The 72,089-nt window shown below is 33.5% G+C and overlaps 2 protein-coding genes across 3 annotated transcripts in view; both read left to right on the top strand.

Moving 5' to 3' along the window:
* The window catches only part of LOC145297567 (3-hydroxyacyl-CoA dehydrogenase type-2-like), a 26,449-nt gene extending 24,245 nt beyond the window's left edge, over positions 1 to 2,204 (top strand). For both annotated transcript variants that reach the window (XM_080143581.1, XM_080143582.1), the window contains exon 6: positions 1,799 to 2,204. In XM_080143581.1, the coding sequence (XP_079999707.1) occupies positions 1,799 to 1,989 (191 nt within the window). In that variant the 3' untranslated portion in view covers positions 1,990 to 2,204. The remainder of the gene's footprint in view (positions 1 to 1,798) is intronic.
* A 12,238-nt stretch (positions 2,205 to 14,442) lies between these two features.
* Positions 14,443 to 63,492, top strand: LOC145297566 (pachytene checkpoint protein 2 homolog). The gene is made up of 11 exons (XM_080143580.1): positions 14,443 to 14,917; positions 22,708 to 22,873; positions 28,174 to 28,356; positions 30,761 to 30,851; positions 33,202 to 33,338; positions 35,717 to 35,803; positions 42,712 to 42,818; positions 48,405 to 48,558; positions 50,787 to 50,899; positions 55,717 to 55,786; positions 61,586 to 63,492. The coding sequence occupies exons 1-11, from the start codon at positions 14,832 to 14,834 to the stop codon at positions 61,679 to 61,681; spliced, it is 1,290 nt and encodes a 429-aa protein (XP_079999706.1). The 5' UTR covers positions 14,443 to 14,831; the 3' UTR covers positions 61,682 to 63,492.
* The last annotated feature ends 8,597 nt before the right edge of the window (positions 63,493 to 72,089 follow it).

Raw genomic sequence — 72,089 nt, 5'->3', positions numbered from 1 at the left:
GATATATTTTTTTTTATTTTTGAAATCACAACTTTATAATATATAAAAATTATTAGAACATTTAACTCTATAATAATATATATGAAATCTGCAAAAATTAAAATATCATATTTAAGTATACTTTACGACCGAGCTATGCCGGGCATACTTGTAAGCTTATATACTTTTGCAGTCTTATCAAGAGAGTTTCAATAATATCAAGGTATCTCCATGAATGAGTCCTCTATAGAATTTCCACAGGTCCCGCTAGTATATAATTGTTGTAATGATGTGAGAAAAGAACTCGTAATTTCAACATGCAGCAATTCTTCACAGAAAAAAGAATTCAAAATGTTATGTAAAAAAAAAAATAAAAAAAATAAAAATTCAAAAAATGAATATCTATAAATATAAAAGCGAAAATGTATGTATGTATGTGTGTTCGCTTTTCTGTGTGTCTACAAAAGGCTTCTTTCAGAGAAACGGTCGGTCGATTCACAACTTTTAAAAACTTCTTATATCACATACAAATCGTAATATCTCACAGTTAACAACGAAGCTCGCCTGTCTATTTAATTTGCTCGATTTCGGGAAGATAAATATTCAATATTTGTCACTCGCCGCATGTGGGTTAGTCTTTTTCCTATAACATCTTGGGGGCGAGGAAAAAGAGTTCAGCAGTAAATGAAATCCCGTAGTCAAACTGACCTCATTAACTCATTAAAACAAGCACCTGCTAAATCCAACTAATTAAATAAATTCAAATGTGTTTCCGTAAGCATGTCGTGGTGGGACAATGGTTAACGTTGCATGTTTTTTTTTTTTTTTTTTTTTTTTTTTTCCACAACTTTGCCTCAACGGTTCAGGTTCGATCCTCATACTTACTTTTTTTTTTTTTTTTTTTTTTTTAACTACCCCCCCCCCCCAAACACCCGGGCAACACCGGGTACCCCTCGCTAGTCTATAATATAAATCTCACCTGTCTAAATGTTAGTATGTTTGTATGCCTGCCTAAAACTTTTGACAGAGGCAACAGATTTTCACAAGATTGGTATCATTTTGAAGCTTAACTCTTCCGACGACAAATATAAAAAAAATTGGCCAAAAATATTAATTCCTTCACCCTCAATTAGGCACTTTTCTACAGGGAGGAGTTGCTTTTTTTTCGCTGATATTTATGAAAGTCATCCCCTCTTTACAATTGTTTAACCTTAATTTAAACCTACGTCATTTTCCTCTTTCACGGTACAGGTTCGAGCCTTTTTGCTCAACACACACCTCCAAACACCCGGGCACCCAGGCTCATTTGAAAGAAATGGAGGTAAAAATAAAAAGTGACATTCACTGCTAAAAAGTGCTGAACTAAAGAGTAAATTATTTTCTCTTACAATGTAATTTTATTATTGAACTATGTAGCACAATATTACTTTCTGAGTATTTATTAGAGCTTATTAATTTCTCATTTGGGTCAGTTCTATATTTTAAAATACAGTGGATACTATTTTCATAGAAATTTTAAACTCATATTTACTGCGTGTTATTGGTTTTTCTCTATAAAAAAAAAAAAAATTTATCAAAACATTTCTCATTCTGTGGAATTTCCACAGGTCCTACTAATGAATGTGTGAAGATATAAAGATATTGAAGCATAAAAACTTTCCAAAATTTTAGGATTCATCATTAAATTACAGTGTTGATATGCCATAAAATGAAAAAAGCCCATAATTTCATGTTTTTTGTACTATTTACAATTTTGTTTTTATTTACTTTTATTTTATTTACTTTTTTTTTATTTATTTATTTATTTTTTTTTTTTCAGGTTTATACGATACTCCTTTGTTGGCTGGCCTTCCTGAGAAAGTGCGTAAATATCTAGCTGCCACCGTACCATTCCCTAGTCGTTTAGGTTATCCTGAAGAATACGCCCAACTTGTACAATCCATCATTGAGAATCCAATGCTCAATGGAGAAGTTATACGTATTGATGGTGCTTTGAGGATGATGCCATGAATTGCGATGCGGAAATAGATTTATCAAGTTTTGAACTGTTCTTTCATTGTCTTTTGCCGATTGAACAACATTTAATAATAGAAAACTGATTTTTAAAAATGAAGAGTCTCGTAGGTTTACCTATGATAACCAATTATTTAACTGTACATAGCAGTAAAATTGAGTCGTTTTTCTTTTCTCTTTTTGCAATAAAGAATTGTATAATTTTCTAGAAACTGTATCTCTTTATTTACTATTTTTCTGAACTTTTGTTTACTGCAAACAAGAAAATTTGCCACTGAAAGGGGCTACAGTGATAGGGACCAGATTTATGGGGGGGAGCAACTTGACTCTAGTTAGCAGGAAGATTCTTGCTTGTACAAGAAGGAAATTCTACATACAATGGGTCCAGGAAAGAACCTTTGTGAGTAGAAAACCTTTCAGCATCGAGAACTCTACAGTGAAGTAAGGTTAGATTTTACTGCTAGTCTCGTGGGTTCATTGGAGCACATTCTATGGAAGTATTTGTCAAACAAGCACAGGGACAAAACGTGATAGAGGCTGGAAGTTGGAAGATAGTTTGAGGTCTGTTCGTACGTGCTTGGAAGATGGTTTGAGTAGTAATACACACGGACGAAAAAACGCTTTGGATAATCAGATTTCAAGGTAGTTCTACTAAAATAGCCATATTTTTTAAACCAAAGCACTTCAAGTCTTCAAATTACTACTGTTTTGTTCGGAAATGAATATACTTTCAAATGAATTAATAAATATGAATGTACATTATATATTTTAAGAGTTTTAAGCAAATAAAGTGATAAAAATGTGAACGTCATAAAATGGCGTTTTCGGTAAGGTTTTATAATGACCCCCCCCTGTTTTCTAAAGGTCCGTACCGTGATTGTATGAAGAATTTTGTCATGAAATTTAGGAACCAATTAGAAGAGGTGTTAATCTTAATACTGTCAAGTGTCCGAAATATTTTTGACCATTTCTTTTTTTGTCGTGTTAAAAATAAGACTTTAATATGACGAGTATTGAACATTTTGAAAAAAAAATTCTTCGGACACCCAGTAGTAAGTAAATCAATCTTTTTACTATCTTTATCAATTAAAAGTATTGTTTTATGTTGAGTAGGACCGCGGTAATTGATAATTTAAAAGGACCTACCCGAAAAAAAAATTGTTTCTATTTCTCGAATTTGGTCAAATGAAGTTTAAGCAGCAGCAGCAGCTCCAGCCTGTAGAATCAGCGATAGCACAGTTGTAAACAAACACGCGTTCTTTAATTTTTATTCAAGAACGAATTAAGAAAAACATGAAAATATGAATATAAATGTTCTTATATGTTTAATGAGAGCTATTTTGTTATCAGAATAACATTAGTTTAGAACTATTCGGTTTTCAGAATGTATAATAACAACAATCCTAACCAATTCGGCATTATGAATCTGTTGCAATTTCTCACAAATCTCGTCAAATTTAAAAACATGGTTAAAAAAACAAAAACTTTTGTAGATATATAGCTTGCATGCACTTTTATTCTTTAAATTAGTTTTGAACAACGAATTAAAACAATGTTTTACTGCGAACAGCCACAAATGTTTTTTTTTTCAAAATCAAAATAAGTATCAAAATCTCGTTTATACATAGATTCGAAAAAGTTGTCAAAAAACAAATATATAACAAATAAATGTTATCAAAGGCAAGATAAGTTACTTTTCTACCATACTGGATATATTTTTTGTGTTTTCATTCAATGTAACATGTTTATTCAGCTCGAAAAACAGTGTTTACCGTGGAAAATTAAAAATGGCGCCCGGCCCGACTCTCTTTGATACGGTAAGTTTGAGAAAAGGAGTTAAAAATAAAAAAAACTATACAAAATACTGTTAAAAAATCACCGAATATGTCAGCCCATGTCATGGTAACATATATTGAACGAGTTTCTAGCAGTATTTTGTCTACTTTTTTTATTTTTAACTCTTTTCCCCAAATTTACCGTTTCAAGAGAGTCGGGCGGCGTTTTAAATTTTCCAAAACCTCGGTAAACACTGTTTTCAAGCTGAATAAACATGTTACATTAAATAAAAACACTAAAAAATTATCCAGTTAGGTAGAAAAGTAACTTGCTTTTGATAACATTTATTTGTTATATATTTGTTTTTTTGACAACTTTTTCGAATCTGTGTATAGTAATACAAACCCTCAAAATCTATATCAATGTTCTTGAAATTTTAAAAGCGGTTAGAAAACACATCAAACTACAATTAGGAAGCTTTTTATTTCGTTATTTTTTTTTCTACTTATTAAGCGAAAGATATTTTTACAACCTGCTCCAGCGTAGTATAAACGGCCTATGGAATTAACACCTTCAACCTCGAAAATAGAAATCAACAAATTTTTGAACGCTCTTTTTGAAAAAAAGCTCTTAACTTCACCTCTAATACAAATTATGTGTGGCAAGTCTCCTCCTAAAACACTCCTTAACCCTAACAATAACACTAAGTTCGAGTGGTAAGCCCTCCCCCCCAACAAAATACCTCTGTAAGCCACATACAAGCATCTAAAACAAACAAACAAAAAATAGATCCTCCCTTAAACAAAAATACACATAAAAATAAATTGGTTAACTGTCCTAAAATGCTAGAATGGCCAGGAAATGGTGAATTATTTTACATTAAATTTTTGTGAAACTAACCGCTCCCCCCTCTAATATTGTTTTTGTTAGCTTTGTCTCTGTCAAGTTTTCAGTATGTTCACACATAATTTTCCTTAGCCCTACAATTAATTCAAAGTCCGAATGGCAACCCTCCCCATATTCTCATTGCATAGAAACCCTCTTAAAACTACACATAATCATCTTAAAAAAAAAAAAAAAAAAGCATGCATATTTTCCCATAGAAAAAAAAAAGTTAACTGCCCTAAAATGCTAGAATGACCTGTAATAGGAAATTATTTTACATTCAATTCTAAAATTTGTTTATCTTTCATTAAAATTTTTCATGGCATTTTATACATAATTTCCTAAAAAGGTAGAATCACATTTTGGAGGGGTGGTCAGAAGGAGTTGAGTGGGGTTAAACAGGTGTTAATCTACAATAATACCAAAGAAATATTGCAATATATTCATTTTTAAATGGTCTTATGTTTAGATTTAAGTTTTTTGTACATAAAGCACATTGCAATTCAACTTTGAGTTCTCCAACTTCTTTTCTGTTTATGGATACATGGCATTTTTAAGGAATTGCTGCATATTTATGCACATTTACTGCAGATTATTTGGAAACCATAAACTTTGGGAGATTTTCAGTTGCATATTCTGATTCCTTGTACAAAAATACACTTATATGGTAAATTTTATTTCTTAGTCTTGTGTTTTAACAAAGATATGACATTTTTACTGAAAAAGTAGTGTAAAAAATGTGACGAAACGCATATGGTCTTAAAGAGGGAAAAATATCCAAACGTGTGAGGCACAAAAATAGCCATAACTTCCTTAATTTTAATCAGATTTTAAAAATTTAAAAAGATTCTTTCTTAGCTCATCAAGCTCTCTCTATGCATACCAATATTGAAATATTTCAAGTTATTTCAATTTTTTCATGTGTATTGCTAGTTTGAGGTCTGTACGGACGTGCTTATGGCGGCTGTATATCAATTCCGAGCCTAGTGCGAAGTGACCTTGTGGTAAGGAAAAAGACAATAAAAAGAACGTGTACAGACTGACAATCACGTTCAGGACAATAAGGATCACGATCACATTCGAGTGGTCAGAGAGAAGAAACATGATCACGTTTTATCAAGGAAAGTACCCGGAAATGTTGTTACAACAGAGGGAAAAAAGGGAGTTTGAATTATTATGTCTTGGTCTCTTTTGCGATGTGCTCTCCTATAATGTGTTGGATCACAAGTGTCTACATGTTAATGCATGTGTAAATGTGTACTACGTAACATATTAGGTTAGAAATTCTTTGCACCAGCAAAGATGACAAAAGTACTGCGTGGATGGTGACTGTATAGGTTATTGGCAGATGTGTGTAGCTTTACAGTGAGTAGTACCTTCCAAAGTTGCTTAACTGAAGTTCAGAGAAATCAGACATTTAGGAACAAGTTGTCTGTCCTTCCCTTAAAATCTCACCCACGAAATCATCAATAAATTTTTTTTTTTTTTTTCAATACAACTTTATTTGATACTAGCGGGAGGGCGTCTGACCTTGCCAAGTCATAAAATATACTTGAATATATTTTAATTCATGCAGATTCTATATTTATTATTGAAGAGCCAATTCTTTATTGAATACTAGCGGCTGCACCATGTTGGTTCACACAAAATCGAGTGCACTTACCATCAACGCTTACCTTGTGAACTCAGAGTATGGGAAATTCCCATATGCACAAAATAAAATCACTGAAAAAAACAAAAACATCCAAACTAAGGGTAAGGATAATGAGTAAACGTTGGATAAAATTATGACAAACTTGCCAGGATTCGAACCTGGAATCTTCTGATCCGTAGTCGGATGCATTATCCATCGCGCCACAAGTCCTGACCGTATGCCGAAAGATGTTACCGTGACTATACAACAGTGCTAAATTCTGTTGACATGTGCGCATAACTTTTTCGACATTTCCACAAAACTAGGGATTTACACCTTTTCAGGAAAAAAAAAAGAATTTTTCAATTCGGTGCATCTATTTGAAAGTTTTATTGGTGTATACACACACACACACACACACACACAAACATTTAGAATTTTATTAATAGTATAGATTAGAGTCAATTCTCTATTGAATATAATATATACTTGTAGGGAGACCCAACATTGTCTTGGATTGAATGAGCATCAACAAATGTGTGATCCTCCCATACTTTTATTGTTCTCTAAATCGGTGAAATCGTCCATTTCTAAATCAAATCGGTTGATTGCCTGCTCTAGTTAGAGACCCTTTACATACGGTAGTGCACCAAGAAGGAGCTTCACATGCCTCCCGCAAATATGAAGACAGGATTGTGAATTTTATTAACGACTAACAGGAAGATTCGATGTTGCCCAGGATTGAACGAGGATTAACATGTTCCACACTTCCAATATTTTTTATTGTCCTCGAAATTGGTGAAATCACTCATTTTTCAATCGAATCATTTGATTGCCTACTCTAGTCAAGGACTAACCATGGTGCACAAGGAGGAAACTTCACATGCCTCCCCGCAGTGACTTAGTCCACAATACATTGTAGTCTACATTGCACTGTATAGAATCTACTGTTGATTTTATAAAATTATCTGTAAATAATGGCTTCACTTAAAGTTCAAAATGCAAAAGTCAAGTATCATGGTTCAATTGTGGTCTAAAAAGAACCATTCATTTTGAATGCATTCCTGTCTTATCAAAGAACTGTTGATTTTATGAAATTGTTTTTACATAATCACTTAGCTAAAGTTAAACATACACATGTCAAGTATCATGGTTCAATTGTACTCTAAAAGAAACATTAATTTCGAATGTGGCCCTGTCTTCGAAAAGAATTTATAGTTGATTTTATAGGCTGAGCCTTTCTACTTGTACGGTGATAAAAACTTGTAAAATGCACTTCTGAAGTTAAGTTGTTTGGTCAAAATTGGACTTTTTTTTTTTTTTTTTTTTTTTTTTATAATCAGATTTGTTTCAACTATCGATTTTTCGATACTAATCACACATTCCGATACAAAACCTACATAAAAACACTGCCAGACAAATTGTGAAATTTAAAAAAAATCAGCCCAGCCGTTTAGGAGTTTATAAGGAACTCTCTCTCTCATATATATATATATATATATATATATATAAGATTAAAAGATATATAGTACTAATTTTAAAAGTTAAAAAAAAATACATCAAATCTGTTGCCAAGGTTGCTGGAAAAATGGTGAGAACCTTTTATCGATCTAGTAGATATCTCACTTCTGATGCAACTCTCTACCTATATATAGGTATGTCCATGGAGTACTGTTGCCACATCTGGGCAGGAGTTACTAGAAAAGAATTATTCTGCCTTGATAGTTCAAAATAGACTTTGTAGTCTAGTAGAGGACGCCCTTTTCTCTTCCCTGCAACCTCTTTCTCACAAAAGAGATGTTGCAAGTCTCTCTGCTTTATCGTTATTTTTGTGGCAAGTGCTCGTCTGAGCTCCAATTGATGCCCCCCCTCGCCAAATTTTCACAAGAAACACTTGTCTAGCTGAAAGCACTATCAATAATTTCTCCCACTCTTTATCTGACCAAATATGAAGAAAGAATTGTGAATTTTATTAACGACTAGCAGGAATATTCGATGTTGCCCGGGATTAAACAAGAATTAACGAAAGTTCCACACTTTGAATACTTTTATCATCGAAATTGGTGAAATCGCCCATGTTTTAATCAAATTGATTTCCTACTCTAGTTGGGGACTAACTACAATGCAGAAAGAGGAAGTTTCACATGCCTCCCCACAGTTACTTAGTCCACAATACATTCTAGCCTACATTGCACTGTAGAGAACCTACTTTTGATTTTATAAAATTATTTTTTATATATAATGGCTTGAATTAAAGTTTTAAATGCAGAAGTGAAGTATCATAGTTCAATTGTGCTCTAAACAGAAAGATTCATTTCAAACGCGCACCTGTCTTATCAAAGCACTTACTGTTGATTTTGTATGCTGAACCCTTCTGCTTGTTTGATGATAAATCTTCTAAAATGCACTTGTGATATGAGGCTGTATAAAACTATCAACTTTGGTCAAAATCAGACTGTTCCTTCTTTCGTCAGATTTTTTCGCTTATCCATTTTTGATACTTATCAAAGGCATTTCAGATACAAAATCTAAGAACACTCCCAGGGACAAAGTACATTTGTGTAAAATTTTTAAAAAGTGGCCCAGTCATTTCAGAGTCCATATGGAAGGAACTCACACAAACACACGAAATGCTTTTTATATATTAAATAGAGATTCCATGAATATAATTTTTTTTTTTTTATTATTATTGATTGTGTTCTAGAAAATGTGAAAATTTAATGCATTCATCAAAGGAGCAACAAATAACCGCCATCTCTTGTCTTGTAATTTGAATAATTCCCTTTTCACTCATAGTTGATGCCATGAATGTTTTGCCTGTAGAACAGACGTTCCAGTATCTAACTTAATCTTTTGATGAGTCATGGATAATTCTACAATTTTTTTTTTTTTTTTCTCTAATTCTGATACAATTACCGATTCCAATAACAAGTGTCGAAAAGTACACAACCACAGCATAAAAGTAACTGCCTGTGTTCATATAGACCCTCTTATCAAAAAATGTCATTAAATGCTGCTGATTTAAGTTTGTTGGTTCCCTGACAAAAGGAGGGTGGACCTGTAAATTCACCCTTGTCCGTTCATCCATTCGTCTGCCTCTTATTTTCTCAATAACTACACCTTGGAATATTTTGAAATTTTGCACAAACATTGAACATTATATGATATGAGTAAAAAAAGTAACAGAACGGATTTTCTGGGAAAACTCTGGTTGCTCCCACTAGGGGTGCCTTTCGGGTTAAAATGGCTAAAATTGACACCTTTGTGCTTATTAAAAAAAAATTGAAACCTTGGATTTTTATAAAACTTTCTGAAAAGTTGTAACTAACTGATTTCTATATAATTTTGTCTGGGTGTGTCCCAAGGGCTCTTTTAGGGCTAATAAAAACACTCCATTTTGGGACTATTTTACCATATTTGTCCAAAATTTTTTCTGTGTATGTCTATTTAGCAATTTTGCATGGTGTTGAACTCAAATTTAAATATGTTAAGGCCTTGGGGACTTTTGGGTCTAAATGGGGGAGGGGCAAATGATGGACTTAGTCATTTCTTTTCTGCATGGTGCTGAACTCAAATTTATGTTAAGGCCTAAAACTGCACCGTTTGTTAATTTTTAACCAGGATTTGATGCGTGGGGAGGGGCGCAAATGCTGAACTTAGTCATATTTCATGCCTCGTTTACTGTGCACTCACGGGAGACCATGCATGCTTCACTTGTTTATATAGAAGTTTTGCAATATTTGGAGATTTTCTTATCATAAACTTTTTCATTAAAAGAAAAATAAGGCTAAAATGAAATATATCAAAATTATGTTAAACACTTACCTGCCTCTGCTCTATCATTATTTTCATGGCAAGAGCTCATCTGTGTTCCAATCTCTATGGTCCCCACTTGCCAGACTTTCACAAAAAACACTTGGCTCTCGTACAACCACTGTCAACAATTTCCTCTATTCTCTATCTGTGCCTAAATTTAAATGTAGATTTCATGAACAAAGCTTCTTTCCTACTTGTGGAACACTGTTCTGCTAGCCTGCTTCCCGGTCGACTACAACATCATAATATTCTAATCCAATGTAAACATGTTCTTGTTGTTTAAATAATCAAATTCTACCCAACTTACACCATTATCGATTACTACACTACCACCTTACATTTATTAACTCTTATCCTTGAGTGGCCTTCAGGCCTGGATAAGTGGTGACTCCCTTGTAAAAAAAAAATATAAATAAATAAAAATAATTTGTTTGTCAGTTGTTTTTATATAATTTTGTGCTGGAACAAAATCTATTAAAAAAAATGGATATTTTTGTTTTTGTATCTCACAGATAAGTTACAAATAAAAATACACATTTGGGAAACTTGCAGATAAATCAATTTCCTTTCGTATGGCAAAATTATATGGATTTACTAGTGGCTGCAACGCATTGGCACACACAATGCTGAGTCAAACACAAAATCGAGTACACTCAGCATCGTCTTACCATTAATGCTTAGACTGTGAACTCGGAGTATAGGAAATTCCCATATACACAAAACAAAATCACTGAAAAAACAAAAAATATCCGAACTAAAGGTAAAGATAAATTGTTAAAATTATTACGAACTTGCCAGGATTTGAACCCGGAATCTTCTGATCTGTAGTCAGACGCGTTATCCATTGCACCACAAGTATACAGACAGTGCTAAATTCCATTGACATGGTCAGATAACTTTTTTGACAAAAATGAAACGGCCCCCCAAATCCTTATTTTGGTCTTTTTATGTGACTCGGCATTATTTGTTACGAACCATATATAGATAAGGACAATCTAGGGACTCACACCTTTCAGGGGAAAAAAAGAATTTTTCGATTCGGTGCATCCGTTCGAAAGCCTTATTGGTATATACACACACATAAATAAATAAATAAACATTTAGAATTTTATTATATGGATTTATAATAATCTTTCTGATGAAGCTGCCACTAGAGAATTTGACCCGCTCAATATATTTGTTTTTCTTAATCCTGAGGGTTGTTTTTAGAAGTAGATATTTTTGTATGAACTTTTAAGATATTGATTAAAAATCTGACACTGAATAAATTTATTAGTGACTAGTGGGGATGGGAAGGCGCCTGGCCTTGCCGGGTTGTAAAATATATGTTAAAGAAAGAATTAAGTTCCTTAGCCGTCGTACACTTGTACATATTTATCGGCTTTGATGGGTTTTGGTTTTGCGTATACAAGTTGCACCTTTAAACATGGAATGCCAAGACTAAGATAACACTCAAAACAAGAACAGTAATCTGAAGAATCCAAATAAAACAGTCCTCATCTCAAAAATTCAGAAACGTAATATTCCCAGAGTGTTCCTCATGGTTCAGCTTGCATTATATTATTAGGAAAGCTGATCCCTTCATTAAATATATTTTAATTTATGCAGATTTTGTATTTATTATTACAGAGCCAATTTTTTATTGAATATTATATTGTACCTAATATATCGTAGTGATTTCAAAAGTTAAAAACAATGACTTGGGGGCCATTAGCTAGAATCGAAACCAAAATATTTAGCACTCCAGCTGCATTCTATACCAATGTGGCAGTCGAAAGATAGACAATGAAGATTTAATATTAAACGACTCGAAGAAATGAATTGAATTTGGGAATGTGCAGATAGAAGTAAAAAATATGTCTAAGTTGAAATGAACATTTTGCATTTCAACTTGCAGATACATGCCTGTATGCATCATTCATCGAAAGATTTTACTGGTTATAAACCATCCTTGATGTATGATTACTATTTCCTGTTAATTTCAGTGTTATGTGACCAGTAGTTTTAAGAGTTTATCGGTTAAATATTTACACGCAGACAGACACATGTACATCTGTTTTATTTATATAAATAATTGATTTCTTGATATTTTTGCCCAACTTATAGAAAATATTTTTTCTGGATTGGAAATAAAAAAGATTAAAAGTGAAAAGAATTAGTGTCTCTTCTTCATCCAGTTTTGGTATTTAGGATGCTATATAGTCAGATTGAAAGGATGAACATCAACCATTATAGTTATAGTGCAAATTATGCACTGAAACCATGTCTTCCTTGGTTTACCATACTCTCTCGTGTTTGGAATATCCAAATGTGGTTATCGAGTTAATGCAAAAAGTGGCATATTGTGCATGGCCGAACTACCTGAAACATCACATGTGTAAAATGGCTGTAATCTCACTAATACCATGCATATGGCATACAAAAGTTTGGCCATCCTTTATAAAAATTTGGTAACCATTTCTTTGTGGCATTTAACTTTGTTACATGCCCATTTTGTCTGTAAACAATTCTTTTATGGAATTTTCACTAAAAACAAAAAACAAACAAAAAACAAAAACAAAGAAAACTATTAATTCCATAAAGACACCTTTTAAAGAAACAGCGAAACCAAATATGGCAACAGAGCACATGTAAGCACGTAGGTAAATAGCAACAGCCAAAGGATGGATGGCAAGCGATTGTATTAGCAGTTGGAGCAGCGTTTGAATGCATATGCAAATTAGGAAGTGTGTGCAAGCTGACGCAAAAAGAAAAAGGAAAAATAGGACACCACGTGGTCAAAAGGAAGCAAAGATTTTATTTATTTGCTTTGTTTGTTCCTGCAACATTACAATATTTATTGCCACAAACAAAGAACTATTTTCTTCTTTGAATTGATGCCTCTATGCTAAGCAATTCGGCCACAACTGAGTAATCAGAGCGGATAAATACCATCTATCCCTTGGAACCATTTTTAGCCCCTTGAAGAAACACAGACAATTCGTCAGAAGGAACACAACCGGCAAGCAAAAAAAAAACCAAAAAAAAAACCTCCTCTTCTGTTACTGTCCACCAAATGCGACAACTTATCAACTCTTACCAGAGAAGCTGACGACTCACTGGGCGCTTTGGCATATCAATCTGCAGCAAAGAAACAACTGACTTAATCCTGGTCAGTCTACTTCCTATATCTGCTTAATAAACCTTTTTCCGTTGTTTTATCTTAAAGGTGTTGTTCTTTCTTCTGTGAGTAACAAAATACCAAGGACTTATGTACGACATGAAAAGAAACTGGAATCTTAAGAAGGTATCAATCATACCAATCACTATAGGAGCAACTGGCCAATGAAAAAGAATTTAAAACAACTATCTGGCGAATATACCCGGTGAACCAAGTGCAAAAGAAATACAAACAATAACACTTAAAGGGGCGGTTAGAATCTTAAAAAGATCTCTCAATTGGAATAACTAAACTATTGGGAGAATGTTTGGTATCCGGTAGAATGCCTCATCCCCAGGAAAAACACACTGATAAGAAAACTAAAACAGAGAGAAACAAAGCGCAACGCGCGTGCGCGCGCACACACACACACACACACACAAACTGCTTGGATTCTTTCTTGTCGTCTGCTCACTTATAACAAACTTTTACACTGAAATATTCCTAATCTTATAGAAAAAAATTGGAAAAAAAATATCAGGGGGAGGGAGGAGTGCCGTCGTACAGTACACGTGAACCTGAACCTTAAATTGTTTTCTTTTTCCTTCCGACAATTTTTTTTTTAGATGCTTACACTTAAGCGTCTAAAAAAGTAGAATCACATTCTTTTTTAATTGAAGGTATTAATCAGTAAATTTATCATTTTGCCGAATACCAAGGGAAATGAGCGAGATATTCTAACATCCCTATAGTACAATTGAATCACAAATTTAAAAATTGAGTAAATAAAGGCGAAACCACCCTCTTGTTGCCGTCAACAACAAAATAATTTTATGAACGTGATAAAAATAATGAAACTTTCTACATTAAATTCGAATTTGTTTTCTATTCTACTTGCACGAAAAATCACATTTCAACTATGAATGATTAAAGATTACTAAAATTAATTTCAATAAGAATTTCTAAATTTAGCAACGTCCAGTTTTCGATTACGACTTGTCGTCTTATACTAACAGTATATCCTTTTCGTCCTGTTTTTGTTATGTTAAAACATTTGGAGATATAAATAGTGAAATATACTTTTGAGTTAGAGTATTTTTATATTTTATCCATAAACATTTTTTTTTATGTCAACTCCATATAAGCTTTTACGACACTGATTTTCGTTTGCGGCATTTCCTTGTTTTTGTGCGGTAATTTTGAATGATATTGAAACCGAGGAATTGATTCATGTTTCATCAACTTCCTTTTAAAACCATCGAATAACTTTTTCCCATCACAGTTTAAAATTTTTTAGAATTTGTTTTATTATTAAGAAAACAACTTTTTATGGGGGAGGGTTCGTTTCCTTTCTTAAGATTGAATTTATAAAAAAAACATACAAACTTTTCTTTTTACAACTTTAAAGATTGTTAATGTTATTCCAAAACATAATTTTTATAAACAGTTTTTAGGGTCTATGAGGTAACATGTTTATTATAAAATTTATTTTTCGATTAAAATTAATCTAAAATAGTTAATTTTTGACGATTTATATTAGTTTTTTACAAGTTTTATTTTTTGGGGATAATTTATTGAAATTTACAAGTAATGGAGCAAGTTTCCGATTTAAAATTAGCTCTTCCATTTGAATCGCCCCCTTTATACCACATTGCGGTGTCTTTAAAACCAGAATGGTAAGTAGTTATTTATTTTTGATGGATTAAAAAATAATATTGATGCTTATTAATAACGAAAATAATAGTCGATCTTGCTTAGGCCCGTGTGTAAACATTAATGATTACAAATATTTATTTCCGTTATTTATAAATATATAAACTAACATTTTTAGGTATTATTTTACTTTAAGGCCCCGGCTCGCGTTCGTATATAATTCCATCTTTTATCTCGCTATATAGATTTCACATAACAAAATTTAAAAAAAAAACAAAAAAAAAAAAAACCAGCAAAATTTGATGATAGTTTGGAAGAAACTACGGTAACCTTGATAGGACTAAATAAATTCATTTAATCCTGTAAATTTGCATGTATTTTTAACGTTTGTTTTAACGATTATGTGAAGTAAGTATGGTAAATGAAGGGTTTAATTCTTTTTTTTTCCATAAGCGATATATATAATATATATATATATATATATATATATATATATATATATATATATATATATATATTTGTTGCCTACGTAACCCCCGATGTTAAGCAACAATGTGGCTGGGCAGTACTGTCTACTGTGACCATTTTGGGAATGCTAGGCGAGAGGCGCCGTATGTGTTGGAGACAACTCCTGCATCTAGTATCATGCTTGGTCGTCTTGACCCTGTCTTGCCATCGGGATCAAGTGTTTCTGGACTAGAGAGTGTGGTAGATACAAAACTCCCCCACACTTTAAACTAAGTCAAGCACAAGTCACAAAAAAAAAAAAAAAAAAAAAAAAAGGAAAATAATTAACATAGAATTTTACACTTCAAAACACAAAAGATGAAAAATTAAACATATTCAACATTCAGATTTTCAACCTTAAAATTTGATACGTGCACAGTTTTTTTTTTGTTTGTTTTATCACCCTCCCCACAATATAATATATTTTGTTGAGTTTCGGCTGATTATTTTAAGCATATTTGTAACCACAAATAAAGAAAGGAGAGTTTTGTGGGCCAAAAATATATATATAAATATCGATTATGAAAAAAAATGTACACCATTATGAAGTTCATTCTTCACTTAATAATCGGTGAAAATTTCGTATTGATTGGATAATTACTTGATATTTGATAGATTTTTCCAGAGAGATTCCATCAAAAAATACTTACTCCCTTCTCTAGTTTTGGCTTTGTCTAATATGAAGAGATGTCATGAGAGAGGTGTATGCTCAGTCTGTTGTTCAAAGTAGCTGAGCAACGACTTGGTTTCCACCAGTTTTGGCAAATAGCAAACAGGGTCCTGAACAGAAGCATGTGCTCTATCCCAAGCATTATCAATGGACCAGACATAATCTCATCAGCATCGGACAAAACTAAACTTTTTGCCGAGAACTTTGCAGCTAATTCTACCCTATGTGATCAAGGCTGCCCCCCCCTCTGTATTTCCTCCTGTAAGTGAAAACACTATGCAACACACAAATATCTGTACATGATGTTGTCAAGCTAATCAAAAACCTTGATTCCAGTAAAGCAATTGTCCCTGACGACATTCCAATTATAGTGCTAAAAAAGCTTCAACCAGAGCTGGCTCCCATACTTACAAAGCTGTATAAGCATGGTCTTAAGGAGAATTGCTTCCCAACACTCTTGAAAACCTCATCAGTATGCTCCGTATTTAAGAATTCAAGTGATTGGTCATCTCCCTTTCAGTACAGACAAATAAGTCTCCTGTGCGTTATAAATAAGTTGCTGGAATCTGTGTTAAATAGAGAAGTAATCAACCACCTCAGCAAAAATAACCTCATTGGTGACATGCAATATGGTTTCCGTTCTGCTAGATCTACAGCAGATGTGCTAATGGTTACATCTCATAGGATTAGTGAATCTCTCGATGGAGGCTTTCTTTCTAGGGCAATTGCTCTTGACATATCAAAGGCCTTTGATAGGGTATTACATAAAGGTCTACTCCACAAGATATCTATGGTATAGTTGGAAATGTTTTCTCAATTATTAAATCATTTCCCTCTGATAGGTTCATAAGAGTAGTAGTTGATGGGCAGAAATCAGAAGCTCACAGTATTAATGCTGGAGTCCCTCTGGGGTCCATCCTGAGCCCAACTCTCTTTCTGATCTACATCAATGATCTCCCAAATCACATCCTAAGATCATTTGTAGACATTTATGCTGATAACACTACCATCTATGGCAACATTTCAAAGGCAGTAAATGACCAAGTTCTCTCTGATTCTCTCTCCTCTGATCTTGAGCATGTGGTACAATGGGGAAAAAAGTGGCTGGTTACTTTTAATGCATCTAAAACCAAGCTTTTATCTTTATATCATCAACATTCTGCTCCACATCTGGCATCAATTGAAATGAATGACTCTCATCTTGGGGAGACTCTATGTTTTGGCAAGCTTCTGGGCTTGACCTTTAGTCCTGATCTGAAATGGAACACATACATCAAATCTGTTGGCAAGGTCGCTGGAAAATCGTGGGATCCTTCTAACAGTCCAGTAAATATCTCACTGCTGATGCAATTCTCTACCTATATAAGAGTCAAGTACATCTAAGGATGGAGTATTGTTGCCACATCTGGGCAGGAGCTTTTTTTTTTTTTTTTCTTACATAGGCATCACCACATTATCAAGGCCCAGAGGCCACTCAAGGATAAGGGTTAAAGAGTGTACAGTAGAAATTGGACAATATAGTAATCATTAGTAATGAAAATTTGGTAAATTTGATAACTTATATGGAACGGCTCATCAAGAACTTATTTACTTTAGACTTGAAGACAACCATATTGTAATCAGCCGGAAAGCAGGAAAACGGAAGATAATTCCACAGGCGTGCAGTTCTAAGAAAGAAGCAGCTCCTGCCCAGATGTGGCAACAGTATTCCATCCTTGGACGTATCTGGCTCTTATATAGATAGAGAATAGCATCAGCAGTGAGATATTTACCGGATCGATAGAAAGATCCCACCATTTTTCCAGCGGCCTTGGCAACAGATTTGATGTACGTGCTCCATTTAAGATCAGGAGTAATGGTCAAGCCCAGAAGCTTGTCAAAACTTGAGGCCTCCTGAAGACTAGAGCCATTCATTTCAATTGATGCCAAATGTGGATTAGAATGTTGATGATGTAGAGCTGCTAGAAGTAGCTTATCCTGCCTTAACAGAGTTCAAAATAGACTTCGTAGCTTAGTGGGGGATGCCCTTTTCTCTTCCCTGCAATCTTTTTTTTTACAGAAAAGACATTGCGAGCTTTTCTCTGCTTTATCATTATTTTCATGGAAAGTGCTTGTCTGTGCTACAATCTATGGCCCTCACCTTGCCAAACTTTCACAAAAAATCACTCGTCTAGCTGAAACCACTGTCAATAATTTCCTCCACTCTTTATCTGGGCGTAAACCTAAACATAGATTCCATGAACAAACTTTCTTCTTAGAATTGCACACCTGTGGGACTCTGTTCCATTTCCCTGCTTTCCAGCTGATTACAATATGGTTGTCTTAAAGACCAATGTAAAATGATGAGCTGTCCCCTTAAATAATCCAATTTACCATATTTCCACTACTAATAATTACTACGGTATCATCCCATTGACTACTGTACACTCATTAACCCTTATCCTCAAGTGACTTCCAAGCCTCGATAAGTGGTGACTCCTTTGTAATAAAAAAAAAACAAATTTTATGATTTTTAACAATTTTACTACTAAAATGTATTGGACATAAGGCTGATTTTTTACTTTAACACTTCGATTTGAGTTGTCTCCCCCTTATTTATTTGATCCCATTTCTATCATACCCCATGAAAAAATTATGATTCTTGATTTTCTTGAATAATAAAATGCACTTGACCAAATTACGTAAAAATGAACGAAAATCGAAAGCCGTAATATTCAATTTCCATTAAAAATTGATGTTATCTATTAAATATTTTATGTTGCAATTAGTAAGATTATGTTTTTACAAAAAGCAGACACTTTCTCAACTTCACGATTTAATGACTGGCATTATTTTTGGGGGAAATGTAACAAGACAGTTATCTCCCGTTTATTTTGTTAATTATTTAAGTATAACTTGCAATTTTCTTGGAAAACATTTTCATTAATAATTAATTGGTCAATATGCGCTCACGAAAACAAACATGGCCACTAGTGAAAACAATAGAGGATACATTGGATAATAAAGGTCATTATATCATTCAAACTACTTGTTGGCAACAATTTTAAATTTGGTATTCATTCAAAACAGACTCGAATAATCCTAAAAATCAACTTTTTAAAGGTGAGTCTTTAGTTGGTAAGCTAGAGCACATTGATCAATTAATTTTCTACATTACCATTTTTTGTAATTTTTGGATATTTTACTAATATTGACGTGCCCATTGTAAGTAGATATTATTGGTTTAAATTGAAATTCAATATTTCAATTTTTTTTTCTAATTTCAAAGAAGCACCAACAAAATACAGTGCACCAAAAATCACTGAAATTCATCTAATGTTTTTGTTTTCAAAAATAAAATATAATTTTATCGATAAACAGCTGGTTGCTGTCATTTCTTTTAGACAATATAGAAGTATGGAAGTCAAGGGAGATAATTCAAACTGTTTTGAGATAATTATTCAAGTCAAAGGTTTTGGAAGGAGCCTGATTTGGTCTCATAAGAATGCTAGGAATCTGAGTTAGATTTAAAAACGTTTTAAAAATTTTGATTCACCCTAAACAAAGCATATTGCCACTGAGACATAAGGGGCTACTGTAATTAGAAGCCAGATTTATAAGGGACGTCCTAAGTGGGGAGTTGTGTAACACGATATTTGTTCATATTACATTTAAATTTCTGCATGTTGGTACAGTTGGGGAAACAGGAAGCAGAGTGGGGAGTCCAAAGGCAAGTGGTCTTGAAAGAAGCTATTATAGTAGAAAGTTTTCCAGCATCTGGGGACCTCTACAGTGAAGGGATGGGACTTTGCTGCTAGCCTTGTTTGTTGCAAGTGAATCTCTGAAGAATCAACAGACAATCTTAATATTGAAAGACTTGGAGTCTAGGTAAAATATTTTAAATTCCGAGGAGTCAGTGAGCATTTTTGGCATCCTAGGAGTTGGTATTGGAGCCTGACTTTATACTTTCCAGCTCTGCAACTCTATATCCTAGCAAAAATCTCAATAGTCTATGGCTACAATTATATCAAAAATAACATTGTCAGAGGGGTTGATTTAAATATGCACTTATAAATATAAGGGCAAAATTTCGGACAATAATACATTTGTGTTCTCATTTTATTGCGGACTGTTATCCTCATCTTCATAGTTGCTGTTGTTTCACCGCGTTTCGGCCAGCTCATCCTCTGGCCTTCTTCAGGTGGTTAACAGTCCGCAATAAAATGTGTACTCAAATTATGGAGCCTCAGTTCAAAGAATTCCAAAAAATTATAATATATAATAATACAAATAAATGGTAGTTTGCTTGAAGCATTGCTGGTAAAGAAACACATGAAAGTTTATAAAAACCAAGAGCAATGCGGAAAACCGGACAAGAGAAAGGAAAGAGAAAAAATAAACAAACGAATAGACAGGTATGGTCGTGTAGCAAAAACGGTAGAGAAATGTCTATTTAATTATCTATAATAATCAGCAGAAACTATAGGGCCTTTTTTTATTTTGACTTTTCTCACTAAAAAAGCCTTACAGTCTCTGCAAGTAAATAAATTATTATCAAGATCATCAATACTTGTTTATTTTTCTAAATTTGATGCAACAATTTCTCTTTAATTCTAGCACCATATGTTTTAACACAGAAATTATATTTTCATGTGGCCTTTGGGATAGGATCAAAGTGTAGTATGTAGATGGATTTATTGCCTGATGAGACTAGAGAGGTATTTTTGTCCCCGGCCAATGATACAGAGAAATGATGTGATAATTCTGCAATGGATGTGTAATTTGAGTCTTAATATGATGATGTTAGATAAAAATTAAATTTAGACAGTATGGGGATATGTGTGCAGGACAGGAAACTTTGTTGGTTTGATCACATTGAAAGAATGAATGAGAGTTCTTAGGTTAGTAGATAGAGAACAGTTGAGGTAGTAAGGCAAAGGAAAGTAGGAAGTGATAAGGATTGACTTTTTTTTTATTACATTTTCACCCCAAACAAGGCAAATTGCCACTTTGGTGTAGGGGGCTACTATCAGGGGCAACAACTACTGGGGTACTATGTAGGGATTTGGGCAGTAAGATGTCGGTTCACGTTACACTTGAACTTCTGCACGTCAATACTGTTGGGGAAGCAGGGACCTGGAATGGAATTCCAGAGTCTAGCGGTTCTGGGGAAGAAACTATTGGAGTAAAAAGATCTTTTACATCTAGGGATCTCTACTGTGTGGGGGTGGGATTTAGCAGCCTGTCGGGTTTGTTGAGGGTGCTCACGTCGTGGGGGTACAAGTGATTGCAGTTCGTCAGAGCATCCACCACTAAAATACTTGTAGAAAAGACAGAGGGATGCAACATTTCGTCGATGGGACAGAGGCTGAAGCTTAGATGCCAGTTCAGGGCCTATCAGGTTTGCGACTCTCTTTTGAACCTTGTCAAGGAGCGAGAGACTAGTAGCAGATGCACCAGCCCAGATGTAACAGCAATACTCCATACATGGGCGAATGGTGGCCTTATAGAGGTACAGGATACTTTCGGGTGTTAGTAGTTTTCTAGCATGGTAGAGAGAGCCCACATTTCTTGCAGCGGCCCTGGCAATGCCTTCAATGTAATTGTTCCAACTCATGTTTCCTGTGAACGTTAGGCCAAGAAATTTGAAAGATGTACTCTCAGATAAAGAGTCATTGGCCATTGCTATAGGTGGTTGAGAGGGTTTCTTGTAATTATTGAATGAAACTAGTTTAGTCTTGGCAGCATTGAACGCGACCAACCACTTTTGTCCCCATTCCACCACAGATTGGAGGTCTTCCTCTAGTGTTTCTGCCATTTCTTTAGAGAAAGAGGGATAAATAAAGACTTAGCCAGAGATAGTTAACTTTTGAAGCCAATTTCTAAAAGGTGCCAAACACACGCCAGCATGTAAAATGAACATTAAACTGAATATGATGATGATGACTTTTTTGGGAGTTGGATTTTTGCCGCATCGTGTCTAACTTTGCACTCATGGGAAGGCAAGAAAATAGAAGAAACATATTCACCAATTTTTCTACAAAAACTTGTATTAAAGAAGTCCAACTTTTAACTCCCTTTCTCTCACTCACTACCTAAATCTAAGTGCGAATTCCATGAACAAAGCTTCTTTCCTAGAACTGCTTGCGTGTCAAACACTGTTCCACTGGCCTGTTTTTTTTTTTTTTTAGCTAAATGCAACATGATCATATTCAAGTCCAATGTAAACAAGTCTTTGTTAAGCTGTCCCCTTAAATAATCAAATTCTACCCAATTTACACCATTAAGGATCAGTACACTATTTTCTAGGTGATCACAGTACACTCATCATTAACTCTTATCCTCGCATGGCCTTCAGTAACTCCCTTGAGTTTTAAAAATAAAAAGAAAGATCATTACGGTGTTGTTTGACTGGATACCTGACGTTCATTTACTCTTATCCTCGAGTAGGCTTTGTGCCTTAATAAGTGATGACTCCATTGTCTTCAGCCCAAACTTTTATAAATACCTAACTCTACTAAGTAACCAAATTTAAAGGATTTTTTTCGTAGCAGTTTAAATAGAAATGCATTTTTTTATTTTTTTTATTTTTTGACACTTTTATTTAAACGCTTTCTTTTTTCTCTTTTAAAAAATGTTTTTGTTTTTTCTTTCAAGCGTTGCTCGGAAATCTGTTATCAAAGAACAAGTCTATGCTTATCTCTACCGACAGAAAGTAGCTTATGGGAATTTTGAAATTAGCGAATTTGAGAATGAGGAGCTTCAAAAACATGTGAAAAGCATTGCCTTATGTGACACAGACTTGAAATTGCGCGAACGACAGGTAACTGTTCTTTTTTTTATTGTTGATTAACACACATTTTTGGTGCTTATTAAGATAGAGTTGACAAATAGATTTTTTTAAATATGTGGTTTTAAACCGAAACAACAGTACTTACTTAATATATCAAAAAAATTACGAAAATTCATTGGGTAGAATAATTGCTATTGTATTTTTAATAAAAAGAAATCTATCGCTGTTACCTAAACAAAACATTAGCCGTTAAAGTGGCGAAAAGATAGATAAGTATGTCTCCTGTATTCACAATCTTCAAGGTGTTTGCATCAAGGGAAAATGCTATTTTCTCCAATTTTCCGTAAAAATTACTTTTAACTACAAATAATTTTCTACTTGATGAATTTTTGTAATTTTTGAATATATTACTATTTTCGACATGACAAGTAAGTAAATTTAAGCAACGTTTATATCACGGAGGACATCAACTTAACTATAATTTCTAATGTTTTTGCCAATAAAAACAATATGTAAATGCATTCATCATAGTTACTTGGTCCTGGATATGACCTTAAACTATATCCATTGGTGAGGCCCCAGCTTGTGGGCTTTGGGGAGTGTGGAGCCACCCTTTAATTACCTATGCTCCCAGGTCCACTCTAGTGATAGTACCTGTTAGGGTCCTAACTATGGGTTAAATAAAAACCGACTTGAAAACAACAAATATATTCTATTAAAAAATTTTTTGTTCAAAATCTTTGGATTTGGCATTAAATAACCCGAAAAGGGTTGATATGCCGTAAAACAAAAACAATCAACCAACCAACCAACCTAGTTACTTACTCTCGTATGCAAATATTAAATAGCATATTTTTTTTTCACACAATTTCATGAATCTTTTCAATTCATACTAGTTATAAAGTGATACAAGTTAGGTAAAGATAGAAATTGACATAGTAAATGGCTGTACTAATGCCACTCAAAAAATGCGTATAAGTTAGTTCTAATTATAATACTATTGATAGCTTGTAATAGTTATTATAATGACAACAGCTGGGGTTGCAAAAGTTGGCTTGTAAAATGTATGTTGGGGTTTGAATGTGGATCTAGATGCACTTTGAGGATTTGCATGTTTTTTTTTTGTTTTGTTTTTGACAGATCCTGACATAAATGTTGATTTAAAACACAAGTATTTGAAATTAGGAATGTTTAAAAACAAATAATTTAAGAAAATATTGTGTTATACCGATTTATATATACCAGTTTACTTGTATATATAAATGTTCATATGTTCATGTGTCTGTTGAATGTATATAATATCTATTATCGTCTAGTGTTCTCATGTTTGTACATGTCAATATATTCACAGATACAGTTCAATAGACATATAACATTTACTACAAAAAGGGCCAGGTAATAGTTCTCTGGGGGTTTAACATCGGCCAATAGGGAGACATACCTGATCCATCTTGGTCTTGTTTGGATGGTGTTAGAAAAGCCGCAAGAAAACTCCTTCCAAATAAATCAGAAATCTCGGTTGTATTTTCAGCAACTTTATTTGCGCTGTTTCCTGATTGTAAAGTTGCACGCTGTCCTATGTTCCTTCATTTGATAGGCGTTGGACTCCTCACTCTCACAGATGCTCCGGGCCGTTATGACCGGTTGACTTGCTTCTCTCTCTGTCCCCCAGCTGTCTCTCTCAAATTCTGACTCTCAATTGCCTAAAACCAATGTGTACAAGACATTTCGCTTCTAACGACGTAATCAATATGTATCACTCATGACCATCGTGTGATGTCTGTCATATTTCTTGCGTATTTATCAACTTATTAATACTAAAATTTTAACTTGTTTCGAAATTCCACTATCAAATTACCATTCATAATACATTTTTAACATATTTTTTCCGAAAATACCTTTTCTGTCTTGATACATATTTTCTAGACATCAAAACCGATCATAATAATAATCGTTTTGGTTACTTAGCATCCACCGATAATGCTCTAATATTTCAATATGCACTTTATTATGTCAATTTCTATTTTTACCTAGCTTCTATAACTTTATAACTAGTATAAATTGAAAAATATTTGTGAAATTGCATGGAAAAAAATATGCTATTTAATATTTGCATAAGAGAGTAAGTAACTAGGATAAATGCATTTATGTATTGTTTTTATTGGAAAAATATTATGATAAGCAATTGAAAGACATCAGAATGCAGATTGTCACGGAGTCGTAAGGATATCCTGTATGTTCACTTCCACTGATGAAGGCCCTGTCGGTGGGGCATTAGAATATGCTGACTGCCCCCCTGCAGAGGGTAAAAGTCCCTCAGTGGGGGTCCTGGATATATGACCTTAAACTATATTCAGTGGTGAGGCCCCAGCTTGTGGGCTTTGGGGAGTGTGGAGCCACCCTTTAATTACCATTGCTCCCAGGTCCACTCTGACCCGGAGGGGTAGTACCTGTTAGGGTCCCAACTATGGGTTAAATAGAAACCGATGTGAAAACAACAAATATATTCTATTAAAAAAATTTTTGTTCAAAATCTTTGGATTCGGCATTAAATAACCCGAAAAGGGTTGATATGCCGTAAAACAAAAACAACCAACCAACCAATCCACTGATGAAGCCAGCGAGGTACCTATGAGGCATGCTGAGATGATTGTGAGAAAAAGATAATGTTGACATTAAATAAGCAATGAAAAATCCGTTTTGTGTTTTCAAGTCTTCATTTGTGAATAAGTCTGCGAAAGTTGTTTTAAGAAATGCTGAAGAAAAGCAACTAAGTGCTTCTTTTCAGTCTTATGTAAAGTGACATTCTCAACAAAGATGTTGGTTCCGTGACACATAATCATCAGAAGTAATGTGATGCTTAACCATTCAAGGAACTTTACTAACTTTTGCTTTCTAAAGACTACATGAAAATTTTTTTAAATATTTACAACTGAAAACATGAACATAAGAGGTAGAAAGAGAGGGAGAGTAAAAAGAAGAGGGAAAAGGATAGAAATATCAAAAAGGAAGGTGGAGGGATGAAAAAAGATGTTCGCTAATAGTAGGTATGTATTTTGTATTGTTTATCTTGATATGAAATATCCTGATCTGTTCTTAAGCAAACACACATTGTTGGATACTTAAGCTATGGACAATTTTTTGTTTGGTGTAATAATGAACTCGATGATGTGTTTAGCTGAAATATTTATTAGCTCGCTGTCCTACCCGGTGTTGCCCGGTAGTGTATTTGCTTTGATTTTCTTAATTCTTTCTAAAAAATACTTTGCCCATATTGGAATTAGTTTCAAATGGGCATCTTAAAAATGAGAACATTACAGAGTTACTTTCCTTTGATTGGAACAAAGTAATGATAAAATATTATGGTCTGCTAAGGGGATTATTGAAATATGAATTATATATTTTTACAAAGCTATATCAATGCATATCTGGAAAATCTATTTGTCGGCAGGGTTATCGTTTGGCTGTACAAACTTTCGAACCTTATATCAAGTATAAGGAACTAAATTCACTAATCACTGTTATGTCACTGAATGTAAACAGAAGTTAACAGTTTTAAATAAGCAGAACTTTTTCACAAATAAACAAATGAATAATATAAGTAAAGAGTTTAAAAAAAAAATAATTTCATCCATTTTAAAAGCAAAACTTTTTCACAAATAAACAAATGAATAATATAAGTAGAGTTTTAAATAAAAATAATTTCATCCATTTTAAAAGCAAAACTTTTTCACAAATAAACAATAAACAGAGCATTTTTTTTGAATGAATGAAATATTTTTATTTAAAATTCTTAACTTGTTTATTTGTTTATTTATGAAAAAGTATTGCTTATTTAAAACTGTTAACTTTTGTTTACATTCAGTGACATAACGATGATTACCGAATTTAGTTCCTTATACTCAATACAGGGTTTGAGAGTATTTGTACAGCGAAACGGCAACCCTCCCTATTTGTCTATATAATAAAGTAATCAACTAGGTATTACAATTATAATGATCTATAACACCTACAATAATAAAATATTACAAACTGCCAACCCTTACGGACTGTGCGGGAGTGATAAAGTTATTATTTAGTTAAACATTCTTAACAAGTTAACTATTATGTACTTTCATGAAATCTCTTGAGTTAATCTCCTTTCCTGAGCAATGCCATGACACAGGCAGCTGGTTTAAAAAAACATAATATTATCCTCTTAACATTTTGTTACTGTGTTTTATTTCTACTATATGCATTAATATGGCTTTTTAAAACATGTAATTTATATTTAAATAATGCTTCTATCAGATCATAACATTTATTTTCTATATGCTTAACCAAGACGTGTTTACTTTCAATACTGTCTTCAAAAAATTGTTCCTCCATTGAAGGGCATTCAAATTTCAGACTGCAGAATTCCTGCTGGATAGATATTAAGAAAAGAAAAGAAAAAAACAAAGATAACAAAAACGATCTTGTTCTCACTAACTTGATAAAAGGAATATTACTCCAAAATATTGTTTAAAAATGTATGATAATACCCTCTTAACATCTAGTTAGTCAGGTTTTATTTTTCAGTATATCTGTTGATATGACTTTTAAACAATATATAAAAAAAATATTAAAAAAAAAAAAGCATTTTGTTTTTTTCATCCAAATATGATAAATTTTATATAGTCTGTTTTGTTGAAATGTTTGCCTATTCAAAATAGTATTTAGTAATGGGTGTTTTGTCAGTTTATTATCATCTTTTGTATAAAGATCAGTTGTTTGTGTGTTTTATGTCCAGCTAAAACTTCTAAAATACACAACAAAGTTGGTATTTTTTAAAATCAGTTTAACAGAAAAAGAAAAAAAAATTCTTTGGGGATCAAATGACCATTTCTATCATTGAATGTTATGAAAATTTTTTTAATGTTATCATATATTAATACAGCCCAGAAAGTGAGTTGACATTTTTTCAAATTGAAAGATGCTAACCCTGGATTTCATTTACTATTTATTAACTATTGTCATTTTTTTTTTTACAAAGAAGTGGGGAGAAACTTAGTTTTGGTTGCTCTGGAAGCATCCTTAAATTTATTCAGTACTTTCAGTAGCGCTCTGAAGAGTCTCCTAAGTTTTATTTCTTCACTCTTCATAAAAAAAAAGGAATTTTTCTTCTAGGGGAAGTGAGAAAATTAACACTATTTAGCATCTTTTATTTATTTATTTTTTTATGGCCTCTAGCAATGCCAGATAGTTCTGCTAGTTAAATGTAACTCTAAAAGGTCATTTTGTCTTGCCTATGAATTCACTATTTGGACGTATATATGCATTTCATTTTTGACATGTATATTTTATTTCAGAGTATTGATTTACAAGATAGCAACTTAAAGATGTACATATTTCACTTGAATGAAGATGGGCCGTCAGATGAAGATCTGGGAGATTGTGATAATTGCAGTGTTGCACAGATGTGGTGCCTACCAAACGCAGCATTCCATGGAATATGGCAACATTTGATTTTCGATGAAGAAATTAAAGAACGGGTGAGATCTCTTTCTATCGAGTTTGATTTTAATCTTTTTCAAAGTGGGAAGATTTGTGGAAATTTAGATTTAATCCAACAAAAGTGAAAAGTTTGGAAACCATGAATCTGAATCCAAATTAGATAAGCGAATACAAAAAAAAAAAAAAAATTAACTGAAAAATGATGGAAAAAAACGTTGATAACTTTAAATCTCATATTTTGTCTATTGTCTTAAAAGTAAATAAATTGATTGGATGAAATTTTATTCTGAAAGTTGGTTGTTCTTATGAGACACTTGTCGGTAATTGGAGATAACCATTTTATACCTACTATGAAATCAACTTTATTTAGCAGTTTCACGCTAACAAGTTAGTTAAAAGTAAATAAATTGATTGGATGAAATTTTATTCTGAAAGTTGGTTGTTCTTATGAGACACTTGTCGGTAATTGGAGATAACCATTTTATACCTACTATGAAATCAACTTTATTTAGCAGTTTCACGCTAACAAGTTAGTTAAAAGTAAATAAATTGATTGGATGAAATTTTATTCTGAAAGTTGGTTGTTCTTATGAGACACTTGTCGGTAATTGGAGATAACCATTTTATACCTACTATGAAATCAACTTTATTTAGCAGTTTCACGCTAACAAGTTAGTTAAAAGTAAATAAATTGATTGGATGAAATTTTATTCTGAAAGTTGGTTGTTCTTATGAGACACTTGTCGGTAATTGGAGATAACCATTTTATACCTACTATGAAATCAACTTTATTTAGCAGTTTCACGCTAACAAGTTAGTTCGGCAGGCAAGATTTAGCTATAGAAATATATTGGAATTAGAATAAAGAATAAAATAAGATCATCAAAGTTTTGTATTAAAATACCAACATCATCTCTACAATTAATCTCATTTAACCATTTTGTTAACACAGGAACACAAGAAAGTAAGTCAAGTTGGTTTGGCAGGCAAGCTTTAGCTATAGAAAGAGAATTGAGTTTAGGAGTTCCATCTCATTCTGCAGCTTTATAGCAAGGGCCATGAAGATGTTTTTAGCATTTGATCTTTACATCCATCAGGAACTGTTTTTATTTTTTAGCACCAAACTCAGGCTGGGCAAAAATTAGGAAAACTAAAAAGCGCAGAAGTGTTTAACTTGCCCAATGTATTTCTTCACAAGTTTTAATATGCCTGTTTTAGCCAACCAAACCACATACTAATCACTACATAAGAGATTGCGTGTAAACGCAAAAGAAAGTAGATCTTGGTGATATAACTTGTTTTCAATCATGTTGTGGTCAACATTTTGTAGTGAGACGGAGTTGGATAAAAAGTTGCTTAGCAAAGATAAAAAATAATAATTTTATTAAGTAACGTAAAGTCTGTAATTATCTGACTGAGCCGGCTTGAAACAGAAGAGGAAAAAAAAAGGTCACCAGGTTCGATATAATACTAAGATCTTCCATACAATTAAATCAACATTATTCAACCATTTTGTTAATGCAAGAGCCGGAACATAAAAATATAAGTCAAAAAGGCAAGTTGGTTTGTCATGCAGGTTTTAGTTAAAGATAGAAGATTAATTTCCATCTCATCCTGCTGCTTTCTGGCAAAGGACAAGGAGATGATTTTAGCATGTTGTCTCCAGTGTTTGTTCAGAAACTGAAATATATTTTTTTGGCCACAAGGTGAGCACAAATGGAAAAGTTGCACATGCAAAGAAGTGTTTAAATTACCTGATGTGTTTCTGCGCAATCTTTAACATGCCTGCTAAAGCAGGCATGTTAAAGATTGCGCAGAAACACATACTGATCACTATGCAAGAGATTGTTTGTAAACACAAAAGAAAGTAGATCTTGGTCATATAACTGTTACTGTTAAAATATTTGATTCTGCTTTGTTATTAGAGAAATTTAAAAACTAAAATGTTAAATTTCAAATGAAATCAATGGTATCTACTTAATTGTCATGTTGCAGTAAATGGACATATCCAAAAAATTAGAAGATTAATTATTAATGAAAAGCAGTTTTCAAAAAAATTAGCAGGTTTTGCTAAGTGAGCCCAAGATTTCAGAAAATAATTACCTCCCTTGTTATGAATTGAACTCCCTAGTTTCTTTTTTTTTTTTTTTAGCAAAACTCAATTTTTGCTGTCTTTGAAAACTATTTTCATTAATTTTCTACCATATTGTTTTTCATAATTTTTGGATATGTTCATTACAGTGACATGACAACCAAATTGATACCATTGGTTTTACTTGAAATTCAATATTTCAACTTTTGAATTTCACTCTAATAATAAAGAAATACCAAATTTTAAAATGTTAACAAGACCTTATCTCATAAAGTTATAAGACAACTTCACGTGTGTCTATGTGTGTGACTTTTACAATAGTAACAATCTTGTTTTATTTATTTTGTCAGCTTCTGAGTTATGCCATGACAACTCTTCTTTTCTCCGATCAAAAAGTTGACAGCAATATAATCTCGTGGAACAGAGTCATTTTATTACATGGTAAGTATTTTATTTTGCCTTTTCGTTTATTATCATTAAAATCATTTTAAAAGCTGGCTAGAGATTTTCATCCTTGGCCCCCAAAATCAACAGAGATCAGAGCATTCCTGTAATGACCTGGTCCGTGTTGATTGCGGTGTAATGCTGGTTATGTGCAGTTCTAGGAGGTCCATCTTCCCAGCCCTTGCCTTTTCTCTTTAAGAGGTTAGTTTATTGCTGATCGCCTGAGGTACCCCTACTGGGATGCCGATGGGGCTGCCCAGGCACTTTTTGAAGGTCAGAGTGCCCCCTTCTCTGGGATGCTGACTTCTCAATCCCACTTTCTAACCCTGGTGTCATAGTTCTTGTAGTGGGAGAGAACTAATACTATTAAAATCATTAAAATATTGTTGTATGAGCGTGCAAGATTTGGTGAAACTCAAACAGTTTCTTCTTCCCGACTAGATTTTAGACCAAGAGTTTGTTACCTTTTGACACTTGCGACTCCCTTACCTAAAAGTTTGAAGCCCCTGTGACCCCCTAGTTTGGGCTTATTATCAGTAGTTTAATTTTCTTTTTATTTTCTGTGAAGAAACACGAAAGAAAGTGACCAATAATGTGATTCCTTTCCCACCAATCAGTAATGGATGTGTAATTGCTCTGTGCACAGTGAACACACACAGACATATGCACTAGACACATACATATTCACACAGGCACATTCGTTCACAGGCAAGCATACATACATCCATAGTATCACCTAATGTTATTGAACTAATGTAACACGTGTTTTGCTTTGCACCTAAACAAACATAAAATATGTAATTAATGAAATAAAATTGTTATCCTAAGCTACTTCTAACAAGGCATTATGACCCCCCCCTCCACGCACGCACACACACATAGGGCTTACTGATTGGGAACCCTTTGCTTTAGACAGTGTGGATGTTTCTGGTGCTCATATTTCAAAATCAAATATCCGAGAAGTTTGTAAGAAATTAATGAAATAAATTTCTTGCAATTAGAAAATGCTTCCCAACAAGCAAAAAAACAACAAGCAAGTCAATAGAAAAAGTTAAAATAACTATTATTTTTATTGATCTGCTCTTTTTTTATGATAATACATACTAGCAATTTAATCACCTGAAATTCTCTGCAGGGTAAACAGTTGTTACACACACAATTTCTTACGCTCTTCTACTTTGGTATCCATATTCCTGGGCAATAAGTCATACACCGTCCACTATGACTATGAAATTCCTACAGCTACCTAGAAAATTGGGTTGTTAAATCTGACATAGTGATGTGGCACAAGAAGAAAGAAGTAACCTGGGCAGGAGCTGCTAGAAGCAGCTTATCCTGCCTTGACAGAGTTCAAAATAGACTTCGTAGCCTAATGAGGGATACCCTTTTCTTTTCCCTGCAACTTCTTTCCCACAGAAGAGACGATGCAAGCATGTCTCTGCTTTATTGTTATTTTCATGGCAAGTCCTCAGCTGAGCTTCAGTCTATACCCCTCCCTCGCTAAACTTCACGAAAAACACTCGTCTAGCCAAAACCACTATCAATAATTTCCCACACTCTTTATCTGTGTCTAAACCTAAATGCAGATTCCATGAACAGGGCTTCTTTCTTAGAACTGCACGCCTGTGGAACTCTCTTCCGATTGCCTGCTTTCCAGCTGACTACAATCTGATTGTCTTCAAGTCCAACGTAAACAAGTTCTTGATGAACCATCCCCCTAAGTAACCTAATTTACAAAATTCCCAATACTTATGTTTACTATGCTATAATCACATTGACCAATGTATACCCATTAACCCTCATTCTCGAGAGGCCTCTGGGTCTTGATAAGTGGTGATTCCTTTGTAAAAACAAAACAAAAAAAACTTAGAATTTAGTGTATCCAATGAGGTTGGGTTAAAGGGAGCTGAGAAAAAAAAAAAGAAGAAAATACCAAAGTCTTATGTATGAAATGAAAAGGAACTGGAATCTTTAGAAGTTATCCATCATTCCCATAATTATAGGAGCAACTGGGCTCATGATAAAGAATTTCAAAAACTACCTGGCAAATATACTCAGTGAACCAAGTGCAAGAGAGGTTCAAACAATTGCATTAAGGTGGTTAGAATCTTAAAAAGATCTCTCAACTGGAATATATGAGATAGCGTGTGAATGTCTGGCATCTGGTCAGATGCTCCATCCCCAGCTAGAATAAAATAAGAAAATTGAATTAAAAAAAAAAAAGGAAAGGGTTAGTTAAATGTATAAATGATGCATTTTGTATATAATTTTGTGTATGTTTGTAACATTTGTTTTGTTTGGCAAAATTTTATTGAATAAAAATGAAATTCATTACTTTTCATGACAGGTCCTCCAGGGACAGGCAAGACTTCTTTATGTAAGGCACTAGCTCAGAAGATTTGTATTCAGATGTCTGATCGATATGCATATGGTCAACTTATTGAGATAAATAGTCATGGCTTATTTTCCAAGTGGTTTTCTGAGGTAAGTTAATCAGTGTATTATATATTCCGTTTTTTTCCCAATAAAATGTTACTTATTTAAAAAGAAAAACAAACTAATAAAATAGAGCAAAATGATTATAATCTATATAATAATACACAAAGGCAGTTCATGTTCATATGTACATTATCATATTTTGTACCCATTTCAAAGAAAAAATGGAGATCATCCAATTAGCAAAACTAGTGATTGGTAATTAATCTGATGTTATTAACGTAAGAAATTCCGACTTTACCTATTTTAAAATGTATTAGTCCTAAATCAAATTATGTAATCCAATCGACTAAAACAGTAGAATTTGAAATACATGCGAAAAAATGACATTCATTTTATTGATTTGAAGAATATTTTCTTGACAATTTCATGGTAATCAGACAGAATAATATTTCTGGTTATAGTCAGCTAACTTACTTCCTAATTTCCGACGTAACGCTACCAGAAGCAGTGACAAGGCAAATCAGTTCCTTCACTTTTTTTCTCTCATGCCTATATCTCCCCTGTGCATGTACTTTTTTTATTATGTTTTTTCAATCATTCTTTTTTAATTTAATAATCATTGACAAGTTTTTTTGGTTTTATTTTAAGTAAGAATTATTGAAATTAGTTTTATTTTTAACAATTATTGAAAACACATTTTGTGCTTTTTTTTTTTTTTTTAAGAATTATTGAAACGATATTTAAAAATCTTTTAAAACTATTTTGGAAATATTATGTATTGGATACGTTTTTTTTTATGATGTTTGAAATTTTATTTTGATTTCAATAATTTCTTTTGTTATTTTGATTTCAATAATTTCTTTTGTTATTTTGATTTCAATAATTTCTTTTGTTATTTTGATTTCAATAATTTCATTTGTTATTTTGATTTCAATAATTTTATTTTTATACTTTTATAAACATATATATGAGCTCAAATAAAAAACTTATTTTTAAAATTAAAAAACTTATTTTTATAATTTCATAAGCATATATTTCTTATAAAATTTCAAATAAAATAAAAATTTATATTTTTTAAAAAACTTTTTTTATTAAAAGTTCAAATAAAGACTAATTTTATTTTAGTCTCTATAATTTTGTTAATTGTTATTGTATAATTTTCAATAATATCCTTTTCTTATATTTTATTTCAATAAATCACTTCACAATAAAAATACTGGAGAACAATAAAAGTGAAGAAACTGATTTGCCTTGTCACCACTTCCGGTAGTGCTATGCTGGAAATTAGGAAGTATATTAACATAGACCCATCATGAATGGCTTCCTAAATAATAACATTATTATTTCATTTTAATTCAGTCGAAGTTCTCAAAAAATCAAGGGGCTCCCTTCTTGGGGCTAATACTTGATCTCTATATGAGATACAGAGATGTTCAAATATTGGAGCAAAGTTCTCCTTTACATCTCAAACACTGAGTTCGTAAAAAAAGTTTAGAATATAATTTTCCTCTTTTCAATTGACCATGTAAATATGTAATAGTATATCTTTCTTGTGGTCTTACTGGATTCCAGAACAAGAAATTATCTGGTCTGGTGGAGTATCCAGCTTCATGATATTACTTGCAATAACAACACTTGAAGAAAGTGCACCAATCCTTGTAAAAGCCAGTGTGGGTTAGCCATATGGAGGAAATCTTATTTGGACCAAGAATACTATGTGATTTTGGATGTTTAGTCAGAGTTTACTTGTAGAGAAAAGTATTCTCATGCCAGATTTTCTTGACAAACCTCTGTACAGAGAGACTTTTGATACTCAAGGATAGTGTCTAGTTAGCATTCAAGTTCAGTTATGTGTGTGTGCGCGTGTGTGTGTTCAAAGAGGGGAATGAGCTGAGCAAAGAAGAGAGAGAAGGTGGGAAGGGTGAAAAAGGAAAAGGATAGAAGTTATGTTACTCGTTTGCCCTGGGCAATGTTGTGTAACCGTGCTGGTTATATTTTAAATCTCAACCAAGGAAATTGTTTTACTGTTGCTTAAATGTTTGTTTTGTCACCCAGATGAGGAATTAATTTGTGACGTAATTCTCCCTACCTCTCTGCCTTAGTAACACAAATGTTTTGGTGGACAGCTAAGAATTTGGGAAGTAACCATCAGGGGAGAACTTGGCTGAAGTCACAATTGGTTAACCATTTTGCCGAGGATCGTTCAGAATATGGTGCATGCCAGAGAAAAAGTCGCCTCACTGCGACAAAAACAAATAGTCACATTTTTTCATGTCATATTTGATCATTTTGTTTTTTATATTGTCGGTTGAAAAAGTATTATGATAAATTTGTCTTCAAGTGAAAATAGTCATAAATAATCACCAGACAATTATACTTTGGTTTAACATTGAAATGAAGAATCTGATTATTGTTTTCTTTAGAGTGGCAAACTGGTTGTGAAAATGTTTGAAAAGATTGAAGAAATAATTATGGATAACGACGTGTTAGTATTTGTCTTGATAGATGAGGTAAGTATTTTTATGACTAATATTTTGCTATAATGTATTGTTATTTTGAGAAAGTGAAGTTATACAAATAATTTTTATGATTGAGGCTTATTTATCTACTTGTATCATAAGATAGGTGAATTTTTCACTAAAAAAAAAAAAAATTAACTTACCTTTGTATGGGAAAGTTATGTCTTGGTATAATAAATACTCATACCAAAAAATTAAATCTCTTACTTGCACTGTTATTTAAGCAAATTACATCAAAAATTGTCTACAAAAATGAACTGTAAAATCCTTGTTTTTTTTTTTTTTTTTTTTTTTTTTTTTTAACATTTAACCTTCAAATTGCTTAGAAAAAAATTATAAATTTCAGTATTGGAACGAAAACAGTTATTTTGTTTTATTGAAATAAAATGAATAAAGTAAACAAAAAAAAACATCTAGAAGACAGCCAATTGAAGTAAATGATTATATTCATTACCACATAATTTGCATATGTTAGATATCGACCGGGCAATGCTAAGTTAGCTGGACGATTATTATTATGATTTGTAAAAGAATGTTATAAATAATGTTATCCAAGCAAAATATTTACAGATAAAATTATTTATGTTAAAATAGTTCCCAAAAACGTTAACTTGGTGGAAAAGAATGTTAGAACATAAACAAAATACGTGACGAAGGTAAACCATCCGATTAGTACCTTGGTCACATGGAGTTCCTATTTACTTGCCTCCCCACGAGGACACACGAGAGGCGTTTTTTAATGTGGAGCAAGAAACAAAAACAAAAATTGTCTCAGTCGTGAAGAATTTCTCTTCCGCTTACCAAGAACAAAAACTTGAAGTGTAGCATCAGAGCAGATACTACATTTATATCTTGGTCACATGGAGTTAATGACGTAACGAGATAGCTTGGTAATACATGTAATTAGTTAGTTTAGAGTTCGGAAAGAGACCGGAAAAGTTAAACAAGCTAACATGAAAGATATCGTCTTCGCGTTTTGGAAGCTAGGTGAAATGTAACTTTAGAATAATGTAGAAAATTACAGTGTCTTGCAGCCCTGATAGGAACTCAAAAATAAAATTATATCAAATATATAACCTATTGTTGTTTGGTTTCCTTCAGAGGGAGATGAACTTGAATAATGAAAAGAAACAAAAACACTACGGAGAAACGTATGTTATTTGCCTGTGTGTTATACAGACCGAATGTTAATGAACTGTTTTGTTATATGCGAAACAGCCACACACATACATACAACAACAATAGAACATTGTAACCACTAGACGACATGCTATTCATATCACAATGTTAGATAGACGCTGTTTATATACATTCACTCTGCTATATAACACATAAAAGACTAATGAAAATCGTAGGAGTTTTTGTAATTCTATGTATATGTCTAAAAAAAAGCTCTACATGTTTTTGCAGCAAGTGTTACAAATTCAACCTCACAACCTGTATTTGTATTGTTGTCTACTAGAATAACTCTAATTGTAGATACACTGTTATATTTTTTCAAAACATCAGCAACTTACTCTACAAGAATGTCATCAGTATTAGAGATAATCCTATGAGTGAGATATTCGCTTTTCTGTTCCATTTCCTTTGTGAAGGTCAAGTGGCGTTTTAGTCTCCTGACTTTTAAAAAAAATATTTTCTCTCCGTTTTGCCCCTAAATCTCTTTATAAAACCCCAATAAAACAAGGTTTTCCACTGTTTCGTGTCTTTGCTGGGCTTTTTTCTTTCATTTTTGCCTTTTCTCTATTTTACATTTATCAGTTTTATATCGAGCATATTTGAGAAAGCTTATAATGGTTAAGTTTATTTTAATTAGGTTGAAATATACAGAATAAATCTATTTGAAAAACCTTATGAATGAAAAGGAATAATTTTTTAAATGAAAATAAAATTATTTAGGAAATCAAGTCTCTATTTACTTGCCCCCCAACAAAGTTAGACTTGGACACAAGGTAGATTTTTCATGGGTGGGGGAAAATAAAAATTAGCTTAGTCTAGAAGGATCTCTCTTTCATTAACCAAGCACAAAACTTTGAATTTTAAGAATGACATAACTTTGAAACTTAAAACATTGCTTATGAAAACATTTTTTAAGTAATCTATATATCTATAAAAATGAAATTTTCTGTGTGTGTACATTTCCCTACCAAATTACTTTGTCGATTTTCAGACTTCAGACTCGAAATTTGACATAAGGGGTATTGAGATTTAGGAAAATCTTTTTAATCGGTTTTCGGCCAGAAATTTGGCTGCCAAGAGGTCAAAGTTCAACGATTTGACCTTTGAAAATTCTACCAAACTCCTCTGCCAATTTTGAGTCTAAACACTTGAAATTTTAGATATAGGTTCCTTGGACATGGATCAAACTTTTTAACTTGATTTGAGCCGAAAACAAATGTTAAGGGGTCAAAATTGAGGTCAAAGTTTAAAAAAATTTGACCGCTCAGCCAATTTTTGGTCTAAACATTTGAAATTTTACATAAAGTGTATTCAGACATAGGGAAAGCTTTTTAATCAGTTTTTGGCTGAAAATTTGGCTACCAAGCAGTCAAAGTTCAAAAGATTTAACCTTTGCAGTCTCTAGGAAACTACTCAGCCAATTTTGGGTTTAAACATTTGAAATTTTACATAAAGGGTATTCAAACATGCAGCAAGCTTTTTAACCAGTTTTGGGGTGAAAATTTGGATGTCAAGAGGTCAAAGTTGAAAGAGTTTACCTTTGCACACTCTACCAAACTCCTCCGCCAATTTTGGGTCTAAACACTTGAAATTTTAGATGTAAGTTACCTGGACATGAGTCTAACTTTTGAATATATATATATATATATATATATATATATATATAAAGCATAAAGTTATTAACAGTACATAGGGCCTGAGAAAAGTTAGGCTGAACTGCTAATTAAGTCTATTTTAATTTAAAAAAAACAAACTTCTATTAAAATGTTATTCAATTTGTATATAAACAGCAACAATAATTTCATATGAAAAGTGAATATGGATGAAAATAAATTACTACAGTTATTAAGAGGCTTCTTATTTATATAAGCCCTAAATTACTTTATTTAGTTTTTTTTTTAATATAGTGAAAATAAAGCTCTTCCAAGAAGGAAACTCTGAACTAAAACAAAAAATAAAAATTGTCTCAGTCTAGCAAGATAAATGGGATCCAGGATAGAACACACACTTTAAATATTAAGAATGATAACAATAATTAAAAAAAATTAAAACTAATTCCTGGTGTTTATTAAAACATTTTTTTTTTTTTTTTTTTTTGATAATTAAGTCTTTTTTAATTTGAAAACAAACAAATACATTTAATTCAAATAAACAATACATCTCTAGTTAAAATGTCAAACAAGGAACTGCCTAATTCCATGTGTTAATGAAAAGCGCTACATTTTTGCATAGAAGAAAATTACAAGTTATTATTAAGGAATATATATGTATTTATAATAACTAAGTCTATTTTAATTTAAAGATTTAATTTGTACCAAACAATGTTTCTCAGCAAATATAATCATGTCACAACAAGATAATTTATTATGATCCCAAGAAAAAGTAATTCCTTAATACAAATTTGAACAGATTCTTAAATTGTAATTTGTATTTTAAATTAAATATTTTACAGCATCTCATTTCTTTATTAACGATTATTCGATTTATTGAGAACAGTATTAATATTGCACAGAAAATATATACTCTCATGCATTAGTATTATTTGGGCTACTGTTCTCATCTTAATGTCTTTATAAATATAGGGTGGGCCAAAATAAGGGTCCTATCTTTAAATTTGAATAACTTCCACAAAATAAAAGTTAAACTCACCAAACTTTATGTGTGTGTAAACTGGCCCTTCCGAGATTTTTTTTAAATAAACAAAAAATATTTTGGCCGAAAAACACTTCTTAAAACTTACATGAATTTATGAATTTTTAAAAATAGGACCCTTATTTTGGCCCACCCTGTATTTAAATTTAAATTCTGTAGATAATTTTTTTGTTTGAAAATGTTCCGAATGATTAACGCAATCAAATGCCACTCATGCAATTGTTAATAAAATTTTCAATCCTTTCTGAAATCCAATCATATTTTGTACAAATAGAATTCAGTCTGTCTGACTTGTCCACCAAGTTTTAATCATGAATGTCCCACAACCTTTGTTTTATCACCATTCAATAATATGCTATAAATATGTACACACTTATGTTGCAAGCACATTTGCATACGACATGTAAAGCTGTCAATAATTCTGATGCCCTCATCTTTTGATACTGCCCTAATTTTGACTGTGATAGCCGCTTTGGGGAGTGTGAAGCCACCCCTTAATTGCCATTGTTCCCAAGTCCACTCTGACCCGGAGTGGTACTACCTGTTAGGTTCCCAACTATGGGTCAAATAGAAACTGACTTGAAAAAAATCTAAATATTCTATTAAAAACGTTTTCTTCAAAATAACTGGATTCGGCATTAAATAAACCGAAAAGGGTTGATATGCCATAAAACAAACACAACCAACCTCTTCAGTTCCAGAATCATCTAAAGATTGTTTTAACAGACATTATCTTTTAAATTATCCCACAGATAAAAATCTGCTGGATTAAGATCTAGTGAATGTGAAGCCCATTCAGGATCACACCTCTTACTGATGAGACAATCACCAAAGTGTCCCAGTAGCCATTCCAACAAGTTATTTGAAGTGTGGGGAGTTACCTCATTCTGTTAAAACAAATATTGCCTCCAACCAAATTCTGCGGATCTGCTGGCACCATTTTGTTTCCAATACCCAAGTCAGGACATGATACAGGATCATCCCTCTCAATGAATCTCTTTAAAGAGGAGACTTTGCTGGTTTAGCTATGCTATGCACTGCAACCCAGGAGAGTTCATCCATGACACCATAATTCCAGAATCACTTCAAGGTTGGACGGAGATGCCCGGGAGGCCAGCTGAAGACATGGTTGCATATCATCAAAGCAGATGTTAAACTTAACTCCAGTCCACAAATCTATGGTGTTTGGCTCTTGTACTGAGACTGACACACTATTACTATCTTGTCCACTATGGACCATTGTGCATGGACCGTGAATGTTGTATCAAGTGCAAGCAAGTAAAGTTAAAACCACAAGGTGGTCCAAAACTTCTTAACCACCACCAAATAGTGCTCAATATTAATCAGTGCAGAGGTTGTATAGCATAATCATATTGACAGCAGTTCTTGTTAGATTACTGGAATTAAGTGACATTAAGCATGTTTAGTATCCCAACAGATGACCATTTGGGAATACCAAGTGCTGTATGTAGGAAGATGGCAAAAAAAATATATATTTAAAATAACTAAGTCTATTTTAATTAAAAAATATAATATAGTTACTTTGTTTTATATATTATCGAACAATGTTTCTCAGCAAATATAAACATGTCAAAATGAGATAATTTATTATGACCCAAGGGAAACAATTCCCTTAATATAAATTTGGACGAATTCTTAAATTGTAATTTGTATCTTAAATTAAATATTTTACAGCATTTCATTTCTTTATTAACTATCATTCGATTTATTGAGAACAGTATTAATATTACACATAAAATATATATTCTTATGTATTCGTATTATTTGCATTACAATTCTCATATTAACATCTTTATAAATATTTAAGTTCAAATTCTGTATATAATTTAGAACTAATTTTTGTTTGAAAATGTTCCCAATGATTAACAGAATCAAATGTCACTCATGCAATTGTTAATAAAATTTTTAATCCTTTCTGAAATTCAATCATATTTTGTACAAATAGAATTCAGTTTATGTCTGACTTGTCCACCAAGTTTTAATCATGAATGTCCCACGGTTTTTGTTTCATCGCCATTCAATATGCTCTAGATATGTACATTCTTATGTTGCAAGTACATTTGGAAAGCTGTCAATAATTCTGATAGATTCATCTTTTGGCACTACCTCATTTTGGCTGCGATAGCCCTCTTCAGTTCCGGAATCGTCTGAAGGTTGTTTTAGCAGACTTTATAAAAATCTGCTGGGTTAAGATCCAGTAAATGTGAAACCCATTCAGAATCACACCTCTTACTGATGAGATAATCACCAAAATGTCTGAGTAGCCATTCCAAGAAGTTATTTGAAGTGTGGGGAGTTACCTTATTCTGTTAAAACCAAAACTGCCTCCACCAAATTCTGCAAGTCTGCTGGCACCATTCTGTTTCCAATAGAAAAGTTGGGACAATGTAGGAGCATCTCCTTCAATCAATCTCTTTTAAAGGGGAGACTTTGCTGGTTTGGCCAGTCAGGAAAGTTTATCCATGAAGGCAATTCATTGCTCCAGAACAACTCCAAGGTTGCTAATGATGCCTGGGAGACCAGCTGAAGCCATGGTTGCACATCATCAAAGCAGATGTTGAACTTAACTCTGGTCCACAGATCTATGGTGTTCGCCCATAGTCCTGAGACTGGCTGTCTATCACTATCTTGGCTGCTATGGACCATTGTGCATGGTCTGTGTTTATCTGAGAAAAAAGAAAATAGTTGAATTTTAGAAAGGATTGGCAATTTTAAGAATTTCATAGTTGCTATTTTTTAGGAGCCACCCTACATACGGTTTTGGATGATTCAATAATCAATTTTAGTGAGTATAGCCATAACTAATTGCAATTATCTCCCCTTTTTCTGGTACCACTACAAAAACTAGCATCATTTTTATTTTTACTCTGTTAAACATTTTCTGGAGACTAACTGGACGAAAATGGTATTCAGTCATTTCTACTTTTCTTTTCTTTCTTTTGCTGATTCCAAATATGTTCATACTTTTTCTATACGACTCATCATTTTGATTTTGCATTTGCAAACATTTCTTGAGAGTCAAATTATATATTTTTCTTCTTTTACAGGTTGAAAGTCTAACAGCAGCTCGTAAAAGCAGCTTAAATGGAAATGAGCCATCTGATTCAATCCGAGTGGTAAATGCCCTTCTTACAAAGATTGATCACATAAAAAAGTATGCAAGCAATTTTGTAACTTTTTCTTTTTAATTTCTTTGTTTTATGCATTTTTGACAGTTATTTTTTTAATTAAAAATAATCTTTACAGTTTAATGAAAAACCAAAATTTTTTTTTTTTTTTAAATAGATTTTAAAATGTGCTTAAAGAAAAGAAATCTTTGAAACAGGCACTGGTTGTCATTTTAAGCAGTTTATTTTAACTGTTAATAATTTTCTTTCATATTTAATTATCACATGATTTTATTTTTATTAAAACAAATATTGTAATTATTAGCAAAACCCATAGAAATTCCACAATGAGAAATATATTTAATCAACAAATATGTTTTAATACTATTCTGGATAGTGTAAAAAATTAGTTTTTTGAACAGAAGAATCAGTACAATTTTTAAGTCTGAATTTCTGAAGATATACAAATTTGTATTAAAATTGCAAATATGTTAATATATATTCAAATCATCCTATGCTGGATCCCAAACCATATTGACATCCTAGGAAACACAAAAGCTGACTTAGCTGCTAAAGAGTCACTAAACCTAGAAATATCCAACATATAAATCCCCTACACAGACTTTAAACCAACCGTAAACCTGTACATCAAAACAAAATGGCAACAACAATGGGACACTTATACAAAAAACAAGCTACAAGAAATCAAACCCACACTTGGAGAATGGAGTCCCAAATTCAAACTAAACCGGAAAGAAGAGGTGATCATTACAAGATTAAAAACAGGGCACACAAATATCACTCATTAACTCCTATTAAAAGGAGAAAACCCATCTGAATGCTTACCTTGCCAAGAAAACTACACCATTAAACATTTTCTAATAAATTTCATTGACCTAGCTCCCTTATGCCAAAAACACTACTGCACTAAGAATATTAAAGATCTCTTTGAAAATATAAAGGAAAAAATAAGTTCTATATTACTTGAAAGAGGTAAATCTCTTCTCCAAAATATAAATGTACCTTTTAAAAAAAAAATATTTCAACCTAAATCTTTTACTAAACTTCCTCCAAACTCACCTTGACATACTGGAAAATAAAGAATACCTACTCTACTAAGACCCCCACCCCCACTTATTTAGCCTTAAAATAACCATGCAGCTTTTGATAGACCAATAAACCAACCAACCAACCAACCAAAACTGCTTCAAAAAAGCCCAAATTCTTGAAATTTGTCTTTAAAAAGGCCAATCTGGCAACCCTGGACAAGAATATGAGAGTGACCTTCCTGATATGTAGCTTCATTTTTGAATATCTAATTACTGAAAGCATAACATACAGACTAAGTAAGGAACAATCAGAATATTATAGAGATTAGTGTTGAATAGCAGGGGCTCATTTTTAAGAATGACGGGGAGTTCATATTGGGGCACATCTATAACGATGATGAGGGAGACATTTATACCAGTTCTTATGTTTCTTGGGGTGTTCATATATAACCATTCTTATAACACCGATATTGGAATGATGACATTTATATATATTGCATCATGACGACGACTGTGACAATCCCGGGGGGGGGGGGTGATTTATGTATCAGACAGGGGATTGTTCTTCTTAACATATACAGAGGAGAGGGTGATATGATGCACAGAGGCATTTATAGACATTACTTGTGATGGAGGAGATGGGTCACATAACTTGGAAGGGTTTACAATGTTCATTATAAGATGCTAAACACAATTACCTTTCGTTCGTGATGAAGGATGACACAAAATGACAGTTACAACATAATGATGACTTCTTTATTCATCTGATCGGCCGGTCGATGACGTCAGGAATTCAACTGGTATGGCTACATTGGTTTATTCCTCTCCCCTCGCCTCCAAGGGGCTCTGACTCCAACTCATCAACTGACTAACTGACTGCCCAACTCTCTGACTCTCAACTCTCTCCTGACTAACTAACTCTTAGATCCTGTATTGAGAAATCTCCCTTTGTCTCTGACGTCAGAAATGTCTTTTAAAACGTGACTAATTTCATGTGGCTTTACATATGTTTGTCCAAACACACCCCTGGCAAACAAAAGAATCCTCAATTCTAATCTAACCTATTTTTAAACAATATGATTTAATTCGCATCGTTCATTCTTTTACTGACATATTTAATATTCAGATTTCTAAAAGAATTAAGAATAGACTTAATTTCTAACATTCCATTTTTTAACTTTGCCTACAGGGTTCGATTCTAGGCTTATCCTAATCTCATTTTCACTTATCTAATATTTTTCTTATTTACATGGAAAGGGGACAGCCCTTTTCCATGTAACATCAGGACTAGCTGAATTTTGTGGATATTCCACGATTGCTTATTTTTCTTCCTTCCTGCCATAAAAATAATTGTCAAGTTATTTTAATAAATAGAACAAATATTTTGAATTTATTGATTGTAACACTTTAAATCTTTTACAAATAGTCTTTTTTTTTCCCGTAAGAATAAAAACATTTGATAAAGCCAAAATTTTTGCAAAGAACTTTGCAGCAAATTCCACGCTTTGCGATCAGAGCAACTTATCGCCAGAATATCCCTCTAAATGACAACCAAATATCCGTGATGTTGCCAAACCTCGATGCTAACAACATCGTAGTCATAATGCTGAAGAAACTGCAGTCCCAAATATCTTCTATCCTTACAAGGTTGTTTATTTGTTGGTTAACTGAAAGGAAAAATGCTTTCTATTACCCTGGAAGATTTCATTAGTCTGCCCCTCAGTACAGACTGATTAGTTCTTGGTGCACCATAAATTGCTTGTATCTGTAATAAGTCAAGATGTTATCAATTACCTCAACAAAAACAAACTTCTTAATGATAAACAATATGGATTTCATCCTGCAAGATCTACAAAACATGCCAATTGATTTCATACAGATTAACTAATCAGTTGATCTATTGATGGGGTTTAGTTCCTAGAACAATAGCACAGTATAAAAAACATGCGTTCTTTAATTTTTATTCACAAACGAATTAACAAAAACATGAAAATATGAATATAAATGTTCTGATATGTTTAATTAGAGCTATTTTGTTATTAGAATAACATTAGTTTAGAACTAATCAGTTTTCAGAATGTATAATAACAACCAATTCGGCATTATGAATCCATTATAATTTCTCCCATTTCTGGTCAAATTTAAAAACATGGTTAAAAAAACAAAATAAACTTTTGTAGATATATAGCTTGCATGCACTTTTATTCATTGCATTAGTTTTGAACAGTGAACAGTGTTTTACTGCGAACAGCCATAAATGTTTTTTCAAAATCAAAAGATGTATGAAAATCTCGTTTGTATTACTATACACATAGATTTGAAAAAGTTGACAAAAAACAAATATATAACAAATAAATGTTATCAAAGGTAAGATAAGTTACTTTTCTACCTAACTGGATATGTTTTTAGTGTTTATATTTAATGTGACATGTTTATTCAGCTCGAAAAACAGTGTTTACCGATGTATTCGAAAATTTAAAATGGTGGCCGACTCTCTCTTTGAGGCGGTAAGTTTGGGAAAATGAGTTATAAACAAAAAAACAGACAAAATACTGGCCTTCGTCAGGTGGTAACTGCGACAGAAACCATGAACTTTGGGAGATTTTCTGTTGCATATTCTGATTCCTTGTAAAAAAATACACTTATATGGTAAATTTCATTTCTTAGTCTTGTGTTTTAACAAAGATATGACAGTTTTACTGAAAAAGTAGTGTAAAAAATGTGATGAAACGCATATGGTCTTAAAGAGGGGAAATATCCAAACGTGTGAGGCACAAAAATAGTCATAACTTCCTTAATTTTAATCAGATTTTAAAAATTTAAAAAGATTCTTTCTTAGCTCATCAAGCTTTTTCTATTTATACTAATATTGAAATATTTTAAGCTATTTCAATTTTTTCATGTGTATTGCTACTCAAACTAGTGAATCTTTTCTCTTTGATATGTTTATAAAGATAATTCTTGATGTGCAAATCTCTGAAGCACATAGCATGAATACCGACATACTTCGAGGATATATTCTAGGCCTAACCCTTTTCCTGATCTTCATAAATGGTCTTAAACCTTAGACTACCTTGCCATTTGTCATAATATACCATGACTGGCATATTATAGTTTTTCTTTTATTAACATGATACATAATCGGTAATAAATTCCAATTTGGAACGCATTGGGTCGTATTGTAATAACTTAGAGTGAGTGCTTAAAGTTTTGCATTAAATACTAATCTCTATTAATCCCTAACTGTGCATTGAATGGATACCATAATATTTAATTTGCTACACCTTATCATAACAAAGGTTCATACAAAATTTCAGCCAGATCGGATCCAGTAGTTTCCGAGAAAACGTGGGATGGGCAGACAGACGAGAAGTATATTATAGATCTCGGTGTGATGAAAATGACAAGTTTTTTAAATTAGTAATCGTTGTTTTAGTAAAGCAAATGAGTTGAAAGCAAGTCTGAGCTCCAATCTATGGTCCCCCCCCCTCGCCAAACTTTCATGAAAAACACTCATCTAGCTAAAACCACTGTCAATAATTTTCCCCATTCTTTATCTGTGCCTAAACTGAAATGTAGATTCCATGAACAAAACTTCTTTCTAATAACTGCTTGTGGAACTCTCTTCCGTTTGTCTGTTTTCCAGCTGACTACAATTTGCCTGTCTTCAAGTTCAGTGTAAACAAATTCTTGATGAATCATCCCCTTAAATAATCCAATTTACCAAATTTCTACTACTAACGATTACTAAGAAATTATCCGATTGACTGTTGTACACTCAATAACCCTTATCCTCGAGTGGCCTCTGGGCCTTGATAAGTGGTGACCTCTTTGTAAAAAAAAAAAAATAAAATAAAAATAATAAATGATAAGTTTGGCGTATGGTGCAGTTTGAAATTCGGCTTGTTGGAATACATACCGTGGATCGTGAAAAGAAGTGCCTATCAACTAATGATAAAAAAGAGACTTGGATTTTGGCAACAATTACGGTCAAAGTGTTACAGCCGATTTAACAGCATGTCGAGCTGAAGAGAAACAATTATATCTTGCACTCAGTATAAAAATGTGTATCTCGAAAAACTGTACATATTGCTTATATCTGTCCTGGGACGAGTATTCTAGTGTATGCTTATAAAGACAAACTCGCATATGTCTGTGTTGATGAACTGATCATGTTATTTTCAGCATTTTAGGCTTTGCTGCCATATTTTTAAATTTCTAAGAACTTTACATGTCACATGTTCTTTTTGTGCTTAAGAGAACAACGAGGATACTAAAAAGAGCTCTCAGCTGGTTTCAATAAAAAACAGGGCAATGTTGGCAGCTGGTTTGGCTGCCCCATACCCAACATTGCAATCTTCAAAGGGAAAAAATAAAAAAAAAATACAACTGATGTATGTTAAGAGCCCGGAGATCAGGCAAACAGATATAAGATGAATTTTAAAAGTTTCATTTATTTATTTTCTCTATCATATTTTCTTTCTTTATGACAATGTTCAGACTGGGATCAAAGTGTAATATCTGTTCCGTCCTTTTAAAGTCTTTTGGCTTTTCTTTATATACGCATATTTTTTTTTTTTTCAGATATCCAAATGTCATGATTTTAACCACATCAAATATAACCGGTGCAATTGATCTGGCATTTGTTGATCGAGCTGATATAAAACAATATATTGGCCTTCCCTCACCAAAAGCCATCTTTCAGATTTACCATTCTTGTATTATTGAACTCATGAGGGTAAGTTTTTTTTTTGTTTTTTTTTTCAGTACCTGCTGACAAAATACAATTTCTAATCTTGTATTGTCTCATAATGAAACCACTTCTATAATAATGCCATAGCTGACATCTTTATTCAAAGCCTCATTCATTTAAATAAATAATTAACCCAAGCAGATAGTTATCTTAGATGGACAATAAAATTAACAGTATTTTTTAACTGTTTCTAAAATGTTCAGTTACCATACTATCGATGAATAAAAAAAACTCTTTTATGCATGTGTATGTATATATTAAGAAGATTGAGTTTTGCTAAATTGGCTTAAGATTTTCAAAGTTTTCAGGAAATAATTACATCCCTTATTATAATTCGAACTATTGTGTGTATTTTTTAGCAAAACTCAATTTTCACTATCGGTCTTCAAAAATTGTTTTCATTAATAATTTTCTACCTTATCGTTTTTCGTAATTTTTGGATATGTTCATTACTGTGACAGAATAATTAAGTAGATACCATTAGTTTTACTTGAAATTCAATTTTTTGAATTTCGCTCTTATAACAAAAATTCTCTATCTATATAAAAGCCAAGTACGTCCAAGGATGGAGTACTGCTGCCACATCTGGGCAGAAGCAGCTAAAAACAGCCTATCCTGCCTTGACACAGTACAAAATAGACTTCATAGCTTAGTGGAGGATGCCCTTTTCTCTTCCCTGCAATCTCTCTCCCACAGAAAAGACGTTGCGAGCCTGTCTCTGTTTTATCGTTATTGCCATGGCAAGTGCTCGTCTGAGCTCCATTCTCTGGTACCCCCTCGCCAGTCTTTCACGAAAAACATCTGACTAGCTGAAACCACTGTCAATAATTTTCCCCACTCTTTATCCATGCCTAAATCAAAACGTAGATTCCATGAACAAAGCTTCTTTCTTAGAACTGCGCGCCTGTGGAACTCTCTGCCACTTGCCTGTTTCCCTCCCGACTTCAACTTGGATGTCTTCAAGTCTAATACAAACAAATTCCTGATGAACCGCCCCCTCAAGTAATGACACTTTATCAAATCGCCAATACTAACTATTGTTACATGATAAGGGCTGTCCCCTTTTCATGTAAGTATAAAAATGGAGAATTTAGTTTAAAATGAAAATGAAATGGCATAGGCGAAATTCGAACCTCGTAATCTAGTTTAGAAATAGATTACGTGTGAGAATTTAAAAATGTAAAACAAAACATTTGTTTAGAAATAGATAAATATTTCAAGAAAAGAATGTGAGCTGTCAAGTTTATTATGAAATTTTAAATTGAAAGAATGCAGCTTATAAGATAATGTTTTAAACATATTGAATATAGGTTAAAATTCCTTTTGTAGAAATAGGAAAAGTTTAAGACACGTATGTCCAGGACACGTGAAAGAATGCATATGTTTTAACATGTGTATGACGTCACGGAAAATAGAAAGTTCTAGAATAGAGAAAAACTTTAGTTAGAAGACAGTCAGTGAAGAAACTCAGAGAGATTCAGATGTCAGGAGCGAGACGTCACTTCAAGGAAAAATGTGAAACTTTGAATTCTTGATAATGGAATCACGGCCGTGTGAAGAATAAACCATTATTTTTTTGTAAAGCTCGTCTTGTGTCTTATGATTCCTACAGAAAGGTAAAGTCCAATTGTATTATGTATTTGTGTTAATATATGTCTTTACATACACGTCTCAACATCATCATGGCTACATAATGTCCGAACTGTCTGAACACTGTGTCCTCACTCAAAGAGCTTTCTCCTTCTTCCATCAGCAAGATCTAAGAAAGAACATTTTAATATATAAGAATTATAACATGAACAATATCTCTCTAAGTCTCTCTTACAACAAGCTATACAATAAGATACAACAAATATCTCTCTCTCTGAATCTTACAACATCCCTCACTATAATAAGACTCTTTCTAAGCATCTCTCACTAAGACTCTTAAAATGAAACCCTTATGCAACACTATTACTACGATACTATCCCATTGATTACTGTACACACAACAACCCTTATCCCCGAGTGGCTTCTGGGCCTTGATAATGCACACACACACACACCATTCAGACTTTAAGAGAAAGAGTATAATAAAGATCTGACCAGAGATAAGTTAGTTTGGAAGTCAATTTCTAAAAGTCATCCAACACAAATGTTAAATCTATGATGATTATGCATTTCATACAAATATATATTTTTTTCACCTGATTGTTTTCTAATTATTTATTTAGACAGGAATAATTTCTCCAGTTGAACAGATGTTGGATATTAGAGCTCTTGAGCTCACCAGTTATATCGAAAATAATGCTACGAGACTTAGCCTACAGCTACTCAGAATTTCTGAGTAAGTAACTTTTTATTATTTTTTAATGATTGCATTGAGTGATCCCTCTCTATCCATCTCAATTCGTTTAACATAACTTTCTTTTGTCCAGGTATAAGTCGTCTTTTTTATTTCACAGCGTTCACTTTCCAATCCTCATGGTTCAGTGGGTGAACACTCTCCAAATTTAGCTTGTTTAATCATTTGCTTCTAAGTTTTCCTTGACTGGCCAATCTTCTTGTGATTCAAAACATCTTTGTTTCTGCAGCAGTTTATCCAAGGGATGAATGATCCACCACATGACCACACCAGCATTACTGATTCACCATTAGAATAATCATTATGCTGAGCAAATGTAGTGCTTTGATCAAATCCTCTTATCTAATATATGTATGTGTGTGTGTGCGCATGTGTGCGCAGAATGGTTTTGACCAAACTACTCTTGTCAATTTTTAATCTACAGACTTGAAACTTGATATATAAGAGATTAGTAAGTAAGGCGTAAGTTGACTAAACGTGTTTTCTATACATGCGCAAATATACATTTAACAATGTTAATTTTGAAAGTTTTTATATACATATAGACTTAGCTCAGATGGTAATGAATGATGCTTGTGAGCTAAATGTTTTGGTTTTGATTCTAGCTGATGGCACATAAGTCATATTTTTATTTTAACTTTTGAAATCACTACTATATATTAGGTACAATATAATAATCAATAGAGATTTGACTCTATAATGATAAATACGAAATATGTATAAATTAAAATATAAGAATATTTTATGACTGAACAAGGCCAGGCAGCTTGCTAGTGTGTTACATTTCACATTTCTAATCCATCTGTAGCAGCAGGAGCAGATTATTCATGGCTTAAGATTTTGAATATGTTTTTTTTTTTTAATAACATCATTACTGATTGGTTGTAGCAGTCAACTTCCTTTTTGGCTTGTCCAATCAAAGATCATCACTCAGATGAGTTGACCACATGACAGAGTTTATAAAAGGCTAAAATCGCAGCAATTCTCTCTCTTTCTTCCTGGATCTTGGACTGACAACAACTTCATGTGGCACAGACTAATCCCCAACTACCATTTTGGGACGCAACATGACCCACAAGTTGTTATTAAATGTAAGAATGTGACTGTCTTCCTTATTCTACACATTTAATAATAAATGTCATTCCGCTGCAGTCTGGCAAAAGAGGACTGAGTGAGTCAAGCATTTGTTACCATATAACATGCCAATTCTGACACAGCTGTTATACAACTAGCAATGCATCAAGAGTCAACAACTCACAAAATTACACCCATGCTGCATTCACCAATATGATTGTACTTAGTTTACATCCATCACTTTCACCCTGCACTCAGCATATCTTTCCGCTTTTATTACATCCAGGGTATACTAAGGTGAACATTGAGTTTATTGTTGCTAATATTTATAGTGTAAATAAAGAAGAAAAAGACAGATTTAATTCTTTGTGCGACAGTTTGAAGAATTTTTTTTTTTTTAATACGTGATGAAATGTTTCATTTATATTCTATTCTTCAAGACATAGGCATGAAGAAGTAAGCTGACTATAAAACTGAGTCCATTTTTATCACCCCCAATGCAGCATGCTTTGGCATTGAGCATACTAATCTATTAAGGCAACAGTTTTATGAAGGTGACATAGTTTTGAATTGAAAGCCATGTTTAATTTTAAAAGATTTTCTGATAGGTAGCTGATCTGTATAAGTCTTGAACTGTAAGAATTTGCAGACAAAGAGCAAAATTTCTTATGTGAACATGAAAAATTATGTGTGGGAATTCTAAAATATCTAGTATGTTTTATCAAGTGATTCTGATTTCTGATTGGTTGCTAGCAGACTGTGTGGCTTCATTTGATTGGTCAGTTTTTATCACCAGTGTCTATAAATAGAATCTTCCAATTTTCTTTAATCATACCCTTTTATTATATAAAAAATATTGCAACACAAAGCATGTCAGCAATTCTGTTCTTGGAAGCTTGGCAATTTCATGAAGATGTAGGGATAACATGGATCAAATTAAATGTCGAATAGACGTCTGAACAACCACCAAAGGACGGATCTTTGCAAGCCATGGAAACCTGTCTACAACTGGATAGTTAGTCAGTCAGTGTTCCTATTTGTTTCCCCACGAGGGCTGAGTAAGATACAAGGTAAATTTTTAATATGGGGAAAATCAAACTCTCCAAAAACAGAACATTCTGAATTGGAACAAAAATAAAAATTCTGTCAGCTTAGAATTTCTTCTTCATTGACCAAGGACATAAAAAATGAAGTGTAGTATCAGAACAGATACTAGACTTTGCTCCTAATTAAAAGATTGGTTGTTAAGCAATAATGGAAACTTGTATCTAGACACAGGTTATTTTAATATCCAGTCATGAGACAATGGAAGAGTGAAACATCAATAAGAATTAACAAGATACCTTCTCCATTCTGCTGCCGCCAACATCACCTATGGTCAAGGTAGGAAATTAATCTTGCTACGTAACGTCAAATATAGCAGGTTTTTGTTCACACAATTCTGTTGTATGGGTTTGAAACTTGACCACTCTGTGCTGCTGCTATTCAGAATCTTATAGTGTTTGATAACTGGTGTCTCTGGCACATTCTCAGGTTTCATATCACAGACTACATCGACAGTATCACAATCAACGCAAGATGCCAGATTTGCAAAGCAATAACTCTGACTCTTGATATGGGGATAGTGCAAGAAGAGAGGAGATCAACTGAGGAATTCATCTGCAACAGTTAAAACCGAAGTGAAAGTTGTTGCTGGTCTTTGCTTATTATTTTACTAGCAAAAATACCCAATCTTTGCACAAGACTGTTGTATGCTTGCGTACCTACTTCACAGGTGCCTGAAAATACAGCAAAGTCCCGACCTTAACTTTTGACCTTTACCTTGGACAATAGTGTGCACCATCCTTAGATGGGGGACCATCATCATACCAGGTTTGGTCATGATCAGTCCAGTGGTGTGAGCTGTAGGAAAGTATATATACATATGTTATGACCTTGACCTTTACCTTGAAAAATGATATGTACCATCCCTAGGTGGGGGACCATCATCATGCCAGGTTTGGTCATGATCTGTTCACTGGTGTGGGCTGTAGGAAAGATGTACACACAGACGCACACACGAACGCTATTACTTTATATGCATATAGATTGATTAAAAAGTTTTTTTCTTTTACCTCTTAAGTATACTGTAGCTAACTATTACCTTTTGGTTGAGTTTATTTGTAGGTATTCACCTCCCTCCCACTGCAAGGAGGTATGACACAAGGTGGGAAAAATTGAGCCAGTATCCCGAAAAAGAGCACTCTTACTCTGCAAAAAATATTTGAGTAGCCTTGTTAGCATTCCCTGGTGAGAGTGCTTCAGACAACAAGCAATAAACTTGTTCAACCTGAAAGCTGGGAGGCAGCCTAGGATGGTGGATATTCTAGGGCTACCCAGGACTGATACCTCAGTCAGAAAAATAAAACACTATTGAAATGGTCCAGCTTCTGAGGTCGGACAACACCAATTGCAACTGAACACCAAAATGAATGACCTGAGCCAGTACAATTGGTGTTGGTTGTTTGTTGGTATGTTGCAATATTTGTATAAAAGCATCCACATTGCTTTGCCATTAATCAGTTGTCACTAAACTTGGTTGAAATATTATGATCGTTTAAGTTCAAATTGATTTTATTCTAGGTCACGAAAAAGGTGAAATCCCCACGTTTGGTAATAACTTTGGTCTTGTTCATCGTAGGGACTCCGTACTTGGCCCATATCAGGCAAATTAAATTCTACATCTTATGTGACCTTGAAAAGTTTGGCCATTGTAGAGATACATGGATCTGATGCTCTTCGATAACAGTAACGTGCATGCAAAATTTGAGCCTGATCAGATACTTTTTGAGTTGTATTATTGTTGGATTATTCAGACTTCTGTTCTCATCTTCAGTGTTATTTTCATGTTTTGACTGATGTAATCACCAACCCTTTTCAAGCGTATTTTACTTAGTACTTTATCTGTTACACCATGGGTCCTTGTGCAATGGACAAAGTGCTAGGTAAATTCAGTTTTAAGTGAAACTCTTCTGGATGTTAAAGGTTCAATCCTCAGTCCGGGGCGATACTAATAATTGCAAATTACTGATGATTTTTACTCAATCATGACTAACGGAACGAGATTAAATAAAGGGTGTTCATTCGAATTCTATTCAGATTCCCAGGTTCAATAAGATACACCTGAAGAAGATCGGAGATTACATCGGTCGAAACGTTGTAAAAATAACACTCAAGGTGAGATCAGTAATCTGAATAATCCAAGTTATTAATCCTCATCTAAAAAATATAGAAACGTTTTTTGAGTTGTCATCATTTCCATGATTTGTACAATTTGGAGAAGTTCATTTGTACATTGTCAGGTAGAGAAGTATACAGTCTTATGGCTGACTTACGTTCTAATGCGTCACTATGTATTAAGATTAAAAGCACTTGAGGATCAAGGTTAATAAAATGAATGACTATGAATACTATGAGAGGATTGAAAATCTCTACATATCACTCATTTTAAACAACACCTGGCCTTGAAAGCAAAAGTTCTTCTTTCTTTGTGAGAAACATTGCTTATGGAATGAGAGATATAAAAGACAAAATAGAGTTCAAGTGAGATTTATGAGACTGCAAAAAATAAACCAAAGGCCCGTGTTTTTTTTAATTTTACATATGGTCCTAATTTATTTTAACTTGTACTTTTTATTGTTTTTATTCCGTTTTAATGTTTTTTTTTTTTTTTTTTTTTTTTTCAGGGAAAGTTATGGACTAAGTGGAAGAACCTTAAGGAAAATACCATTCATGGCTCATGCAATGTTCATTCGAGTAAGTCGTTTGTTTGTTTTTTTAGTTTTAAAGCTAAAATTTTGTTTTCTAATTTAGACTGAGATGATACTCAAGAATTATAGGCTTTCAAACAACTTGTATTAAAGAAATCTTCCAGATAAGATTTTATGGTAAAAATGATTCCTTTTCATTTATTACTGCTAATTCTAATACTTACGAGAGATTACAATTCTTTTTTTTTTTTCTATATGTTAATATTTAATCATTTTTACTAAAAATAAACCTAATGCCTAACTCTTGCAACCACACTAGCACCAGTTCCTCCCTGTGCTCAAACAGTATCACTAAACTAACAAAACTTCTGAAGAATCTCAATAACTTTGCTATCCAAACTCTCTTCAACTTTTTAAGTTACGAAAAAAAAAATAGGAGGCTTAATTTTTGGAATGACCATCGTATGATAAATCGCACTCTGGATGGTCATACACAACCATCGTTCATCACTGGCAAAAATGCAATTGAGAATGGTAGTGACTATGTAGAAAAAAAATCTGGAGCACAAAATGTTGCTTGTTTTAATAGGATCACTTCTGTCTTCGTAGCTGTTCAACTTTTTGAGTTAAAAAACAAAATAGGAGGCTACACTTTTGGAACGACCTTCGTATTATTGAAGTGATTTGATGCTAAAATAAATGATTTCAATGTTAAAAAGATAACCTGAAATAAAATGCAATGAATAAGAATCACAGATAAATGATGTATGTTTTTATAATTATTGTACCAGAAATATCTTTACAAAATTAAGCGTGGCTTAATTAAAAAATCAGTTTATCTGTGAAAAAAAATGGTCTAACTGGATGCCTTTCTGCGTCCAATTCTAAAAAAAAGAGGACGAGACAGAGAGAAAGAGGGGGGTGGGGCTCTTTTTGCCAAAATTGCCCATTGATTGCTTAACAAAAAATTGATTTTGTCCAATCAGATAGGGCTATTTTAGAAAACAAGTGAATGGTAGTAATTTATTGACACAATAAAATGCCGATTGGAAACCCATCACAGATTTCCCATGGACTAATAACTTTTCTCTTTCTGCTGAAGTGTGTCACTAAGACAACTAAATGGTACAAAATAGGTATTGAATCGCATGTTCTCACAGGATAGTACTATAGCAAGCCCATTCTCTCCAAATGGTTCACTTGTGCAGCTGTTATTGCACAAAAGCAGCATGCATTCCCAGAATTCATATGCCGTAAGTCAAGTACAAATAGACAAAAGTTTATAAAAGCTAGAAATAATTGTAAGAGTGAAATAGCCACAGACAGGAACAGGCCTAACGAAATAACCAGGAAATGTATCGAGTCGCAGAAATTAGAAACTCCAAATTTGTGGAAAATAATGTAGTGAATAATGGATAATCAACAATTCCCTCGCTATCCAACAAGCATGAGGTCATTTGTGCAACTGAGAAGATTGACCTCTTCTCCTGTCAGTTCACGTCCAACTCCACCTTAGATCTCTCAAACCACTTCCTTCCGAATTTCCCTTTGTGGACAGAATCCATACTCATAAATCTGAAAATCACCTCTTTTCATATCCATGATATAAAAAACTTTGACAATTCCAAGGTGTGTTAGCCTGATCTCATCTCTGCTATACTAATGAAGAAATACTCTACTGAGCTAACCCCTGTCCTCTTCAAACTTTTCAACTACTTTACAGTTTTGTTTTCCCGATAGCTGGAAAATTGCCTCCGTAATATCAGTGTACAAAAATTCTGGTGAAAGAATTGACCTGATCAATCATTACCTCATCAGTCCCCTTCTCTTCTTCGCTAAAATCTTTGAATCGTCAATCAAATGCTAGTCCACCATTTTGTTATATCCAAAGCCTTTGCCAAGGTCTGGCATGAAGGATTTCTTATGAAAATTATATTATACTTCTGAATGAATACTTAACATAATCAAATTCTTCCTAGACAAGAGAAAAATCTAAGTTGTCCTTGATGACCATATGTTTTAGCAACATGATATTAATGCAGATGTGCCTCTGGGGGTCGATCCTTGGACCTTTATTATTCTTGATATTCATGAATGACAACCCTGATAAAATTTTGTCGGATATTTGCTGATGCCACCATGCTCTATAATAAACAAAAGTGAAAAAAGACAGAATCCTTAGAAAATAATCTTCAGTCTGCACAGGAATGCGACTGTAAATGGTTGGTTAATATTTAATGCTATTAAGACTAAGCTTCTTTCCTCACTTACAAAAAAACCTTCTCAACCACTGATTGCCATGACAAATAACAACCTACCTGGGAGTTCATCCTTCAAACTTCTCGGCTCAACATTCACAAGCAACATGAATTGGAATAAATACATTGAGGACATTGCCAAAGCTGCTGCAAAGAAAGTGAGCTCTCTAACGTGCTAGAAAATTACTCACATTAGAGATTATCCTATATCTTTACAAAACCACCATTTGTTTGGATGAAATATTGTTACCACATCTGGGCTGATGCATTTACCACGAGTCTCTCATTCTTAAACAGAATCCAAAAAAGAGTCCCTGCTATCGGCCAAGCTCCAACCTCTGTCTCATTACTGCAATATTGTATCTCTGTGCATCTTTCTAAAAGTAATTTAATGGAATGTACTCTTATGAATTCATAGCACTTGTGCCCCCTCCCCCGACATGCATGCTCCTGACTAACCTGACAAGCAGCAAAATCCCACCCCTTCACTGTTGAGGGTCAAATTTCATGAAAAAAAAAGTACTTGATTACTTTCCATAAGTTTCAGTGTATGATAATATTTTTCAATACCAAATTTTATTATCATTTTATTTTTAACAGCTATTTCTAAAAGTGACTTTTTATACACAAGTACCCTTTTTTTTAATACTATGAATTAGTCTCATTTTAACTTAATATATTTTAGTAGCAAGCCCCCTGGCATTGTCCAGTTATAGAATATGCTTAAATATGATATTTTATTTTATGCAGATTTCATTTTTATTATTATAGAACCAATTCTCTATTGATTATTATATTCTCCACAATATATAGTGGTGCCTACCTGGCAAGGTCCGGTTGTAAATGTCGCTTAAATATGATATTTTAAGTCATGCATATTTCATATTTATTATTATAAAGCCAATTCTCTATTGATTCTTATAGTGTATTTAATATAAAGTAAAGGTTTAAAATGTTAAAAAAATAAAATATGACTTATGTGCCATCAGCTAGAATTGAAACCAAAACATTTAACTCTTTAGCAGTATTCATTACCATCTGAGCTAACGATACATGCATATCAAAACTTGACAAATTAACGCAGTTGAATGTATAAATGTATATTTGCACTTGCATAGAGCATACACATTCCATCGACCTATGACTGCAAAGTTCCAATTTTTCAATTTTGACCTCTTGGCAGGTCTTTTTTACTGGCTAAAAACCATGGTAAAAAAATTGACAAAAACAACATTAATAAATAAATTGGTGCTTGTCTAGAATTCCCCCTATGGAAAAAGAAAAATCAAGAAAAATCTGTATGACGTACAGGAAAATATTGTGCACCAAAAATCACGTAAATTGATCAAGTAGTTTTATTTTTTTAAATAAGAAAATGAAATTTTATGAGTAAACTGCAAACGAATATCTTGTGATGTCATCGTGAAAAGATTCTGAAGAAACAAGGGAGATAACTCAAAATGGAAATTTTTAGAAAGCCATTCTTAACATGGGGAAGATTATGATATTATTGTATAACATCACGCTGTACCATCATCTTGAATATTGAACTTTATGTAAAACCCCTTCCAAAGTGTTAACTGTACTCCCTCATCAATAATGTATCTCCCCTCTTTGTTTAAAAAGATCTGTCCTTCACATCTCTTCACGTCTTTTCACATCTCTTCACGTCTCTCAGCCTCCTATTGTAAATGTGAACTTCCCAAGTAATTGTCTCATCGTTCTCACTGTGTAACCCGTTATAAACAGTGTCTCGTCCCCATTATGTACAACACATTGTCTTAAGGAGAATTGCTTCCCATCACCCTGGAAAATCTCATCAGTATGCTCTGTATTTAAGAATTCAGGTGATCGCTCATCCCCCTCTCAGTACAGGCCAATAAGTCTCCTGTGCGTCATGAGTAAATTGCTGGAATCTGTGTTAAATAGAGAAGTAATCAACCATCTCAGCAAAAATAACCTTCTTAGTGACACACAATATATAGATCTACAGCAGATGTGCTTACAGTTATATCTCATAGGATTAGTGAATCTCTCGACGGAGGCAACCTTTCTAGGGCAATTGCTCTTGACATATCTAAGATCTTTGATAGGTTATGGCATGAAGGTTTACTTCACAAGATCTCTAGCTATGGTATAGCTGGAAATGTCTTCTCAATTATTAAATCGTTTCTTTCTGACAGGTTCATAAGAGTAGTAGTTGATGGGCAAAAATCAGAAGCTCACAGTATTAATGCTGGAGCCCTCAGGGGTCCATTCTGGACCCAACTCTTTTCCTGATCTGCATTAATGATCTTCCAAATCACATCCTTACATCATTTGTAGACATTTATGCTGATGACACTACCATCTATGGTAGCACATCTAAGACAGTAAACGACCAAGTTCTCTCCGATTCTCTCTCCTCTGATCTTGAGCACGTTGTACAATGGGGAAAGGAGTGGCTGGTTACTTTTAATGCATCTAAAACCAAGCTTCTCTCTTTACATCATCAACATTCTGATCCGCATCTGGCATCAGTTGAAATGAATGGCTCTCGTCTTGAGGAGGCCTCAAGTTTTGACAAGCTTCTGGGCTTGACCTTTACTCCTGATCTTAAATGGAACTCGTACATAAAATCTGTTGCCGAGGCTGCTGGAGAAATGATGGGATTATTCTATTGATCCAGTAGATATCTCACTGCTGATGCAATTCTCTATTTATATAAGAGCCAGGTACGTCCAAGGATGGAATACTGTTGCCACATCTGGGCAGGAGCTGCTAGAAAGGACTTGTCCTGGCTTGATGGAGTTCAAAATAGACTTTGTTGCCTCGTAAGAGATATCCTTTTCTCTTCCCTGCAACCTCTGCCTCACAGAAGAGATGTTGCGAGTTTGTCTCTGCTGTATCGTTATTTCATGAAAAGTGTTCGACTGAGCTTCAGTCTATGGTCCCCCCCCCCTCGCCAAACTTTCACAAGAAACACTTGTCTAGTTGAAAACACTATCAATAATTCCCCCCACTCGTTATCTGTGCCTAAACCTAAACGTAGATTCCATGAACAAAGCTTCTTTCTTAGAACTGCACGCCTGTGGAATTGTTTTCCGTTTTCCTGCTTTCCAGCTGACTACAATATGGTTGTCTTCAAGTCTAACGTAAACAAGTTCTTGACGAGCCGTTCTACTTATTAGCAAATTTACTGAATTTCCATTACTAACGATTACTATATTGTCCAATTTCTACTGTACACTCTTTAACCCTTATCCTCGAGTGACCTCTTGGCCTTGATAAGTGGCGATGCCTATGTAAAAAAAACAAAACAAAAAAAAAAACTTATACTACATACTTGCATTATATTTGAATTTTAATCTTCGTAAAGAGACATAAAATTTGTCTGAAATTGTTTCATTCAGGGAATTAATTTTAACTGTCTTGGAACAAGTATTTTTCTTTGATATAAAAGAAAAAATGTATTTATTTATTAGACATTCCTATTGGTATTAGAATTTTGAGAATTAAAATTTAAACAGAACCGAGTACTTGATAATGTATGTACTTTTTATTAGTTTTCTTGTTTAAATCGCATTTTTTTCTTTTAATATTTTTAGGTTCCGGTTATAAATCTGGAAGTTTTTCTCGAAGCTTTGACAAATACCATCAAAAAGCAGTTTGAAGATCGGAAAATGTTAAGTGAAGACATGTAATCGGAATTGTCACGTGTGAAAGTTCTCCAAGAATCTCAATTGGGTTGAATGTTGTTAAAAGTGCTCCCATGCTAAAAAAACAAAACAAAACCACTTCCTCATACATATTTTCTCATTCGTTATAACTGAAATGGTGTGAGTGTGCAAGAGCATTCTTTGAGGACGGACAGCTGATATGATCTAACAAGTCTCAAGTCTCTTTGCTACTTTTCATATTATTTACAATTATGATTAAATGGTGGCAAGAGAAAATACCCTTTATTCATTCGTTAATAAAATAATTGTTTTGATTATTTAACTTATTCACATCTTGAAAAAATTTATTTTATGTTTTTTTTTCTCTAGAATAATTTTTGAGAGGAGAAACAAAATTTGACAAACTAACTCGTCTTTATCTCCCAGGTAATTTCCTTGTGTGTAGTTGCTTTATTATTTACTGTGAAATGGGTTTTGGCATTATCATTAAACAGTTTATTCTGATTTCAAACAATGTTTTTAGTGTAAAAAAAAAACAAAAAAAAAACAGTAAGAAAAATAACTTTACATAAATTAGTTATAGCAAGTCGACTGACACACAGAAATTATTGAATAAAAACTAGTCATATTCGAAACATCCAATATGGAGGAGTGAAATTTCAAAGAAGATTTCAAGGGAGATAAGTCATCAATCATAATTCAGGGCTTGTTTGGAGCAAAGTTTGAAAATCAAAATATTGAATTTTAAGTAAAACCAATGGTAATTGTTATGTCACAGTAATGCACATAAAAAAATTACGAAAAATGATGAGGTAGAAAATTAATGAAAATAATTTTCAAAGACATTTAGCAAAAATTAAGTTTTGCTAAAAAAAAGAAACCAGGGAGTTCGACTTGTAACAAGGAAGGTGATTAGTTTCTGAAATTTTAGGCCAATTTAGCAAAACTCCATCTTCGCTGAAAATTATTTTGACTACCTTACCGTTTTTCGTAATTTGTGGCATGACCATTAAGTAGATACAATCGGTTTTACTTGAAATTCAATATTTTGAATTTTGCTTTTATAACAAAAAAGCACCCATAATTCTAACAAAGGGAAATAACCCATTCTAACTGCCTTCATTTAAATTTTCCACTTCAAGGTTGTGGGTGGGCTAACTCCCCTTTTAGAGATTATAGTTTCATAATTATCTCCCTTGCAATCTCAGACATTTCAGAAGTAGATTTTTCGATTATGAGCTATTTTTATTTATTATTATTGCATATACTAGTTAATTTGTTAACTAACTTTTTTTTTAAATAAAAATAAGTTATATTGGTAATTTATTAGATGTCTATAACAATTCAAGAATATATCAAGGTTATAACAAAGAAAACTCAAAACAGAGCTGTTTTTCTTTTTTTTTTTTCCAATAAATCTTGTTTCCAGTTCATCTTGATCGAAGGATCTTGTATGATGCTAGAATTTCACAATATTTTGAGGATATCACCCCTATGTCAAATATTTTTATTTGTCTCAGAACCACATGCTTGTATTGTTGACTGTGAAAAAAAAGGACCCTCAGCAATTCATATGTTGGCACAGTCGCAAATGTCATATGAATTATTCTACATAGTTTACATGGAGATGATCCACTCTTTCCTTCGTTAGCTGATGATTGGAATGAAAAAAAAAAAATGAGTAATCCCAAAACAATTATTCTATTGATAAAAAATTTGCAAAATATTAAAAAAAAATGTTTTAAAGTGTTTTCATTTATTTTTTAATTTTTTTTATTAATATTATTTGTAAAAACGAAAAAAAAAAAGGCATTTAATAAACTATGTTGGCAGTTTTTTTGTTTTATTTTTATTTATTAAAAAAAAACGGTACTTGTACAGTTTAATTAAGACATTAAAAAAAATGAAAATATCGAAAAAGTTTAAATTGTATGTATCCATTATGGAATGAAGTTCTTCAAAAAAAAATTTCACTTAATTTCATCAAGTAGTTTTTGTTTTACAGCGAAAAAACAATTTGTTATGATACCGAGCCAAAAAGTTCGATTTTTAGGAAGAAAAGCTAGTATTCTTTCTATACTAGAATGGGAGGGAGTGTCGGCGCTTTAACTGGAGTTATCTTCTCGTGGGGCTTCTAAACTCCAAACAAAAATTAAGAAAAAATCCAAGATGTCTACCTTCAACGTGCTGTCATAAAAACGTGTTTTTTCGCTGTAAAAAAAAAAACTACTCTATCAAAATTAAGTGAAATTTTTTTTGGAGATCTTCAGTTCCAAACGGATACGTACAATATAACCTTTTTTTCGATATTTTCATTTTTGAATGCCTTGATTAAACTGTACAAGTGCCAAAAAAACAAACTAATATTAGGTTTATAGTGAATGTTGTTTTTACATATAAACTCTTGATTGGACAAAATATCTAAATAATTTATTTCATCCAATCATCTGGAATTACTGCATGTGCTATAAAAACCCAAGTTCAGTGATTTCCTTCTTTGTTTTTCTGTTTTTCTTCCAAAGACAACATATGTGCATATGTCACAATATAGCTTAGGTCATTTAGATTTGAAAGATTATCAGCAAATCGCACACACATTACAAGAATACATGCAAACTATTAAATACAGCACCAGCATGTACACACTGCAACCCAAACTCTCTTGCATAGATACCCTATCCTCATATCCACACACACACACACACACACACACACACACACATCTTCATGCCTATCCCATTCACATATGTAAATGCCGAAATGAACAAGTCTATTTAATTTATTCTTGTATGCTAAACAACTCTCTCACTTGGAACATTCCTTTAACTTTCTGAACTCTAATTCGTTGCCAACACTTTTTTACATTGTCTTAGAAAGTTATAAATTATTTTCTATGGATTTTATCATTCTTTCTTTTGATAATGTCCTGTCCTCAACAGACCAAACCACATCTTATCCGTTTCTATTGTCTTTTCTTGTTCATTGCATGAACTTTATTGCTTGCTTTGTTGGTTCAGTAAATTCAAGCCTTTATCATTGACTATACAGAATATACAACATTAATAAAGGTCACTTAAAGAAGTGTTATATATATATTAGTGTTGGGACGATTAATCGGAATCTGGAAAATCGGAAGATTTGGAGGTTATTGGGATCGGAAAAACTGATGCTATGTTCTGATGCCAAAACGATTCTTTTAATTGTCTTTTTTTTATTTGTATTTTGTTTAAACTAAAATCTTCCATCACTGGTAATAATGATAAAATAATAAATATTTATTGATTTCAAATTACCAGTAAAGCTAAAATTGATAGATCATCTCCCACGAAGTGTATTTTGGCGTTTAGGAAAATTTCTGCATATTTAACGTGTTTTTATGAAAATCAGGGGAAATAACTATCTTATAGTTAAATAATTAGAGATTTATAAAGAATTGGAATCGGGAAAAATGTTGGAATCGTCCCATCACTAATATATATATGTATATATTTTCAGTGAATGTGTTTCTTTGTTAAAATTCTAATTTCCTGATGAAGAATCTCTTCCGATTCAAAAATTAGAATTTTAATAAATAAATGTGCTTGTTCAAAAAAGGGAGTATGCATTGTACTTGTCTGGTCTTTTCATCTATTGAATTTTAAATTCTGAATATCAAGTGCTTCTTAAACAGAAGATTTCATATTTTGACCTATACGTGCAACCGGCACTTAACACTGTTGGACATTTAAACTTCGATCTCCAACCTTTGAGGACGTGCCCAGCTTTACCATTGATTATAAATAGGTTCATAGTTAGTACGCCACAATAGCCTAACAGTGAAATAGATGATAACATTGATTCAGGCATGAGCAAGAAAACAGAACAAAAGCAATACGGAAGATGCTTACAGGCAGATAATCAAAGAATGGTAAACTGAATGTCACTTTGACCAATAACCATTCAAACAATAGCATTTTGACTGTATTAGACAACTTCTGTCATCGGTTGGAGAAAAACATTTTTCTTGAGTGTGTCGATTTTTATTCTTGTCCTATCCATAGTACAGTTTAGGAGGAGGCGGCCAACTGGATATCCTCTATATTAGAAAAAACAGACCATATGTCTAACTTTGCCCTCATGAGGAAAACAAGTTGATGCAATGTATATGAATGCATCTAGGTTCCTCCACAAGAATATGTTTAGAGTAAACCATAAATATGGACAGATATTGCAGCCTGGTTGGGAGACATCGAAAGATATGCCGAAAGCCTAAAGCTTAAGCATATTACTCGTGACAATTACAAACAACCATTTATTAAGGTGATTTACTAGATTATTTTACTCCATTATGTAGCCACTATCACTCAGCTATTAAAAAAAAAATGTATTCCTTTCCGGAACACATAAAAAGTAAATGTGAATTTCAAATTATTCTGCTATGAATAAATTCATAACGTTCATCAGTTAAAAAAAAATGTTCCTTAAATTAATGCAGAAAACAAATCATAAAAGATGTTCAATATTCGAAACATGCCACAAATGTTAGAATATCTTTCAAACACATATACATATTCTTTGATAAAAAATTGTAAACGTTTTTGTTTTATTATTTTGTCATTGTGTAGTGAGAATAACCCTGCAGCATCTTATCCATCACTGGATGGCAATTTCACCTTCCATCTAAAATTTCAATAAAGCCCTGAAGCGGATGAAACCAGGCCAAATCCCTAGAATTGACAACATCCCACTGGAGTTCCTCACTAACGGTGGCCTTGAGCTGAGGAACTGTCTTACACTCCTCATATTAAAGATCTGGGAGACGAAGACTCTCCCCATTGACTTCCACAATGCAATCATTGTGACAATTTTTAAACGGGGGATCAGGAGAATTGTAACAACTACCAAGAAATGAGCATCACAAGATCTTTGCCTGCATTTTTTTCAACTGTCTCCTCGTCCTCGCAGAAGCCTTCCTATCAGAGTCCCAATTCGGCTTTTGGTCTTCCCGTGGGACTATAGACATGATCTTCTATGCACGACAATTACGAGAGAAGAGTAAAGTACCCAGACCAGCTATGTGGGCAGTTTTCTCCAGGTTCGACTGTCCACCTGATCTCGTCACCATGATGGAATGAATGGTGAGGAAAGTATGTTATCAGAACTCTCTGACTGATTCTCCATCAACGGTGGCCTGAAACATGGGTATGTTTTGGCTCTAACTTTTTTTTCTATCTACACAACAGTAATGCTTAATGATGTTTCCTCAGAAACGTCCTCAACCGTTTTTTTGTTTCTGCATAGATTGAGGCATTTTCGACCTCGTTTGACTTCACGCCAGAACTAGGACAACCTTATGTTTGGTACAGAAACTGCAATGTGCTTATGATATGCCGCCCCAGGTCAAACTGCAGAGGACATCCAAACTTTACAACACAGCCTAGGAACGTTTTGGGATGCAAGTGGATAAAGGCAAACCAGGACACTCGCCTCACATCTATCTGGTATTCTGCTCCCAAATATTAACACTACTGTAAATGACCACTAGAGGAAGCGGATCAGTTTTCATACATAGGGAGCATGTTGACATCAACTCCCATATGTAAAATGGATGTGAAAAAGAACAGGATCAGGGCAGCCTATTTCGCCTTTGGTTTATTAAACTGTCATATATTCAACAACCACGCACTGATGATGGCAGTAGTTCTATCCACACTTTTATATGCATTTGAAATCTCGACCTAATATAGAAGTGATATAAAAAAAAAAAGCTACAGCATTTCCAACAACAAAAATTGAGGCAAACTTTCAAAATCCATTGAGAGAGCCACACACCTAACACATGTTTTGTATTGAGCTTCGGTGACTAGCACTGAAGCTACTATTATTTGTCATTGCCTCCACTAGACAAGCCACGTACACAGAATGCATTCATCCAGGTTCCCCAAGAAAATACTCTTTGGTGAACTTGTCAACTGAACTAGACCACTAGAAACCCCCAAAATGTACTATAAAGATCAGCTAAAACGCATGCTGGCCTTAACCAATATAGACCCGTCCTTGTGCGAACAAACTGCCAGGGATCAAAACGTGTGGAGAAAAACAATATGCCACAAATGTTAGAATATCTTTCAAACACATATACATACTTATTCTTTGATAAAAAATTGTAAACGTTTTTGTTTTATTATTTTGTCATTGTGAATGAGAATGACCCTGCAGCATCTTATCCATCACTGGATGGCAATTTCACCTTCCATCTAAAATTTCGGTACTTATGCAGAGAGTGATCCGGACGTAACTCACCGGACGCTCGGCTTGCCCCGTAAAACGACGTCAACAGCCGGAGTTAGCCGAGCGTCGGCGAGGAAAAGCAAGCCGAGCGTCGGCGCTGAAAACATAACAAGAAAAGAGAAACCTACCTTAATGTAAAATTTGTTAAAACTTTTATTTACTGTAACGGAAAACAAATTTTTTTTGTATTTTTTTTTTTTTTTTTTTTGTAAATGTAAAGTGTTTTTATATACAAGAAAATTATGTTTTTTTTTTTTTTTTGAAGAAGAAGAAACAGCGAAAAAAGGTAACAAGCAAAATTTGTTTTTTTTACAAAACATGTTTTTTTTTTTGGGTGTTTTTTTTTTTTAGGGTTAGGGTTATTTTTTTTATTTTTTTAAGAATAAACAGCGAAAAAAAAGGTAACAAGGAAACTGTTTTTTTTTTTTTGTACAAAACATGTTTTTTTTTTTGTTGGGTGGTTAGGGTTAAGGAAAAAACCTGGTAAAAGAAAAATGCGAGGAATATTTACTGTTGGTATTTCCTCAGACTGTTGGAGGGCATCACACGACTATGAGGGACAGGTTTTCTTTTTTGCAAGCAAACTCCTTTCCTGACAAAATTCCAGGACACCCGCTGTTGTTTGCAATTTTTTCCGACAAATATGTTAAGTTCATATTTCCTTCCATAGGTACGCAATTTTAAGGGTTGTTAAATAAATCTGAAATTGTAACGGTTGTTGTTAAATAAATCTGATTCTGTACTGTTTTACTTTCTTTTCTTCTTTTTCCTTATTGTCGTCTGCTGCTTTAAATTTTTTTCTTGCGTCGCGCATGCGCGTAGCGTTGACAACCGTCAAACTACATCGGCGACGCTCGTTGAAAACCGTCGAACTAAATCGCCGACGCTCGGCTAACTCCGGCTGTTGACGTCGTGTTACGGGGCTAGCCGAGCGTCCGGTGAGTTACGTCCGGATCACTCTCTGCATAAGTATCAAAATTTCAACAAAGCCCTGAAGCGGATGAAACCTGGCCAAATCCCTAGAATTGACAACATCCCACTGGAGTTCCTCACTAACGGTGGCCTTGAGCTGAGGAACTGTCTTATGCTCCTCATATTAAAGATCTGGGAGATGAAGACTCTCCCCATTGACTTCCACAATGCAATCATTGTGACAATTTTTAAACGGGGGATCAGGAGAATTGTAACAACTACCAAGAAATGAGCATCACAAGATCTTTGCCTGCATTTTTTTCAACTGTCTCCTCGTCCTCGCAGAAGCCTTCCTATCAGAGTCCCAATTCGGCTTTTGGTCTTCCCGTGGGACTGTAGACATGATCTTCTATGCACGACAATTACGAGAGAAGAGTAAAGTACCCAGACCAGCTATGTGGGCAGTTTTCTCCAGGTTCGACTGTCCACCTGATCTCGTCACCCTGGTGCGGGCCCTCCATGATGGAATGAATGGTGAGGAAAGTATGTTATCAGAACTCTCTGACTGATTCTCCATCAACGGTGGCCTGAAACATGGGTATGTTTTGGCTCTAACTTTTTTTTCTATCTACACAACAGTAATGCTTAATGATGTTTCCTCAGAAACGTCCTCAACCGTTTTTTTGTTTCTGCATAGATTGAGGCATTTTCGACCTCGTTTGACTTCACGCCAGAACTAGGACAACCTTATGTTTGGTACAGAAACTGCAATGTGCTTATGATATGCCGCCCCAGGTCAGACTGCAGAGGACATCCAAACTTTACAACACAGCCTAGGAACGTTTTGGGATGCAAGTGGATAAAGGCAAACCAGGACACTCGCCTCACATCTATCTGGTATTCTGCTCCCAAATATTAACACTACTGTAAATGACCACTAGAGGAAGCGGATCAGTTTTCATACATAGGGAGCATGTTGACATCAACTCCCATATGTAAAATGGATGTGAAAAAGAACAGGATCAGGGCAGCCTATTTCGCCTTTGGTTTATTAAACTGTCATATATTCAACAACCACGCACTGATGATGGCAGTAGTTCTATCCACACTTTTATATGCATTTGAAATCTCGACCTAATATAGAAGTGATATAAAAAAAAAAAGCTACAGCATTTCCAACAACAAAAATTGAGGCAAACTTTCAAAATCCATTGAGAGAGCCACACACCTAACACATGTTTTGTATTGAGCTTCGGTGACTAGCACTGAAGCTACTATTATTTGTCATTGCCTCCACTAGACAAGCCACGTACACAGAATGCATTCATCCAGGTTCCCCAAGAAAATACTCTTTGGTGAACTTGTCAACTGAACTAGACCACTAGAAACCCCCAAAATGTGCTATAAAGATCAGCTAAAACGCATGCTGGCCTTAACCAATATAGACCCGTCCTTGTGCGAACAAACTGCCAGGGATCAAAACGTGTGGAGAAAAACAATGTGTGAAGGCATCGCAGACTTTGAGAAGAGGAGGAGGGAAAGTGAAGAGGAGGAGGGAAAGTGAAGAGGCAAAATGAAGGAAAAGAAGAGAGCAGAATGAACAACCTCGTCCTTCCCTTCCCTGTGAACCCTGCCCACGACTTTTCCACCATAATCATACCATCCATGGAATTAATGAAGAAGTGAGTCAAACAACAAAACGCGATGCATGGGCATGAGTGGGAACTGACAACAACTATGGCTGGGTCTGGTAGTTTTGGTCCCAAAACTATCAATCTCACCGGCTCTTTTTTATTTGTTTTGTTTGTTAGTTGAGTCAGATTCTGTATAGAGTTCACAAAAATCCTGCCTCAGGATTGTTTGGTCTGCATGAAATCGTTCTTGTTGGTTGTAGCTATTTGTTATTTTTTATTGTCATTGCAGGTTTTTATATCCGATACCAAAAACAGCAAGGCTTAGTTGTTGAATGTGAAGTCAGGGAAAGTTTGGCCTAGAACATACAAAGAAATAGCGCAGAAACAAAATTGCCATTTTTATCTCCATTGATTTACAATCCCGCACCTGACATGTCTTTGTTCGCCACACGCAAAGGGATAAACAGTGAGAGGAATATGGACATTGATGCCAACTTATCCTGGATTTTCACCAACGCCCTGTTATCATTAGTTGATGTTTCCAATTCCCCTAGCATGGCAAGGAAGGGTTGGATTTAAGGAAGCGGGTGTTGGCATAGTGAAAGAATGAGGCAAAACTCAAAATTTTCCAAACCATCAATTGAATTCATCCAATTCTATGGATCATATTCAAGAACACTAACTTTCTAGATCTAAGAAAGTGTGGTGAACGACATAGATTCCTAAGTTGGGGTTTATCATCATCCTGGGCACGTCTCTGTTATTTGTGGCAATCTAGCGATGCATTTTGAGGGTGCTGGCAATGGCCCTGTTGTCATAACTTGGATCAGTAGAGAGCATGAGTTGTACAGCAGCACATCTCCGATCTCGCTCATTGAACATTATGTCACTTTCAGACATGATAGAAGGCTCCTATCGTTCTTGGGATTTGTACACGACTGGCCAACTAGTAGATGGTCTGCAACAAAAAAAAAAGAAAACCAGTTTTCATCAAACGAAAATGAAATCATAGCGTCTTTTCTATGGCGACAATTTTATCGCTCCACCTCGTACTAAACATTTTATTTACCAAATATCAAAGAGTATAGAGAGTTTAAAAGTTGGTACGACAGTGGTGTGAGTCCAGAAGTATTTCAGTTAAATATTTTTAGCTCGCGTTAAGCTACAGCTGATATGTGAGTATGAACAGTTCATATCTCACCCATGAGTTGTTTTAAATAATATTTGCTTGATGTGGAGAGTGTTATGCTGTTCAAACTGCTGTGCATCATATTTTGTTGCGATAATTTTTTGCTATAGGACTGAACCGGACTAAATCTCACCACAACAAAGCAGGACCAGCTGGTGTCATAGCATTTCACCTTCTATCCAACTGATTGTCGAGGTATCTCATACAGAATAATCATGTTAACACATTAGTTCTCGCTAGATCTCTCATGTTAAGCAACGTTGACCGTGGTCAGTACTAGATAGGTGACCACTTGGGAATACCTGACAACGTATATAGGAGTACTTCAACACCTCCCTGCAAAAAACTGCAAAAACCCAATGTTGTCATCTTCCCTGACTGGGAACGCTTGTTAATTTGATATTCTCATGAAACTTCCTCTTTTGGA

The sequence above is a fragment of the Euprymna scolopes genome, chromosome 18, assembly GCF_053919585.1.
Source record: "Euprymna scolopes isolate OS-2025 chromosome 18, ASM5391958v1, whole genome shotgun sequence".
Taxonomy (NCBI): Eukaryota; Metazoa; Mollusca; class Cephalopoda; order Sepiida; family Sepiolidae; genus Euprymna; species Euprymna scolopes.
This window is presented reverse-complemented; position numbering and strand designations above follow the sequence as displayed.

Bases quoted from the DNA above. Each gene is read 5' to 3' on its own strand.
- LOC145297566 (XM_080143580.1), top strand. From the start codon at position 14,832: ATGGAGCAAGTTTCCGATTTAAAATTAGCTCTTCCATTTGAATCGCCC. The intron at 22,874-28,173 runs GTAACTGTTCTT...ATTTTATTTCAG, and splicing joins TGAAATTGCGCGAACGACAG to AGTATTGATTTACAAGATAG. The intron at 28,357-30,760 runs GTGAGATCTCTT...TTATTTTGTCAG, and splicing joins ATGAAGAAATTAAAGAACGG to CTTCTGAGTTATGCCATGAC.